Here is a 72,089-nt window from a genome sequence, read left to right as displayed (position 1 = left end):
AACATGCCGGACTATGATTTCGCGACGGTGCAAGTGCCGTTGGTCGGTGCATCAATGGCCTTACACAATTTCATTCGTAGACACGAGATAGCTGCCTTGGGCAACGACATACATTATTTTGTTTCATCAGCGCCCGATGACATGCCCGACGTTCACGCCGGCAGACAAAATGTCGATGATGGCCTCATGGTTGGGGATACAGATGTGGATATGGCAAGAGTTCGTGTTCGCATACGCGACCATTTGTTTTACATACGGAGTTTGGGACTAATGTGAATATGCTTTTTTCGATATTTTCTTTATGTTATGGAATGTGACCCACGTAGCAAGCCATTGGACTTATGTTCCTATTTGTAATGCATACTATTCAAACTGCAATATCTTCAATGTTTGTAATGTACTTATAAATTTTAATTAATTAGATCGTCCTTTACTTTCATTCAATTTTGCACCTATTGGATGCCTTTGACATTTGACTCCCAATCAAATTTCATGACAAAGAATTGCTGTCTTTTTTTGAAATGTAGTTCATAATTTTTATTGGTAATTTATTCAATTTCTGACAAATTCAATAATTTTTTAAGCTGATTTTTTTTTTATTTTGTAGAAAATCATAGAAATTTATATTTAATTTTTAACAGATTTTGACAAAATGTTTTCCATTTTTTGTAAACATGAACTAAAGAAAAGAGTTTGTGGTCAAGCCAAAAATATATTTCAATTTAATATTTATTATTTATGATAATGAGGGCATACACATTATAGTTCGAACAAAATTACTTGAAAAAAAAAATGAAAACAAACTAGTTACAGAAAAAAATATTTTATTTGGGGAAAAAAATTTACTCCCAAAAAAAAATATATTGAAAACAAATTATTGCAAAAAAAATATCAAATCATAAATTGCAAACAAATTATTGCAAAAAAAAAATTCAAACAAATGTAATGGACAAAAAATTTATTTGGAAAAAAAGTAAATTCTGAATTTTTATTTGAAAAAGAAAATTAATTGACAACTAAATAATTGGAGAAAAATATGTATTTTTCACACTATAAATATCAAAAGAAGGCCTACATTGATGATTATAAATAAATTATAAATATGTATAAACTGATGATTATTAATAAATTATGAATTTCAAAAGAATTATAAATTATATTAAATTTCAAAAGAATTATAAATTATTTTAATAAATTAATGAGTTAGGTTTAATAAATGACTGAAGGTGTGTTCATATATGTAATTAATTGTGTATAAATTTTACATATATTTTTTTTGTTATCTGTACATGTTAAAAATTACAATTCAATTAAAATAAATAATAATCTTTTTTATTTTTTGTCACCCATGTCTGTTTATTTTTTTTTTTCAATTAAAAGTAACAATCTTTTTTTTTTCCAATTAAATAACAATGGGTAGAATTATTGTTTTTTTTTTTTTCAATTACAGTTAGCATTTCAATTACACAATTCAACTTGGACAAAAGTGCAGTCCGTACGTCCACATGAAGCCTTCTGCCGAGCTGAGATCAACGGCTGCTGCATTGGTGATCTGGGGGCAGTTTGGTAATTTCATAACAAAACATTATATCAAACACTCTCTCCGATACAATCATTTCAAAATATTTTCATCCATCTTCCCAAACACACAAACTAAAATAGCCTATTAAAATAGCCAAATAGCCAAAAAGCCTAAAAAATAGCCACTTCCCAAACGAGGCCATTATCAGCCAAAAATGTTTGCAGCCAAGTAGGTCCTTTGTTAGCATCAAAGGGGCAGAAGAATGTGGTAGACGGAGAAATAAGAAGTTGGTGAAAAAAGGTGAGGTAATAGGCAAAGGAAGCAGGATAAAGAGCAATTCTAGCATATTTCTCCCCATAAGTGCTAGGGTCCTAAACAAGGAATTTTAAGCATTTGGGATGCAAATCAGTGAAGTAAGCGAAGAGCCAAAGCTGGAGCACCCAAAGGGGGCCTCCTTGGTTGATGTCAAGAGGTTTCTCACAAAACTAGGAGCAAGCCCTATAAACATGGCCTAAGAGATATGGGGCCAAGGCTATGTGTTTCTTCAAAACAAGGGCCTTCGCAAGTTGGGCGAATTCAAGCATAATCCATTGAGATGATGTATAAAAGAGAAATTTACACAACCAATATAAAATAATAGAAAAAAGTTCTCTATCTCTCATGGGGCCTACCCTTTTGTTTTCAGCCTTTACAAAGTCACTATAGGAGGAATTTAAGGGTGGAAAAGGAAACTTAACAGAGAGGTCTAGGTAGCTAGGAGTAAAAGGAGTGCCAAGGGGTGAGAGCACTAAGAGATGGCAAATATCAAGAACGATGGGAGCCATCATGCCACATCAAAATTGGAAAAAATTAAAAGCCATGTTCCAAAGGCAAAGAGCAGCAGGAATCAAGAAAGGGTCTTCAGGAATGATAAACCTGGAAAGACGGAGGGCATTGAGAATACAGAGTTCTTGCATATCATCTTCTCTCGCAGGCACAACTCTGTCATACCATTCCTCCCATTCAGCTCTCAATGTCGGCCAGCAACGGTGAGGTCGGGTCATTCTCCAATTTCCCCAGTCGAGCCCCCCTTCGTAGAGAAGAAAGTGGTCTTCCAAGCGAGGGTATAAAGCTGGAAGTTGAGTAGGAGCTTCTCGAAAGATGGGACCTAAGACATATTCTTATTTGTTGCTATGGTGAGGAACAAAAAGGCGTCCATCTATGGCACTTGACCCATTAGCTGTTAACTTAGCGATCTCTTCATCAATACACCTTTTCAAAGCCATGGTTGGGCTTATACGATCGCCAACGAGCACTTTCAGAGAGGAAGAATCCATTGGTAGCAAGCAACAAAGAAGAAAGGGTTAATAGAAGGGAAGGGTTTGTGTGTTAAGCGAGCGAGTGATTTCAGAACACGAAATAAAAGGGTTTTAAAAAACCTTTGTGTCTAGAAAATATATCGCGTAATTCATTAAGTACTAAAAGTACAGATACAAAGAGTTTCCTTCAATATTGATGTTTTTGGAGAGAAAAACACATTCCAGATGTTGATGCCAGCTTCGAAGTAAAATATTTGGCTTCGAAACCAGATTTTGGCGCCAAAAGTCAAATAACAACGGCTTCGAAACTGAGAAGCCGGCTTCGAAGCAGATTCCATACCTAAAGATGTAAGAATGCTCAAGTATTTGTTTACTTCAAAGGGATTAAAGACCTGTTTTAGGCTTCTTAATGAAAGTAATGTCCTTCGAAGCAAAACTTGAGACCCCTTAAGGATGGGAATTGGTGTTCGAAACATCAAAACCAATAGTTGGTTTATATATACAGAAAGAGATTGTCTTTTCGGACTAAAACAGTGTAGCCCTCAAAAGGAGCTTCCATATTTTTGAAAGTATAGACTGTTGTTCGAAGCAAAAATGGTCAATTTAAAATTGATCAATCATACTAACCATGACCATATTTTGGTTATGATTAAAACAAGCTTTAAAGGGCAAGATTGTTAAATTCGAAGCACTGATTCTAAATGAAAATCAGCAAAGACTGTCAACTGTAATCCATAAATTGGAAAAGTTCATGTTGGTTTCTAGTGTTTCATTTAAAATGATTGAATCCAGATTCGAAGGATAAGATTGTTCAGTTCGAAGCCCTAAATTTGCTTTTAAAGACAAATGGAGACAAAATCAAACAATGCCAAACAAAGAGAAAAGTCTTATTAAAGCAAAAGCAATTACATCGAATGGCCCTCTTTGGGTACAAATTCGAGCTCATAAAAGTAAGGATTAGAATAAATAACAAGATCATAGAATTTGGTCCAGCTATGGTCAATGAATTTCTGTTCTTTCTTTTTTCTATCCTCTATTTTTTCCAGGATTGGTTGCTGAAGTTGATGTGCTCTCATTTGATAAAAGAGCTCTTCTGCTTTTATTTCGAACGTTGTTTCTTTTAATCCTTGTTCCAGTTCGTCCATATCCAAGTCATCCCAATACGCAGAGTCTTTATTCTTGAAGTCATCGAATTCTTCGATGAGGTTCTCTGCTTTGTACTAGGCATGAATTCGAAGGGATGAGAGTTGGTCCAAAGATTGGGTAGTGGCTATAGAAGTCTGATGCCAGTGAAGAAGTGATAGAAGTTGGTCCAAAAACATGTGAAGCTCTGCTTGGGCGAGGGGGTTGAGGACATGACCCCGAGTCAGAATATCACAAGCCCATCGAAGGTTCTTGAGAGGAACATCGTCCTCAAGAACATTAAAAGGCAAGTGAGAAAAGGCCGCAAGCAGAAGTTGGGCTTCCTTCCGCTCAGCTGGAGTAGGGGAATGTGGAGGCTTGTAAGGAGGAAAGACATTATCCGCGGAGAGGGCAAGCCTCAGTTTCTCTGTCCAGCAAGGATTTGGAGGAGGAGAACGTATGGAAGCTTCCATTTCGGGAGAAGGAACAAGGGCATTAATATAATCGAGCCAGTCAAAAGAGCAAAGCTTCGCCTTCTGAGCTAAGAACGATAGGTTGTACCCTTGTGCCTCTTCTGGGCGTCGGGTAACGTGCACTATCTTTGTAGGCATGGAGGATGTGTACCACACTATAAGCAAATTGTCCTCTAAACTGCATTGGCGGTCGATGGGCACGTAAGGATAAACCACCGAGCTTCGCGCATAGGAAGGAAACTCTAAAGGGTCAGTGAACTCGACAAAGTGATGGTTAATTTGCTCCCTTAAATCACAGGCCTCAGGTTCCGACCAGCTTGCCCAGTTAGAAGCCCCAGAGGAAGAAGAAGCCACAGCCTCATCCCATGCAGAGGGCTGTGAAGAAGAACTTCCCATGTCCATATTTGCAACTTTCTGAATCAAATGATTGAGGGCAGTTTGTTCGTAGTCCAACGGTGAATCAGAAGAAGAACTTCCCATGTCTTTATTTGTAACTTTCTGAATCAAAGGATTAAGGGCAATGTGTTCGTAGTCCAAGGGTTGATAATTTGCAAAGGCTTCCATGACTTGAATATAGGAAGGTGGGTAAAGGTGGCTAATTAATGCATGGAGGTTCTTTCGAGGAGGAACAGCATCATCAGATGACTCTTCGTGTGCTCGATCAATAGATGAGAAAATTGATTTGGCCATAAAATGTATCAGTCTGTTCGAATCCTAAGGTGGTGGGGGTGTTCAAAAGATTGAAAGAAAGTTTAATGCAAATGATGAATGACGGTTGCATTTTTGGAAGAATGCAAAGCCCATGTACGTTCTAAGACGTGGATAAAAGACCTTGATCCACTAATATCACCAAGTATTGGGTATATTAGTAAGGGGGGTAATGTTGGCTACATATTTTGTATAAGCCAATTGCAATTCGACGTGTGGCAGAATAAGGGTAATACAGGAAGACTATTCAAGTCTTCGATCATGATCGTACACGTGGCAGATAGTGTTGGTTATTACGAGATCTGAGTAGCATTGGATCAGCAAAGAGATGCAAAGTGATGTGGCTTCAACGGTTACTCACATTCAAATTCAAAATTAGGAGGGAAGCCTAACCGCAAGTGATGGCATAGTGGAGCTAATTACAAGGCAACATGATTAGCGATCATGGAGGAGCAGTTTGACGGTTGGAAATGCAGTTCGATGGTCATCTTTAAGAAGTATAAATAGCAGAGAAGGCCCCAAAAAAAAGGCCCAGACTCAGATCCAAAAAACCAGTCTTATTCTACTTTATTTCCTTTCCAGTTTTACATTTCTAGTTTTTACATTTCCTGTTCTTTACGTTTCTGCACTGCATTTCGTTCATAGGAGTAGATTTCAAGTAGATTGTTGTTGTAAACCTCTACGAGGCTGATTCAGATCTTTGTAAGTCTTTCATTTTGCTTAATGAAATACTTCAACTGTTCTTTATTTACCCATTGTTTGTTTAATTCTCCTAACAAGGCCACCAGTAAAAGTCCTCTTCATTGAGGTTGAAAGAACTAAAACGCAATCGTCTGATAATTGGTTGGCAATTGAATTTCTGTAAGGACTGATTGATCCTTGATGGCATTCTCATAATTACAATAATAACCTTCGAAAGCCAAAAAGCCAACAATTACAATCATTAACATTTTTATTTTATTTTTTGTGAAAATACACACATGAATGACATATGCCATGTTTTTATAAGTAAAATTATAAACTTGATCAACTCAGTAATTATTTTAACAATTATTAATTGAACTAAAATCAACACAAAATATAAAATGAAATATCAAAATTCAGCCAATTATTACTATAAGAATTAAAATGACACAAAATATAATATATAAGGATTAGCAGTGTAATTTACCTTATACTACTAATTTTATTGGAGTTGTTACTTGCAGCTTTACCATATCCAGACAACATATCAGTGGCTATCCTACACAACATATTCATCAAAGGAGATCAGTTGAGCTTTGAGCTAACGGAGGAAGACTTGGAGGCCTCCAAGCTCTATCCAGACTACAAATATATTTCTGTGGATGATCTTCTTGACATTTGTTTGGCTAACCCTCCCAAACCCAAACTTGCAGCTTTCCTGATCAACACTGCACTACAGATATACATTCAATAAGAAGTTCGATGACAAACATAATATCATATAAAAATATCATAAGTGTAGCATTGTTGCTACTATTTTCCCCATAAATGTTGTATATTAGTCACTTTCATTAATTATCCATATGTATGGAATAAGGTTTCATTATTATAATGATGAGCACTCTTTGTAGGCAGTATATGAAGGGTAGAATTTTTTTCTTCTTCTTTTGCTGAACTTTGATTATTCTCAAATGTGCTGATTTATTGTTAGTTATCTTTAGTGATTTTTCTTTTTTAAATTATAATATTTTAATTTTTTACGTCCCTACAACAAATTAAGGTTTAAGGGGAAAAAAAAAATTACAGATAAAAACACTTTTTAGAGACAAAATATTTTCATCGTAAAAAAACTGTCATTATTATATTTTTGGTGACAAAATTGGACATTTAATGATAAATTATTATCTTTTGGGACTAAATTTTTTTTGTTCAGCCTTTTTTAGCAACATTTTAAAAATTAATCGCTGAAAGTCCCTTTTTTAAAACTTTTTAGGATGATCTTTTACCAATTATCATTGCGACAAGAAATTGGTCTCTGAATATTTTTTAAAACAAAATTTTCACTTTTGAGGACAAAAATTTAGTCTTTAAAACCTTTATATGTTGTAGTTGGTTCATTTAAATTATGTACAACTAAAATGTAAAAGTAAAATAAAATAATTTATTAAAATATTTTAAAAAATCACTAGAGATAAAAAAAAATTAAAAAAGTGGCATTTATTCATAAATCATTCTTCACCTACTTATATTTATATTGGCATTTTGGCTTTCGAAAGTTATTTTTGTAATTATGAGCGTGCCAGCAAGGGTCAATCAGTCCTTACAGAATTTTAATTGCCAACCAATTATTCAAACGATTGTGTTATAGTTCTTTCAGCCTCAATGAAGAGGACTTTTACTGGTGGCTTGATTTAGGAGAATTTAAGCATAAGAACAGTTAAATAAAGAACATTGAAGCATTTCATTAGTATGAAAAACTTACAATGATCCAAACTCAGCCTTGTAGAGATTTACAGGACAATATACTTGAAACTACTCCTATGAATGAAATGTAGTGCAGGAATTTAAAGTACAGAAATGTAAATAACAGGAAATATAAAAAACTAGAATGAAATATGTAAAGTAAGACTGGTTTTTTTAGATCTAAGCCCCCTCTTTCCTGGGGTCTTCCCTGCTATTTATACTCCCCAAAGATAACAATCGAACTGCACTTCAAACCGTCGAACTGCTCCTCTGTGATCGCTGATCATGCTGCCTTATGAATAGTTCCACTACGCTTTCACTTGCAGTTAGGCTTCCCTCCTATATTTGAATTTGAATGTGAGTAACCGTTGAAACCACGTCACTTTGCATCTCTTTGTTGATCCACTGCTACTTAGATCTTATAACAACCAATATTAACTACCACGTGTATGATCAGGATCGGAGACTTGACTGGTTTCCCCATATTACCCTTACTTTGCCACGCCTTGAATTGTCACTGGCTTGCACAAAATATGTAGCCAACATTACCCCCCGCACTAATATACCCAAGACTTGGTGATATTAGTGGATCAGGGTCTTTTCCCCACGTCTTAGAATGTGCATGGGTTTTGCATCTTCCCAGAAATGCAACTGTCACTCACCATCTGTATTAAACTCTCGTTTAATCCTTTAAGCACTTCCACTGTCTTAGCATTCGAACAGACTGATACATTTCATGGCCGAATTAATTTTTTCCTCCAGTGATCGAGCACACGAAGAGTCATATGTCGATGTTGTTCCTCCTCGAAAGAACGTCTATGCATTTATCAGCCACCTTTACCCACCTTTCTATATTCAAGTCATGGATGCCTTTGCAAATTACCAACCTTTGGATTACGAACACATTGCTCTTAATCCTTCGATTCAGAAAGTTGCAGGTATAGACATAAGCAGTTCTTCCTCTAACTCACCCTTACAGTTCGAACAAACTGCTCTCAAACCTTTGATTCGGAAAGTTGCAAATATGGACTTGAGAAACTCTTCTTCACAAGTCTCTGTATGGGATAAAGCTGCAACTTCTTCCTCTTCTGAGGGTTCTGACTGGACAAGCTGGTTAACACCTGAGACCTGTGATTTGAAGGAGCGAATCAACCATCATTTTGTTGAGTTCACTGACCCTTTAGAGTTTCCTTCCTATGCTCGAAGTTCAATGGTCTATCCCTACGTGCCCATTGACCATCGACGTAGTCTGGAGGAGAATCTGCTTGTAGCATGGTATACATACTCCATGCCTACAAAGATAGTGCACGCTGCCCGACGCCTAGAAGAAGCACAAGGGTGCAGCCCATCATTCTTAGCCCAGAAGGCAAAGATTTGTTCTTCTGATTGGCTTGATTATATTAATGCCTTTGTTCCTTCTGCTCCCGTGTCATCTCAAAAAATAGAAGCGTCCACACCTTCTTCTTCGTCTCCTTCTCCTCTACCAACTCTTTGCTGGATAGAGAGACTGAAGCTTGCCCTATCCATGAATAACGTCTTTCCACCTTTTAAACCTCTACCTTCTCCTACTCCAACTGAGCGGAAACAAGCTCAACTTCTGCTTGCAGCTTTCTCTCACTTGCCTTTCAATGTTCTTGAGGACGAAGTCCCTCTCAAGAACCTTCGATGGGCTTGTGATATTCTGACAAGGGGCCATGTCCTTAATCCTCTTGCCCAGGTGTAGACGGGCCCGCATGGGGCCCCACTACAGTTCGGACTTGATTTTGGGTCACGATTCTTAATCTTGAACCAAAGAGTCCAGATCTGGCAAATCGTTTTGAGAAACAAATTTTTTGAAAAGAGAAGTGCCAAACATGGACTGCTTTGCCAGATACAGAGTCGCCACCTAAATATTTTTTAATGGGGAAATTTAGGAAACCCTGACTCGGTGCCGAAGGCCACATGTCCGTCATCACCGGAGTTGTCTCGGCTCGGGACCTAGGGTACGATCGGGTTAGGTCAGCTATGACCACCCCCTCTCGCCCGATCCGAAGATCGGCCTCTACTAACCGTGATATCCGTTTTTGAAAACGTTATGTGTTCTTATTCCAATTATTTAGTCTAGCGTTACTATGTTATGCGCACAGCAAACAAGTATAGACTAGATTGTCTAATTTGGAAATAAGCATTGCATATCCGTTTTGAAAAGCGCTTTGGAATTTGCTACTCGCAAGTAGGCTAAAATATGGATTTCAACGAGTTTTTCCAACTCAAACAATCCAACCTTCACCCACAGGCATTCAAACAGTTTATCACATAAGCATCCAGCCACATGGTAAGCATACTGTCATGATAGCATTCACACGCATGCGGTATGCTAAAGCATAAATACTTACATCGTACTCCATGCCAAAACAACAAACTAGTTAGCAAACATGCGTGTCCTAGTCCATGTCAAGTTGACTAATGCAACACATGCAAGATGCAATTAGAGTAGGCTCGGCTAACCTAAATATGGCATGTGAAATGCAACCAATTGATTCACGTATTCAATTTGGAATTTGAAATACAAATGCAGTTAGCATGATGTACCGAGCCCGGTGCATGCAGGAAAAATGTATGAATGCACGCATGCATTGCATAAGGTATGCTAACTTTAAAATATGCCCTAGTCTACCATCATAAGCAGGTAAATAAAAGGGAAGAAAGAAGTGGGGATTGGAAGACATACACACACTCACCCACACTTATTACAGATTTGCCCTCGCTCGGAGGATACAAATAAATATTACAGTCCAAATAATAAGCAAATAAAATTATTACAGGATTTCTAATTTGCTTAATAGGAAGAATGCAAAAAGAAAGGAAAGGGATGGCCGCAGCCTCTGCCTCGGCATGCGCGAATGATGCATGCTCGAAACCCGGCTCACCTGGAAAACCCGTACCACATCACTGCCACCTCTGTTTATACTGCCCTGCTTCTCTGAAAATTTCCAAAGCCCTAGGACAGGTTCCTTGCATGTTGCAGAGTACCACCGCCTAGGGGAAATTCCCACCGGCAGTGCACAATTTCCACCGGCCGTTTTTGGATCTATCGGCTATAAACAGATTGCCGGCCGGCGCAGAATTATGCCGGTCGGCAAAAACCTCCTGCAGAAGACAGTTTTGACAACAAACAGAGGACAGACAGTATGGCATGGGATTTCAGGCACATGTAAGCATGGTCATGCTTCCTATCATGCTTTGAATTCAGGGAAGCATGGCCCTCGATCCTCGAGCCATCAATGGTGCATGATAGCCCAATGGATCAAGTTTGCCACTTGATGTAAAGATACATGCAACATACAAATGAGGACCAAGGCCTTATCATGTCGAAGTCAAAGGCCCCGGCGACCGAAAGTTAAGGCACGTTACATCACTTATGGTATGAACGCCCCTTAACCTTCAACACTTGGTTTGACACCCCAAACCAAGTAGTGCAATGCATGTTATGCAAACATGGCTCAAAATGCAACAATGAGATGGAAATGCAAGGCATGCCAAATGTTATGTAACTAGTATGGCAAGTATGCAATGCTAGACATGCGAAATGCAATGCGAATACGAACAATTTAAGCAATGGGACCAAAATATTACAACACTTAATGAAGCAATCATGCAATGGTCATAAGACAAGCATGCAAGGGGGCCTCAAACCATGAAGGGGCAGACCTTAATCCACCCCAAAACAGCGGCCAAAAGTGCCTAAAAGAGTGGACAAAAACCTATGCCAACAAGCAATCCAATGGTCCCAAGGCTAAGGCACAAAAAGGGCCACTTCACTTCCAACAACAAGACCAATCATGGCATGATTTAGATAAGTAAAAACAGAATTTTTACAGGAAAAATAGGACTCCAAACCCTCCTAATATGGCAGCTTAAATGGCTCCAAATGGATGCAAACACCAAAGTTCATATCTAGGCCTAAAAGGCCCAACTCTCAAGGCATAAAAAGAGGTCACACATGCACACATGTAAACATGATTTAGGGACTGAAGTGTGGTCCTAAATGATGCCAAAATCATGAAGATGGTTCAAGCTACACATGTTAGAGATCAAAATGCTCAAAGCTTACAAACTAAAACACAAAGAGATGACATCAAACAAGGCAAGCATGACTGAAATGGATGACCAACAGGCCTTAAACATGGCAAGACAATGCCAAAACCTTCATGAAACTAAGCCTACACATGCAAGAATCATGGCCTAAACACAAGATGCAACTCTAGGCCAAAAGGAGCAATGCAAAACAAGTACTTTAAGCATGCAAAGAGATATAAATCCGACCAAAAACAGAGATTACATATGACCTAAAAACACCTAAAAAGTTCTGAAATAAGGCAAAAATCAAGCAAGCATGCATGTTACCCTTTAAGCCAAAATGCAAGGAAATAAGACAATGAAGGGAGAGGGGTGTCCCTCCCCTATGCAAGACTTCAAACCACCTTCCTTATCACTGAAAATCAACTGATTTTTAGTGGTGAAAAGACCAACACACTCAAGCGAACAAGGCCTCACAAGGGAAGCACAAAAGGGTCCAAATAAAGCCTAATAAGGTGAGTTTGAACTCAAATCACAAAACAACCTTAATGAAAGTTCTAAAGCATGAAAATGTAAGCTTTTTTTATGTTATGCACAAAGGCTAAATCAGCAAGCAAGATAGGTAAAAAACTATTGCAAGTTTGGGGAAACTAAAGTGAAGTGCTCACCCTTGAAGATCCTTTGAAGAACAAATGGTCCAGCCCTCTTCTTTTGATCAAAATCAGTCCAAAAACTCAAGAATCAACCTCCCAAGTCCCTCAATCTCGGAGCTAGGTGTAATAGTGTGTGTATTAGTGCAAAAGTAAGGTAAAAGCACACTTTTAGGCCAAAAAACACACACAAAGGAGGAGAGAGAGGGAGATATAGAGATAGGGTGTATCTATCTATGGAAGCTCTGGTTTTTGCCTTCAAAGTTTCTAACCTAGAGCCAAGAGGAGGCTTGTCCTCTTATAGAACTCCCTCTTGCAAAGCTTATACAACAAGCTTGCTTAGAGGGAGATCCCTCCATACACGTGTATGGAGGGAGGCAGAGTTGGTGCCAGCTATCACAGCTGGCACAAAATATCTACATAAAGTAGATGAACAGTGGTCGGCTGCCCAAAAATGTCATCTTGACAAAAAAGAGTGCCGACCGGCAACAAAATGTGCCGACCGGCAGAAAAGATTGTCGATGGAAGCAAAAACCAGCCGGTGGCCTCTAGCCACTGCCGGTGGTGTATAGGGATGTCTCACAAGGCATTCCCTCCCCTTCCAAGGCAAAACACAAGTGTTTGGTGTGAAACCAGACACTAAACAGTCAAGTTCGGAGATCCTGAGGCAAGGCGCGTAACCGAGACCTCCGGGAACTCCAAACGAACACAAACATGGATAATCACCGAGTGTTCAAACGGTGACGTCCAAGTCTTGAGGACGGTCAAAAATGGGGTGTCTACAGTTGCCCCTCTTTGACAGAACTCGAAAGTCATAATAATGACGGGAGTGAATGTCAAAGCCCAGAGACGACCCATTTTTGACAAGGCCGAAGACTCAGACAAACATGCAAGACAAACAAGATACGCGCCCGAAGGCAGGGGCAAAATGCAAGACAATGCACGAAGCCGAGCATAACTTATGATCATGCAAAGAAAGCTGTAACGAAGCACACATGCGAAAATTTTAAGCTAGCATACACCGAACTACACTACAATGCAAAAGGGATGCAAGAGAATTATGTAATTCTCAATACGTCTCACTCGGAGGATACAATACCTGTGCGGCTCGTCTGGTTGCACCAGCCTCAGATGAACCATACATACAATATCGTGCCTGCAAAGAAAACAAACTTAACAGGTACAATATCGTTAACAACATGCATAATAGTGTACTCGAAATGTGCGACAACGCAAAGCAAGTGGGGAGCATAACAATGCTGTGAAGGTATAGATGTGTAAGTGGAACACGCGGTCTACGCAGGCAACGAATTTGATCGTAAGCATGCGGTCTACGCAGGCAATGAATTGATTAATTATGCGATCTACGCAAGCAAAACATGCGGTCTACGCAAGTAATGAAATTAACATGCGGTCTACGCAAGCAAAACATGCGGTCTACGCAAGTAATGAAATTGATTAATTATGCGGTCTACGCAAGCAAAACATGCGGTCTACGCAGGTAATGAATTTAACATGCGGTCTATGCAAGCAAAACATGCGGTCTACGCAAGTAATGAAATGATTATGAGCATGCGGTCTACGCAGGCAAAACATGCGGTCTACGCAAGTAATGAAATTGAACAAACATGCGTCTACGCAAGTAAAGAAAGTGGTTACAAACATACGGTCTACACAGGTAATGTAATTATCATGCGGTCTACACAAGTAAAGAAAGTGATTACAAACATGCGGTCTACGCAGGTAATGTAATTAACATGCGGTCTAGCAAGCAAAACATGCGGTCTACACAGGTAATGAATTTAACATGCGGTCTACGCAAGCAAAACATGCGGTCTACGCAGGTAATGAATTTGAACAAACATGCGGTCTACACAAGCAAAACATGCGGTCTACGCAGGTAATGAATTTAACATGCGGTCTACGCAAGCAAAACATGCGGTCTACGCAAGTAATGAATTTGAACAAACATGCGGTCTACGCAAGTAATGAATTTGAACAAACATGCGGTCTACGCAAGCAAAACATGCGGTCTATGCAAGTAATGAAATTGAACAAACATGCGGTCTACGCAAGCAAAACATACGGTCTACGCAAGTAATGAAATGTTTATGAGCATGCGGTCTACGCAAGCAAAACATGCGGTCTACGTAGGTAATGAATTTAACATGCGGTCTATGCAAGTAATGAAATGATTATGAGCATGCGGTCTACGCAGGCAAAACATGCGGTCTACGCAAGTAATGTAATTAACATGCGGTCTACGCAAGTAATAAAATTGATTACAAACATGCGGTCTACGCAGGTAATGTAATTAACATGCGGTCTACGCAAGTAATAAAATTGATTACAAACATGCGGTCTACGCAGGTAATGTAATTAACATGCAGTCTACGCAAGTAATAAAATTGATTACAAACATGCGGTCTACGCAGGTAATGTAATTAACATGCGGTCTACGCAAGTAATAAAATTGATTACAAACATGCGGTCTACGCAGGTAATGTAATTAACATGCGGTCTACGCAAGTAATAAAATTGATTACAAACATGCGGTCTACGCAGGTAATGTAATTAATATGCGGTCTACGCAAGTAATAAAATTGATTACAAACATGCGGTCTACGCAGGTAATGTAATTAACATGCTTGAACATATGTGAGTGAGGACATATCATTCATAATGCAGGGATGTAAAACACTGTAACTCAGCGCAATCGAAGCGATTTGTGGGAATCCTCAAGACATGAAAAGGATACGGGAAGGAACATTCTTCGTACGGATCGAGCATCATTGGCAGAGGTCGTGGCCTGAGGTCAACTCGAAGGTCCATGTTTCAAAAGCGTACTCCCCCGTGGGGTCTCAAGTAGCGAAGGTGCGAAACCATGTCGTTGACCCGAATCAAAGGCATGGAGGGCGCATTGTCCGCAAAGGGAGTTTTGCTGGTATCCATTCCGACACTCGGCTACCCTGTCATTCTATGTTTTACTTTCCTTTTTACTAGTAGTTTAAACACATTGCACTGCCTCGGGCAGGTTTTATTCTTTCTCAAAATTTACACATTTTTGCAAATCGCGTGACGGGAATGAAACAACCATTTTATTCAAAAGATGTTGTATTTGTAAACTTCCTATGCATCGCGTCGCAAGGTATCACACCACAATGTGAACGAAATTGAACTCATTTTGAACACCGAGTATTCGCATCGTAATAATCAGGCAGTGAACCGACTTACAACTCGATAAGCAAATATACAAAGGCATGATAGGACCAAACAAGCGTGAGTACAACTCGATAGATAAATCAAAAACTCAAAAAGAGTGAAATACAACTCGATAAGCAAATGTTCAAAAACTCGACAAGCAGACAGGCGTGACTCCGCAAGAACCGACCACCGGGAGAGGGATCGGAGGTGGTGGAGTTCCCCAATCCCTAGCATAAACAGCTCAGGGAACCAGGAGGAAGCCCATCGGCCAGGGTCAGAGGCCACCGGCCGCAAGGAATGGCCATCGGCCAAAAATTTGTTCGGTCGGAAAAATGTGATGGCCGGTCGGCAGAGTTTTTGGCCGGCCGGCTATGAATGAGGGAATCACCAGAATGTTGACACCTGTCCTCCACCCAACCTTATCTCCTCCAAAAGACCCCAACTTCGTAGTTTTTCTCAATTCCACACTGATTTGCTCTGATGGAAGAGTTTCTTGCTCAAAATCTCACAGCTTGGATTGCTAGCTTGGATGGCTCGGAAAAGTTGAATTTCCGGGGTTTCGGCATAAATGCACTATTCACTTTAGGTCGTACCCCGTTGCACCTCCCGTTTCTTCAAGCTGCGGCAAGGTTTTGGAATCCGGTGACACATGTCTTTAGCTTCGCCGGGCAAGAGATATGTCCTACCTTTGAAGATTTCCGAGCCTTAATGGAGTCCGAGCGCGACGAGGAGCTCCTGCCCCAACTTAATTTTGGTCATGCCCAATCCTTAGGGCGAATGTGTGGACTCAGCATGCGTGACGCTCGGTCCCTGATTTGTGACGGGATGCTGGACATTCCGAGTTTGACCAATCGGTTTTCTGATGCTGGTGATCGCAACAACCATCACTGGCAAGGCTTCCGGCGACACGCCCTCTGTTTGTGCATGCTATCCCATTTTTTATTTGTCTCAGGCTCTGGAGGGTCTAGTGTCCGGCTGATTGAGGTTGCCCAAGGCTTGAAGGAGGGCAAGAGCTGCATTGCCATGACTCTGGCTGAGACGTTAATGGGCTTAGACGCCTTTTATCGTCATGAGACGACTAGATTAGCAGGGAGTCCACTACTACTACAGGTAATGTTTCCCACCCAATCTCGCATATGTATTGCTCACATCACTCGGCTCTCAAGCTCGGTCTTTTCTCAAAAAACCCTATTCTCGCTTTTCTCTCCTCGTACATCTCTCTATTATTTACTCTCTCATTTTTCATCCCTCCCCAGGTATGGTTGATGGACAAACTGCAGGTTGTGGACTCTTGCCCGGCATATTCAGCTCGCGGCTACTTCTTCCGACACCGTCTAGTCAATGCCTTGGATGAGGGATGGTGGTTCGCTTGGATGTGCCACTTGTCCGCAGACTGTATTGCTTGGCGGTGCCCTTGGCTGAGCCTTCCGGCAATGAGTTACAATATGCCTCGGCAGACTGGGATTCAATTGGTTGGCCTTACTCACTGTGTATTCTACTTCCCATTTCGGATTCGACGCCAATTTGGCCATGACCAGACCTGCCCGCCAGAGGGGATAGAGTATCCTGCTGCATTCCCAGCCTGAGGCGCACAGCTTGCTTGGCAGGCCACCGCATGGAGGATGAGAGAACTCCTGGCTCCCACTCCTACTTTCAGTTGCACTTTGTCTGACGAGTGCGTGGATTGGCTCAACGAAGAAGCACAGATTGGGCCCAGCTTGGCATCAGAGGCTTCGACCAGCTCTAGGAGGGGGCGCAGGAGCACCTGACTTGACTATGCCCCAGATTTATTGCTTTATTAGTACTTTCAAGTTTTCTTTATGAATGTAATAAAAGCAACTTCAATTGTATGCAAGAGCAGGAGAACTCTGTTTTGAAATCAATAAAATTGAAAGTTGTGGTACTGAAAATTTTCCGCTTTGGTCCAAAAAAAAATGGTCAAAGCTGTAAAAGGATTATTTGAACAAAGTCGGCTTTTATTAAAACTTCTCAAAAATCATTTTTGATGTGGATCAGAACTGGACACGCCAAAGATCTGTCACTGAGATGCACAACCCCAGATTTCTGCAACTGGAAAGTTGCCCCTAGTTTGAAGAGCACCGCAGTGCACAGCAACGGAAAGTTGCCCCTAGTCTGAAAAGCACTGCGTTGGAGATTCCAATGGATGCTGATAGACAAAGATGACTGAGAGGATCAAATGGACGAAGCTGATCGGGGAAGTGTTATGGCTGAACTTCAGGATGAAGCTGCCTACGTATCCCAAAGATGGGAATCAAGCCTTACGTAGTTCAGGCTTAGGTTCACTCGGGTATTTTCACTCTCCTTTTGCGCTCTAACTTTTGCCAAAGCCGCCCTTTGTGGGTTTTCAGCTTTGCGAGCTCATTTTTTATATTTTCTAATTTTTTGTACTCTAACTTTTGCCTAGGTCGCCTTTCGAGTTTTCGGCCTAGCGAGCCTCTCAAGGGTAATATTTCTTCAACTTGTCCGTGTTGATCGGCTGGGAGAACTCCAGGCCATCTAAGTCCATTAGAACCACTGCTCCACCTGACCAGATAGCTTTGATGATGTAGGGACCGGTCCAATTGGGTCTGAACTTGTCCCTTGGGTCGTGGATGGGAGCTCGGTTGTCCTTGAGCACCAAATCCCCTTCTTTTAGATTTCTGGACTTAACCTTCTTGTTGAAAGCCCGGGCAATTCTCCGTTGATAACTTTGGACGTGGTACAATGCTTTCAGCCTTCTCTCGTCAAAGAGCATGAGTTCCTCAAACCTGCTCTGCTGCCAATCTGCCTCAGCGATCTGACACTCAGCCAATACCCGTAAGGACGGAACTTCAATTTCGATAGGTAGAACGGCCTCCATTCCATAAACCAATGAATACGGAGTTGCTCCGGTAGAAGTTCTAATTGAGGTCCTGTAGCCCCACAGAGCAAATGGCAACTTATCTGGCCAATCCCGGTAGGTTTCCACCATCTTCCGCAGTATATGCTTGATGTTCTTGTTGGCGGCTTCAACTGCTCCGTTGGTTTGCGGCTGGTATGTGGACGACTTATGAAAAGCCACGTTATATTTCTCCAACAAGTCAATCACTTCTTTCTTAAAGTGGGATCCATTATCCGAAATAATCTCGTTTGGCACCCCGTAGCGACAGATGATGTTGTTTCTGATAAACTTTGCGACGTGCGATGCCTTCAACACCGTATATGATTGGGCCTCGACCCACTTTGTGAAATAATCTATCGCTACCAGGATATACTCATGCCCATTCGATCCCTTCGGGGCAACAGCTCCGATCACATCAATTCCCCAAACGGAAAATGGCCATGGGGACGTCATGTTGTACAGCTTGGACGGTGGGATGTTCATACGGTTTGCATGGATCTGGCATTTGTGGCATCGCTGAACAAAACCGATACAATCCTCTTCCATGGTTGACCAGTAGTAGCCCTGTCTGAGGATCTTTCTGGCCAGCATTACTCCATTCATGTGCGCACCGCACTCCCCTCCATGGATGGCCTCCATCAGGCGCTTCGACTCTTCGGCTTCTACACAGAGCTTATGTATCCCCAGATGACCTCTCTTGTACAGCTTACCCCCGCAGATGATGAACTGAACAGCCATTCTTCTGATTGCCCTTTTATCCTTGGCATTTGCCCCTAGTGGATACGCCTCCTTTTCCAAGAAGTTCCAAATGTCGTAATACCAGGGGTTGTCATCTTGAGCCTCATCTATGGCGGAAATTGACTCGTATGCTGGCGCAAACTTCTGATCAATAATGACTGGACGCATCCGGACTCCGGACGGGATGTCTATCATGGAAGATAGAGTTGCTAGTGAATCTGCGAACCTGTTGTTTTCTCTTACTAGGTGGGTGAAATTTAGCTTCTCAAACCGAGGAATTAACAAATCCAAGGTTTGGTGGTAAATTATCATCCTTTCCTCTTTAACTTTCCAGTCTCCTTTTGCTTGGGATACAACAGGGTTCGAGTCCCCAATGACGTCCAACCGTCTTGCCCCTAATTCTAGGGCTGCTTCTAGGCCAGCAATACATGCCTCATACTCTGCTTCATTGTTCGAGACTTTGAACCGGAGCTTGAATGCTAAAGGGATACGGGAATCGTCAGGCGCTATCAGCAACACCCCTATCCCATACCCATACTGGTTTGACGCTCCATCAAAGTACATCGTCCAAGTTTCATCTTCGATGTGCAGAATGGCTTCATCTGGGAATAGGTACTCAACCGCTTCATCCCCCTCAACCGGGTGGTCGGCAAGGAACTCCGCTACCGCTCTTCCTTTTACTGACTTGCGTTTTACATACTTCAAATCAAATTCAGAGAGCAACAGCAGCCAACGAGCTAGCCTACTCGTAAGTGCCGATTTCTCGAAAAGATATTTGATGGGATCCAAGCGTGAAACCAACATTACAGAATGAGCTAACAAGTAATGCCGCAGCTTCCTGGTAGCCCATACCAAGGCCAAACAAGCCTTCTCCAGTGGGGTGTAGCGGGTCTCGTAATCCAGCATCTTCTTGCTCAGATAGTAGATGGCCCTTTCCACTTTGTCTTCTGACTCTTGTGCGAGCATGCAGCCCATGGTAGTCTCAGTTACTGAAAGATACAATATCAACGGTCTCCCCGGCTCTGGTGGTGACAACACGGGCGGGTTCTGTAGATACTCTTTGATCTGTTCAAAAGCTGCTTGACATCGGCCGTCCCATTGGAACTTCTTTCCTTTCTTCAGGAGACCAAAAAGTGGTTCACAAGTCAAGGTTAATTTAGAGATAAACCGTCTTATGAATTGCACCTTACCCAGAAAGCGTCGCACCTCCTTTTCAGTCATTGGTGGTGGCATTTCCAAGATGGCCTTGATTTTGAAAGGGTCGACCTCGATGCCCCTTTGTGTAATCAGAAACCCTAGCATTTTTCCGGCTGTAACACCGAATGTACATTTCTGGGGATTCAACCGCAGCCGAAACTCTCTGATCCTTTGAAAGAACTTTTGTAATGCGGTGTAGTGGCCCCCTCTTTCTTTGGACTTGACAATCATGTCGTCCACGTACACCTCGACCTCTTTATGGATCATGTCATGCAAGATCGTGGTTGCTGCCCGTTGATAAGTAGCTCCAGCGTTCTTCAACCCAAATGGCATCACTCTATAACAATATGTACCCCACGGGGTAGTGAATGCAGTCTTCTCCCGGTCTTCAGGTGCCATTACTATTTGATTATAGCCTGAGAAGCCATCCATAAACGAAAGCAAGGCGTGTCCTGCCGTGAAATCTACCAATTCATCAATGTGCGACAAGGGAAAGTCGTCCTTCGGACTGGCCCTGTTCAAATCTCTGAAGTCTACACAGACCCGAATTCTGCCATCCTTCTTCGGCACCGGAGCAATGTTGGCCAACCAAGTCGGGTATTCGGATACCAGCAGGAAGCCTGCATCGATTTGCTTGGTGACCTCTTCCTTGATCTTAATGGCCCAATCAGGGCGGATCCTTCTGAGCTTCTGCTTGACAGGTCAGGCCTCGGGATCAAGAGGGATCCGGTGCTGTACAATCTCAGGATCGATTCCAGGCATGTCTTCGTAGGACCACGCGAAAACATCTTTGAAATCTTTTAATAAAGCGACTAAGCGCTCGCGTTCCTCTGAAGACAACGTGGACCCGATCTGGACCAGCCGCGGGTCCTTCTCAGTACCAACATTCACGGTAGTGATTTCATCCATTAAGGGTTTAACAAATCTTTCCTACTCTTGATCAATTAACCGTTGCAAAATCGGAGGAATTTCTTCCTCGTCGTTTTCATCAAAATTTTGAAAATCCTGATTTAAGCAATAAATCAAAGGCACAGAAAAATACTCAGAAACCACATCCACATCGTTCTCATTAAACACTTCCAAGCCATCTGATTCTTCTGTTACAACAGACTCAAAAGAGAAAGAAAATGACGACCTAGACAGGACTGTGGCATCTGGGTTATCACCCCCAGGAATACCGGACTCAGACTCAGTCGAGCTGGAACCTGATTCCGACTCACAGGACTCGGTGGAATCAGATTCCGACTCACTACCTGACCCGGTGCTGCTGGACAAAAATCCTTCTTCGTACTGCCAAACGAGAGAGGGTGCGATGAATGCATCCAAAATAGTTGTTGGTAGGCTCGCAGCCGTTTCGTTCCCGATCACACATACCGAGGAGCTATCCCCCAAGCACTTCTGTTCGATCGGAGGATCTGAAAGCAGACATGCCAGCGCTGCCCCCATTTCATTTTCAGCGTCCTCAGACTGCACTTCCTTACTTTGTTCAGCTTCAACCAATAGGTTTGCCTCCCCTTCGACGTTGTCATTCTCAGGTAGCTGCAGGTCAAAGAAGATCTCGAAACCTGGCACGCGTTTCTTCTCCGCGTTCAGCCATGGCTCTGGGAAGCCACAAAACGGAAAGTCCTCCCCCTCCCGGACGAAGCGTCCGTTTAGGGTACCCCGAATGGGCCTATGCATCAACTCGAAAGGCTTCCCAGCCTTTTTTGCTCTGGCTCTTCCGGCCATTTCCTTTCCTTTCCTTATCCAGTCCTCTTTGGTGGGTAGATAACCCAATCCAAAGGTATGAGGGTTGTGCGGCACTTCGGCCAATGCTGCGACGCCTTTCCGGCCGCTCTTTCCCAATTCCATCCCGGGATATGTTGGAGCTTGTTCATGAGATAGACTGCCTGAGCACTGACATATACCCCTTCACTAGCAGCCATAATGTCCTGTACAACCCGAGCCTCGGCCAAGGTAAAACCCGATATGAACACATCTTCCATACCGTGTTCAATTTCTAGAACAGGCGTGGATACTTCTGGCGGCGGATGAATCGATGAATTTCCGAAGACAATGGCTACTCCCTTCCCATAGGGGTATTTCACCACTTGATGTAGGGTGGAGGAGATTGCCTTTGCCTGATGCAGCCACGGCCGCCCTAGAAGCAGGTTGAAAGTTGTAGGAACCTCCAAGACATGGAAATCTATCCCATGCTGTCCCGGCCCAACCTTTGTTTGAATCTTAACCGTTCCCATTACTTCCCGGCTTGTGTTGTCATACGCCCGAATCACCTGGGCCGTTGGCACAAAATCCGCGACTTTCAAACCGATCGCATAGGCTGTCCTTGCCGGGCAGACGTTGACGGCGGACCCCGTGTCAACAAGCACCACGGGTATCCATTTATCTCTGCACTCCACAGAGATGTAGAGTGGCTTGTTATGGTTCGCACCCTCAGGTGGCAGTTCTTTGTCAGAAAAGCTCAATGCCGGGGAACTTCCTCCCGAAAAGACTAGGCCCACCAGCTGTTCGGGCGTGGTATCTATAGAAAGCTTGGCTTTGTCCATGGCTGAAAGGACAGCCTGTCTATGTACTCGAGAAGCCATAAGTAGCCCCCAGATAGAGATGTCTGCTTGTATCTTTTTCAATTGTCTCAATACGGCCTCATCCTTGAGTTGCTTTTCCTTTTGCTTCTCTGCCTCCTTATCTTTTCCAGACGCCTCTGGTTGATCTAGGTGTGGAGGCTTGAAATACTGTCCACTCCTAGTCATGTGATCGACTTCGCCGATATACCAGGTATCATCTTGTTGGTTACCCTCCCAATCCTCGTCCGTGTGGGCAAGACATAGATCATCGTCTTCCCACCACATGCCATCTGCAGCTGACAGGCACCTGTCCGGTTCTGGCATAACTGTCCCGATACTTGCAGTACCTTTTATTCCTATGCTCGCAGCATTCTCCATTTCCGTACTTGTGGCAGTCTCAACCCCCACGTGGGCTTTTGCCTTTCTGATCCTCTCAGAATCTTCGAATCTTTCCTGTTCTGACCGTGTCAATGCAGTAGACTGTTCAATGATCCCTGTACTCAAAATGCTCCACTCCCGAGCGAAACTCTCGACACCGGCGCTCTCCGGCGATGTATTCTGTTCTTCGACCCTCCCGGCCGTCATTGACATTCCTGCCCCTGCCGGGCCTTGTTCTGACTGAAACTCTCCTACCACATCTGGCTTATCGTCCAACCATCCCATGGCCTCTGTCGATTCTTCATAATCGAACCAGTTGACGGCTGAGTCTTCTGGATCTTGGTTATCGTAAAACTGGAACTTGGCAAGATCCTCTTCCACAGCTGTCAAATCATCCGTTCCCTGTCATGGACTGTCCCCTTGGATTGCACACAGCTCTCCCCCGGCTGGAAATTCGACATCTGGTCTATTCTGGCCCACTAGTGAAATGTAGTCACTCGGACTGTAAGCGTTCCCAACATCACTCCCAGATTCCGCAGACTCTGGCTTGACAACCCCCTTTTCCTTCGGAGTCTTCTCCCTCCTGCTCTCGATGGTCACCACCACTGGCTTGGGTTGGGTTATGGAGACGTCCATCATGCACAAATTGGTGCAATCAGGAAGGGAAACCTCCGGCTTAGGCAGGTAGGAGGGTGTGATATGGATACTAGGATCGTAGGATGCGACCCCAGTGTGGATGAAATTGATTCTTTTGGGTGGTGGAGCTTGGTTATGTGTGGGGAGAGGATTTGTAGTAACATTGGGTTTCTCAGGAGGTAAAATCACCCCATTATCAATGAGATCTTGGATCTCATGACGCAATCGAAAACACAGGTCGGTATCGTGACCGTGCTGCTGATGGAACGCACAATACTTGGCTGGATTGTGGGCAGCGGGGAGTCTTTCCGGTAGGGGCCGCGGCTCTAGGGGCTTCAGATGCCCTTTTCTGATCAAAACCCCCAAAGCTTTGGACAGGGGCATATAAAGCGGAGCGAAGGTTCTGGTATTTTTGGGAGGGTATTTGGCTGTTTGTGGGTTGCTTCTGGACGCACCGGAGAATGGTGTGGCTGCCATAGTTCTCGGGGAAGGATTGGTGGTGACCATACTCACTTCGGAAGTCCTGGTAGTCGTAGTGCCACTCGGGCCTGCATTAGTATTATGATTGAAAGTTCTGCGGGGTTGCTCCCGGTCGTTATCAATCAGGCCTTGTTTTAAGGCATCCTCGATCTGCACCCCCATTTCATGCAGATCAGCAAAGGTAGGGAAGGGGATTACAATCATCTTTTGCATTAGCTTCGGCTGAAGATTGCGCACAATCATCCGAATCTGGTCTTTGTCCGTGGGTCTTAAGGCCATCATCGAAGCCTTAGCCCGCCATCTGGTTACGAATTCTGAGAAGCTCTCCTTGGTTTCTTGCCTCGTTGTCTCGACATCCCGGGTCGTGATCTCAATTTGTGTGTTATATGAGTACTGCAGGATGAAGGCCTCAACCATCTCGTCCCAACTTCTTTTGACGTCATCCTCTAATTTGGCGTACCATGCGGCCGCTACACCCGACAGGGTCCGGCCAAATAAAGACAGCTTCTGCAATCTAGTGAGGCCCATTGGCCTTAGGACGTCTGAAAATAGCCGCAGGTGTACCATGGGATCCTCAGATCCGTCAAAACGATCAATTTGCGGCATCTTAAACCGATCTGGCAGCGTCACGGCTGCGTCAGTGTATCTGTCTCCAATGTCCGAAATGGACTTCACACCTTGAGATTTCTTGAACAGCTTTTCAAGCTTGTGCATTTTCAATGCCACGGGGTCTACCTCGGACTCGAAGGGAGAATCCGATTGATTGATAGGAGTGGGTGCCTTGGATTGTTGAGGCAGAATCGGGGGTGGAGCCGGCCCCGTTGGGATGTCTGTATCTTTTTGGACATTCCGGGCGTTTGGCGTCTCTTCGGGTATCAGAACCCTTAGTGCGGGGAGGGACTTGCTGTGAAACTGACGCCCCAGTTTGCTGCTGCAATCTCACAATTAACTTCGCTTGCTCACTCATAATTGTGGCTTGTTGTTTGGCGAATTCTGCCTGTCGGATAGCATCCTGCTGCATTACTTTCATGCTTTCTTGGAGTTGGCGCACCATCTCTTCTAGACTAGCCATGCTGCTCTGTTCTGACTGAATTGTCGGTATATGTTCCCTTTCTGCGGGTAAAACAGGATCCTGATCCCTACTGTACACAGGTGGGGTAGATAAAGCCCTCTGTACTGACTGTTGAACCGATGCCCTCTGCCTAGTTGCCTTCCGTTTAGTAACCGGGGGTAGAGAGTGGTACACCGGTTGTCCTGCTATCAGATCCTCAGATCGATGGAGCCGACGACCTCTGATCCAGAGTACTTGGGGAATATCTACCGGGTTGGAAGCAATGATGCTAAACTACCTAGCAAAAAGATAAATAAAGCAGTAAATAAACTAACAACCGGACAGCATAACGGCACACAATACACACATACAATACACAGTTGGGTATCCATAATACATAGTCGGTAAACTGGACACACTGTTCCTTGATACTGATCACTGTTCCCAAAAATCTCTGTTCCCAAAACTGAACCTGATACCCGCGGATAACTGATTCTTATAAACTGATGCTGATACCCTCAGGCCTAATACTCAATCTTGCAAACTGATATGCACGTTCCTGTAAAGCAACACTCTAAAAGCACATAGCAAGTAAAGAGAGCCAAAACACCCCTATGTTGGGGTAGGGTTCACTATGCACGCAGCGGTTCTCAAACAACCTAACATCAGGTAAACAGCCTGTCCTAACTTGGAATGGTCACTATGGATCCGAATATGCACTAGGTCGAATGGTCGAAAAGGGTGCCCCGGTAAACCGAGGTTTGTGTTCCCATGCTGTCAGAGCCCATAACCGGTCAGCCTTATGGTCATGCCTTGACAAGACAAGCCTCTGGCAAACCGTTCAGGAATGGCAGATGGCAAACACTGTGTTCCTAGGCGCACCAATGCAAATGCAATGCAAAGAGACACATAGATGAAGTCAAAATGGGATATCACGAGTTCGAGTCAAGCTCTCTAATTTCCCCAGCAGAGTCGCCAGAAACTGCAGACGCGCCCGCGTGGGGCCCCACTACAGTTCGGACTTGATTTTGGGTCACGATTCTTAATCTTGAACCAAAGAGTCCAGATCTGGCAAATCATTTTGAGAAACAGATTTTTTGAAAAGGGAAGTGCCAAACATGGACTGCTTTGCCAGATACAGAGTTGCCACCTAAATATTTTTTAATGGGGAAATTTAGGAAACCCTGACACGGTGCCGAAGGCCACATGTCCGTCATCACCGGAGTTGTCTCGGCTCGGGAGCTAGGGTACGATCGGGTTAGGTCAGCTATGAGCACCCCCTCTCGCCCGATCCGAAGATCGGCCTCTACTAACCGTGATATCTGTTTTTGAAAACGTTATGTGTTCTTATTCCAATTATTTAGCCTAGCGTTACTATGTTATGCGCACAGCAAACAAGTATAGACTAGATTGTCTAATTTGGAAATAAGCATTGCATATCCGTTTTGAAAAGCGCTTTGGAATTTGCTACTCGCAAGTAGGCTAAAATACGGATTTCAACGAGTTTTTCCAACTCAAACAATCCAACCTTCACCCACAGGCATTCAAACAGTTTATCACATAAACATCCAGCCACATGGTAAGCATACTGTCATGATAGCATTCACACGCATGCGGTATGCTAAAGCATAAATACTTACATCGTACTCCATGCCAAAACAACAAACTAGTTAGCAAACATGCGTGTCCTAGTCCATGTCAAGTTGACTAATGCAACACATGCAAGATGCAATTAGAGTAGGCTCGGCTAACCTAAATATGGCATGTGAAATGCAACCAATTGATTCACGTATTCAATTTGGAATTGGAAATACAAATGCAGTTAGCATGATGTACCGAGCCCGATGCATGCAGGACAAATGTATGAATGCACGCATGCATTGCATAAGGTATGCTAACTTTAAAATATGCCCTAGTCTACCATCATAAGCAGGTAAATAAAAGGGAAGAAAGAAGTGGGGATTGGAAGACAGACACACACTCACCCACACTTATTACAGATTTGCCCTCGCTCGGAGGATACAAATAAATATTACAGTCCAAATAATAAGCAAATAAAATTATTACAGGATTTCTAATTTGCTTAATAGGAAGAATGCAAAAAGAAAGGAAAGGGATGGCCGCAGCCTCTGCCTCGGCATGCGCGAATGATGCATGCTCGAAACCCGGCTCACCTGGAAAACCCGTACCACATCACTGCCACCTCTGTTTATACTGCCCTGCTTCTCTGAAAATTTCCAAAGCCCTAGGACAGGTTCCTTGCATGCTGCAGAGTACCACCGCCTAGGGGAAATTCCCACCGGCAGTGCACAATTTCCACCGGCCGTTTTTGGATCTATCGGCTATAAACAGATTGCCGGCCGGCGCAGAATTATGCCGGTCGGCAAAAACCTCCTGCAGAAGACAGTTTTGACAACAAACAGAGGACAGACAGTATGGCATGGGATTTCAGGCACATGTAAGCATGGTCATGCTTCCTATCATGCTTTGAATTCAGGGAAGCATGGCCCTCGATCCTCGAGCCATCAATGGTGCATGATAGCCCAATGGATCAAGTTTGCCACTTGATGTAAAGATACATGCAACATACAAATGAGGACCAAGGCCTTATCATGTCGAAGTCAAAGGCCCCGGCGACCGAAAGTTAAGGCACGTTACATCACTTATGGTATGAACGCCCCTTAACCTTCAACACTTGGTTTGACACCCCAAACCAAGTAGTGCAATGCATGTTATGCAAACATGGCTCAAAATGCAACAATGAGATGGAAATGCAAGGCATGCCAAATGTTATGTAACTAGTATGGCAAGTATGCAATGCTAGACATGCGAAATGCAATGCGAATACGAACAATTTAAGCAATGGGACCAAAATATTACAACACTTAATGAAGCAATCATGCAATGGTCATAAGACAAGCATGCAAGGGGGCCTCAAACCATGAAGGGGCAGACCTTAATCCACCCCAAAACAGCGGCCAAAAGTGCCTAAAAGAGTGGACAAAAACCTATGCCAACAAGCAATCCAATGGTCCCAAGGCTAAGGCACAAAAAGGGCCACTTCACTTCCAACAACAAGACCAATCATGGCATGATTTAGATAAGTAAAAACAGAATTTTTACAGGAAAAATAGGACTCCAAACCCTCCTAATATGGCAGCTTAAATGGCTCCAAATGGATGCAAACACCAAAGTTCATATCTAGGCCTAAAAGGCCCAACTCTCAAGGCATAAAAAGAGGTCACACATGCACACATGTAAACATGATTTAGGGACTGAAGTGTGGTCCTAAATGATGCCAAAATCATGAAGATGGTTCAAGCTACACATGTTAGAGATCAAAATGCTCAAAGCTTACAAACTAAAACACAAAGAGATGACATCAAACAAGGCAAGCATGACTGAAATGGATGACTAACAGGCCTTAAACATGGCAAGACAATGCCAAAACCTTCATGAAACTAAGCCTACACATGCAAGAATCATGGCCTAAACACAAGATGCAACTCTAGGCCAAAAGGAGCAATGCAAAGCAAGTACTTTAAGCATGCAAAGAGATATAAATCCGACCAAAAACAGAGATTACATATGACCTAAAAACACCTAAAAAGTTCTGAAATAAGGAAAAAATCAAGCAAGCATGCATGTTACCCTTTAAGCCAAAATGCAAGGAAATAAGACAATGAAGGGAGAGGGGTGTCCCTCCCCTATGCAAGACTTCAAACCACCTTCCTTATCACTGAAAATCAACTAATTTTTAGTGGTGAAAAGACCAACACACGCAAGCGAACAAGGCCTCACAAGGGAAGCACAAAATGGGCCAAATAAAGCCTAATAAGGTGAGTTTGCACTCAAATCACAAAATAACCTTAATGAAAGTTCTAAAGCATGAAAATGTAAGCTTTTTTTATGTTATGCACAAAGGATAAATCAGCAAGCAAGATAGGTAAAAAACTATTGCAAGTTTGGGAAAACTAAAGTGAAGTGCTCACCCTTGAAGATCCTTTGAAGAACAAATGGTCCAGCCCTCTTCTTTTGATCAAAATCAGTCCAAAAACTCAAGAATCAACCTCCCAAGTCCCTCAATCTCTGAGCTAGGTGTAATAGTGTGTGTATTAGTGCAAAAGTAAGGTAAAAGCACACTTTTAGGCTAAAAAACACACACAAAGGAGGAGAGAGAGGGAGATATAGAGATAGGGTGTATCTATCTATGGAAGCTCTGGTTTTTGCCTTCAAAGTTTCTAACCTAGAGCCAAGAGGAGGCTTGTCCTCTTATAGAACTCCCTCTTGCAAAGCTTATACAACAAGCTTGCTTAGAGGGAGATCCCTCCATACACGTGTATGGAGGGAGGCAGAGTTGGTGCCAGCTATCACAGCTGGCACAAAATATCTACATAAAGTAGATGAACAGTGGTCGGCTGCCCAAAAATGTCATCTTGACAAAAAAGAGTGCCGACCGGCAACAAAATGTGCCGACCGGCAGAAAAGGTTGCCGATGGAAGCAAAAACCAGCCGGTGGCCTCTAGCCACTGCCGGTGGTGTGTGGGGATGTCTCACAAGGCATTCCCTCCCCTTCCAAGGCAAAACACAAGTGTTTGGTGTGAAACCAGGCACTAAACAGTCAAGTTCGGAGATCCTGAGGCAAGGCGCGTAGCCGAGACCTCCGGGAACTCCAAACGAACACAAACATGGATAATCACCGAGTGTTCAAACGGTGACATCCAAGTCTTGAGGATGGTCAAAAATGGGGTGTCTACACCAGGCAGAACTTCATATGTTTCTGGACCAACTTCCATTGCTTCTCTACTGGCATCGAAATTCTATGGCCACTACACAATCTTTAGACCAACTTTTGTCTCTTCGAATTCATGCTCAGTACGAAGCAGAGAACTTCATTGAAGAATTTGGTGATTTCAAGAATAAAGATTCTGCGTATTGGGATGACTTAGACATTGACGAATTGGAACAAGGATTGAGAGAGGTGGCTTTCAAAATAAAGGCTGAAGAGCTCTACTACGAAGTGAGAGCACATCAACTTATACAGCCAATGCTAGAAGACATAGAAGATAGAATAAGGAAAGAATAAAAATTTATTGACCATTGTTGGACTAAATTTCATGATCTTGTTATTTATTCCATTCCTTATTTTTATGAGCTTGAGTTTATACCGAGATAGGGTCATCCGATGTAATCGCTTTGGCTTTAATATAAACAAAATTCTTCTTCATTTGGCATTGTTTGACCCTGCTTCCATTTGTCTTTTAAAGGCCAATTCAGAGCTTCGAACTGAACAATCTCATCCTTCGAATCTGGACTTAATTATTTTAAATGAAACACTAAAAGAGCCAATTATGAACTTTTCCAATTTGTGGAATAAAGTTGATAGTTTTGGCTGATTTTCAATTAGAAACAGTGCTTCGGATCTAGCAATCTTATACTTAAAGTTTGTTTCAACCATAATCAACATCTAATCATTGTCATTATGATCGATTAGTTTGAAATTGACCATTTTTTGCTTCGAACAACAGTTCATGCTATTTTAGTTCAACAGACAACCCCCCCCTTTTTTCTTTTATATAAACCAACCATTGGTTTTGATGTTTCGAACACCAAATCCCATCCTTAAAGAATCTCAAGTTTTGCCTTGAAGGACATTACCTTTGTAAAAAACCTAAAAACAGGTCTTTAAATCCTTTGAAGTAAAACAAACACTCGAGTATTCTTATATTTTTGGGTATGGAAACGTGCTTCGAAGCCGGCTTCTCTGTTTCGAAGCCGTTGTTTTTTGGCTTTTGGCGCTAAAACTTGGCTTCGAAGCCAAATATCTTATTTCGAAGCCAGCCTCAACATCTGGGCTTTGTTTTTCCCTCCAAAAGTATCAATATTGAAGGAAGCTCTTTGTATTCGTACTTCTAGTACTTGACAACTTACGCAGTATATTTTTCAGACACAAAAGCTTTAAAAACCCTTTTGTTTCGTGCTCTGAAATCACTTGCTCTTTTAACGCACAAACCCCTCTTTCTACCGATCTTCGGCTTCTCTCTACTTCCTTTCTCGGCTTCACTTTCAAGAAAAGCATACTATCAATGGCTTCTTCTTCAGTACCGGTCGTAGAGCGTGTGAGCCCATCTGTGACCCTGAAGAGGATCATTGATGCAGAATGTGAAAAGTACAAAGCTGGGGAGAAAAGCGCTATTGATGGACGCATCTTCGTCCCTCATCTCCATGTGCAGCAAGACTACGTGCTTGGGCCCATATTCAAAGAGATCCTTACTGAGCTCCCAGCCTTATATCCTCGTCTGGAAAACCAATGTCTCCTTTACGAAGGTGGTCTTAACTGGAGGAACTAGAGGATAAATCGCCCCCACCGATGCTGGCCCACGGTGAGACCAGAGTGGCAAGAATGGTATGACCGGGTTGTTCCTGCTAGGACCCTGGATCTTCAAGAACTCTGCCTTCTCGATGGTAAAAAGCTCATGGTATAAGGCTGGCCAATGCTTCACTTCATCCCTCTACCTTTGCTTTTTACTTCTCTTTCTTCCACCAACCTTCAGCTTCCCTTCCTACTTACCGTTTCCGTCCCTTCGAACCCATCATTGGTCCATCTTGGTTGAGCAATTTCCTAAGTGACAAGTCCTGTACGTCATCTATTCACAAAGATATATGGGCCTCCATTTTGATTCCCAGAGAGTTATTTATCGGGACTTTGAACCCGAAAGCCTACAAATGCATTGTTGAACCTTACTGTCCTACTCAATTTGCTAGACAATTTGGCCTCACACAAGGGGTCCCAATACCTCTCTGCAGCAACACAAATCTCAGTCTTACCAAAAGGGATCTGAAAGTTCGGAAGTCCAGGCTAGCAGAGGCAACTTTTAAATTTATAAACGACTTGGTCAATTTCGAGTATACCCCTTTCATTCCTCAAGGTACCCTATTGAAGAGATACCAAAACTGGTGGGTGACCAACATGGAAATCTACTTGGCCATTTCACCTCAAAACCTACTAACGGTGTTAGATGTGACCAAGCCCAAAGGAGCTGGAATTGTCACGTCTTCCACTATTTCAGTTGCAGCATATGCTACAACCCAATCTGCTCCTGCTACTTCAATTCCTCCTAGAGTTACTCGGGCTGCCTCAAAGAAAGGTATATACCCTTGTCTCTTCTCCTTTTATCTTTTTATAATGCATTTAGTCTTATCTTTAGTTCTTCTTTTGTAGAGGTGGCCAACAACAAAAGAAAAGGAGGCTCCTTGAGCTTGAAAAGGAAACATCCGATATTCAAGGAGAAGAAAAAGAAGAAGCAAATCAAGAGGAAGAGTCACCCTTGAAAAGAAAGAAGAGAGTGATCATCTCTTCCTCTAACTTGGTTAGGGATGAGACAACTGTCAGAGAGATGGAAGATGAGCTCATTTCTTTGGAATCCAGATCTCAGATTGAAGAAGTTGAGAAGGAAATTGAGACGGAGCAGACCCTGCCAATACAGAGAAAAAGAAAAAGAAAGGTGACTGTCTCTCCTTCTGATATGGTCGAAGACTCTGATTCTGAGACAATTGCCAAAGCAATGGAAAAGAGAAAGAAAGTGATTGCTTCTGCTACTATCTTGGTTGAAGATACCATCCATGAAGTAGCCGTCAAAGCAGTAGAACAAGAACATTCTAAGGCCACGATTGTCTTCGAGAGAGCTGAGAAGAAACGGCAACAACAATTTCTGAGAGATGAAGCTGCTGCTGCTGATGCACTACAAAGGGAAACTGCAAGAAGGCAACAAACTGCCAGACATTACTCCCTTCGTAGTTCTCCCATCATCGCCGACACTTCTGGAGCAGGTAATTTCTTTCATACTCCTGCTGTTTTTTCTTTGTCAGTCTTTGGTATTGAAGTTTAACATTGCTTTACATTTCTTCCGCTTGCAGCAGCAACTTCTAAGTTCATCTTTCCAATGAGACCTCTCTCAGTTTAACTTGAAATTGATCAGATGTAGGATGTAAGGGCTATTCAAACCATACTTCCACTTCCAAGGTCTACACTTCCTGCACTTTTCCTGAGGCCAAGCATTCCTGCACTTCTTTCTCTTGGTTTGACTCCACGTCTTTCCCACTTGACCCTCGACTTTCCTCAATTTACTTCTCTATCGAGCCTTGCTCCTCTTCCTCCTTCCAAAGAAATTCCAACTACTACCTCATCTCTAATGGCAGTTGATTCCCATATTGAGGGTGCTGGCAGCTCTCCAACTCGTGATTTATCACCTTTACCTAGCTCTAGCCCTCCTTCACTTGATTCATTGGTGGCTAGGACCATGGAGACTGCTAAAGATGCTTCACCCATTTCTCCTATCCCTATGCAGTCTTCTGTGTCTTCCACAACAACTCTCTCTGCGCCCCTTATGTCTAATGATGAGGTTGATGTCTTCGAAGTAAGATTAGCTAGTCTCTTTGACATCCCCTCTACTTCTCCAACATTCGATGAGGAAGCTGAGCCATTAGTTTTGGCTGACTCTTTGCTAGAAATTTTTTAGAGCTTTTCTTCCTCCAACAGCAAGCCTTCTGTACCTTTGATAGACTTAGACACCTGCCTGGACCTGTTAATTTCCTTTTCGAGGATTCCCTTCGAGGCTCTACAAAGGCCTATAATTAAAAATGGGTTTCTTCAGTGCTACAAACTTGCTGAGCAGTCTGGTATGAATGTCTCAAGTCACCTATCCCAGGCAGCAGCTACTATCGACTTCTACATCAGCATCTGTCATGCTGCCAAGGTTGCGGATGAGAAATTGGTTAGAGACCAAAGTTTTGTTTCTCAAGTGCATACTGAAGTGTCGAAGCTTAAGGAACAACACTCCTCTGCCTCTCACTTTCGAACTCAACTACTGGAGAGGAAAGCTCAACTTGAAGAGGAGCTTTCTGCAGTGAATCAGGCCTTAGTCTGAACTGACATCAAACTGCAAATCACCAATCAAGGACTGGCCAATCAAAAGAGAGACATGGCTGTAGCTATTCAACTATTTTCATCATTTACCAATAGGAAATCTATTGTACAAAAACAATTAAAACATTGTAATGATTTTTGGGCCAATTTGTGGCACGATGTACTTGACTCTTTATGAAAAACAAGTTCTTGTTTATCATCTTATGTTCTTGTATTCAGTGTTTATTTTATTCCTTGTGTTTCCCAAATAGTTGGAAAATAAGGCTTCAAATATCTGCCATTAATCTTTTTGGGATGCACATAACCATTCAAATTTTTCAAATGGTATGCTCCAAAAGGCAAAACTCTATGAATTTGATATGGTCCTTCCTAGTTAGGTGACCATTTGCCAAACTTATGGCTTTTAATTCCTATTAGAAGTATTGTCTTCCACACCAAATCACCTTCATCAAAGCCAACGTGTTTGACTTTCTTATTATAATTTTTGGCTGCTTTCTTCTTCTGAAAGAGAATGCTATTTAATGCCAGAATTCTAGCTTCATCTATGTCTTCTAACTCCAAGCACATACTCTAATAGTACTGCTCAGGATCCAACTGGTCTTGGCATCTTACCCTCAAGGATTTAACATTAATCTCCACAGGTAATACTGCATCATGCCCATAAACTAAGGCATAAGGAGTGACTCCTGTGCTTGACCTTGGGGAAGTTCTGTAAGCCCACAATACATCCAACAATAAGTTATGCCAATCCCTAGGATTATCTTCCACAACCTTTTGTATTCCTTTCTTCAAGGACTTATTAGATGATTCAGCTTGACCATTGGCTTGTGCATAATATGGGGTGGAATTAACAAGGCTAATTCCAAACTCAGACACAAAAGACTTTACCATTTTCCCATCAAAAACAGTCCCATTATCAACTGTTATAGTTTGTGGGACACCAAATCTATGGATCAAATCTTTAATGAACCCAATAACCTCCGTCTGATCTACAGCTTTGTATGGCTTAGCTTCGACCCACTTGGTGAAATAATCAGTAGCTACCAAAATGAAACAATGATGCTTCGAAGAGGGTGGGTGTATTTTCCCCATCATATCCATGGCCCATCCTCTGAATGGCCAAGGCTTTACTACTGCATGCAGATCAGTTATGGGCACATGCCTTATTGTGCTATGCTTTTGACATGCCTGGCAACCCTTTGCATATTCTATGCAGTCTTTAAGGATAGTTGGCCAATAGTAGGAATGTCTTTGAAGCAGCCATCTCATTTTTACACCAGGCTTATGTGCACCACAGATGCCTTCATGAACCTCAGCCATAGCTGTTAATGCTTTTTTTGGTCCTAAACATTCCAACAATAGACCATCTCCCCCCCCCCTTTTGTAGAGATCATTGTTATATATGATGTATTGCATAGATTGTAATTTAACTCTTCTGCTGGCTTTTGAGGATGGGCCAGCCAAGTGCTGTATTATTGGATGTCTCCAATCTTGTTCCTGCAAATCATTATGATTGATTTCCAGGACCACATTCCTTTCATTTAAGGGTGGTATAGATTTTTGGTATGTTGTTTGGCTTATGTCCCGTTGGGTACCATCCTTCCTCTTGAAATTTGAGGCTTTCTGAGCCACATCATTAGCTCTACCATTCAAGAATCTTGGAACATGAGTTACATTTATTATTTGAAATTGAGAGAGCAAATGTAATGCGACAACATAATATGGCAGCATACTTATACTTTGACACTTGAAAATCCCTTTTACTTGGCTAACAACTAATCGGGAATCTCCAAATATGTCAACTGCATGTACTTGTAATCCAATAAGAATTTCCAATCCCACTATCAAAGCTTCATATTCAGCTTGATTATTAGAACAGGTAGTTTCATCCACTCTGAAACCATGTGTGGTTTCTATTCCTTGTGGTGACTTGATCACTATACCAATTCCAGTTAGGCCATTGGCTTTCGATCCATCGAACCACATTTGTCATGGCTCGACACTAGCCATACTAAGTTCCATTATCTCTTGACTCTCTGTTTGAGATGGATGGTCTGCCAAAAAATTGGCTAAAACTTGTCCTTTCACTGCCTTTTGGGGAACATATTCTAAGTGAAATTCTGACAAGGCTAATACCCATTTGCCAATTTTTCCCCTCAACATAGGTCTAGATAACATATATTTAACCAAATCTATGGTTGCAATTACCAAGATAGTTGTAGGCAAAAGGTAATATCTTAACTTCATTGCAGCAAAATACAGTGCAAGGCAAAGCTTTTCTACAGCTGAATATTTACATTCACAAGAATTTAAAAACCTACTAAGGTAATAAACAGCTTGCTCCTTGCCTTCTTCATTGTCTTGAGCTAAGAAAGTTCCCAATGAATCTTCTGCTGCAGCTATATACAACTTCAAAGGCTTAACGCCATTTGGTGGCATCAGTACTGGAGTGTTGGCCAAGTAGGCTTTGATTCCTTCGAAAGCACTTTGATGCTCCACTGTCCACACAAATTCCTCTTCATCTTTCAGCCTTAATAAGGAAGAAAAAACTTTAGTTTTCCCTGCAGTGTTAGAAATGAATCTTCGAAGAAAATTAACCTGTCCAAGGAACTTTTGTAATTCTTTCTTACTTGATGAAGGTCTGGCTTCAATGATGGCTTTGGCTTTATTCTGGTCGATCTGTACTCCTTTCTTGTGTACTACATAGCCCAAGAAGTTTCCAGATGATACGCCAAAAGCACACTTAAAAGGATTAAGCTTCAATTTGAACTTTCTCATTCTTTCAAAGGCTGCTTCTAGGTGAAACAGATGTTCCTCCATGGATTGAGATTTAACTACAATGTCATCAATATAACACTCTAAATACCCTCCAATAAGGTCATGAAAGATAGTGTTCATAGCCCTCTGATATGTGGCCCCAGCATTCTTTAGGCCAAATGGCATTTTAACCCATTCGAAGGTCCCAATATTCCCAGGACATCTAAATGCTATCTTGTGAACATTCTCCTCCGCAATGCAGATTTAGTTATAACCAGAGTGCCCATCCATCATTGATAAAATCTGATGCCCTGCTGAACTATCCACCAGCAAATCTACTATAGGCATAGGATATTCATCTTTCGGAGTTGCTAGATTTAGGTTTCTAAAATCGATGCATACCCTCATTTTGCCATTCTTCTTAACTACAGGCACAATATTAGATAGCCATTCAACATACCTGGCTGTCCTGATAAAGCCTGCCTTGAGTAGTCTAAGAATTTCTTCCTTAACTTTCTGGATCACGTCTGAACCCATTCTTCTTGGTTTTTGTTTGTATGGCTTGAAGTTAGGCTTCATAGGAAGCCTATGTTCCACTAATGACCTATCCAATCCCGGTAGTTCATTATAAGACCATGCAAAACAATCTTTATATCTCCTCAGAATAACCAACAGCTGGTTTCTATCAAGAGAATTCAACCAAGCACTTATATAAATGGGTTGTTGTACAGAATCTTCCCCTAAATTTATTTCTTCTAAGGGGTCTTGTATCTAAGTACTTACTGGAACTCCTTCTTTGATTCCTTCTGGCTTCGAAGCAGTCTCCTTGCTGCGTTCTGTTTCCAGGCTCTTTGATTCCACCTCTTTATCCTCCTCCTCATAGACAAAGTCTGTCCACAAGGTTTCTTTTTCCTGTATTTCTTGGACTTTTGTTTCTATGTCCAATGCACAGTATTTATCAAGGGTCAAAACTCTGGCTTGTTGCTGCACCTGCTTGTAGCCAATCGTCATGACTTCTTTCTCTTGCTCCCGCACTTTCTGGACTATTGACTTTACATCCAATATTGAAAACTTAATTAAAGCCAAAGACCTAGCTTCTGGTGCTTCATCTTACTGCCTATAACCAGGCATCATTGTCATCTTTAACGACTAGCTCTTCATCAGCACTCTCCTGGACTAAGTGCTTCAGGTGTGCTACTTCCTCATCAGCCGTTACTTCGGCTGAGCCATCGGATTTCATCAGTATACTGAGCGGTGCCACGCCCTCAATATACAACTTGGCTTCTGTGAAATCTGCACAGGCTATGAAAAGTTGAGGATCTGCATTAATTTCCTCCGTCTCCCCATTGCCTAGAGCCATTATCATTTTCTGATGCAAAGAGGAAGGCACACATTTGTTAGTGTGGATCCAATCTCTACCAAGTAAAGCATTGTACTTCGCATTGCTGTCGATGACGAAAAACGCCGTCATGCAGTCCCTGGTTCCCACACTCAGGTTGATGGGTAGAATTCTCTGGGCCATCTGTTTGTCTCCAGCAAAACCAGCAATGGTTGTACTGGTTGGGATCAACCTGGGGTTCTTTTTCCCTAATTTCTTCAAGGAGGATTTCGGTAGTAAGTTCACCGCTGCCCCATTATCCACTAAGACTCGGTTTAACTGTATCACATCGAAGAAGGCCTTAATGTACAAAGGCTTAACATGCTGCGTCATAAAATTCGAGGGATATTCAAAAGGATATGAGAAGTTAACACTTACCACTTCTTCACTCTCATACTCAGCTTCCATTGGGGTAACCATTCCAGAATTATCTTGTACCATACTTACTTGTGAGTCTTCACTAGAGATTGGAATTGGATCAATTTCTTGCCCCTCTTGATTCTCATCTCCAGCTTGGAATTCCTGCGGTAGTATGTGTACCATGTTTACTGATACTGGGGGAAACGAGCCAAACTGGATGGCTGGCTGTACCTATTTCCCCTCTTGGCTACCTTGGTCAATTACCTCAGAAGCATCCTGCATGCTGGATTCTGGTACTTCATTGCTAACAGGTTCCTTCGAATGGTTTTCCTCGACTGGTTTTTCAACCAAAAATGTTTGCTTGGCCATGAAAGTTTCGAACATTTCTGCTTCCACCATTTCTTTCTTTTGGCTCATGCCAATTTCTTTTTCTATCTCACTACCACTCTCCATCAGAGCTTTCTCCAATCCTACTAGGCTATCCTTCTCTCTGACTTTTAGTTCAAAATGAACCTTAGCCAACTGTTCTCTGCTGCAACCCACCTTGCTTTGTAGAACTGGCTTTGGAGTATGGTCTGACTTTCGATTCTTCTTTTCTTCAGTCTGGATCAATGAAGAACTCTCTCTACATTCTTTCAGGTCTTGCTGGTATTGAGTGTACCTATGCTGAATTTTCCTCCGTTGTGATCTGGAAATAACGGGGACCATATCTGGTTCCTTCGTTCTTGGGTGTTTCAGCAATACCCAGTTGTTGGGGGCCACCAAAGGAGGCTTAACCATCCTACCTTAATTTCCAATATTCCTTTGGGTAGGCACTTCCCTAGGTTTGTTCTGCATCACAAACCAATCTGGAACCCCAGGTACCCACGAACTTATTGACCCAGATGTTGAACTGCACTTTTCTTCCTTCGAGGTCACCTTCGAAGCAGGCTGTGAAGGCAATTGTTTGGCCCTGACCTCAAGCTTTGAGCCTGATTCAGGCCTTCGATGATGGTGATCATTTTCTATCCTCCGTAAAGCTAGTCCAGGGGGCCAATCTCTGGCTTTGATCCTAAAACCTGAACTCTTCTCTAATCCTCTTTCAGAATGACTACTCTCCATTCTATAATAGTTAGGTGACCTGGACTCATATAAGGGCCTCTTGCCTTTAGCATGCATTCTATCAACTGCAGGCTCAACCACTAATGGCTGCTGCCTAACATTAGCCGAATACGGCCTTTTATTATAAGCATTGGTTAGTTTGGGACGCCTCTGCACATCCCTGTAATATTGCTTCCTATCAACTGGAAGGCCTTTCAACCACTTATAACTCCGTCTGCACTTGGGACACATCCTCTGCATTGCGGCTGCCTCTAAGGAGTCAGCATCCAGTGCTTCTTCATTAGAGTCTTCCCTCTGATGTGAGAAATTTTGTCCAATAGCTGGTAGATTTCTAGTGTCTCTTTTGATTGCTGTCTGGTTGGCCACATGCATCTGTGCATTGACTTCTTCCAATTCTTTCAAAGGCAGGTTCTGAAAGTCTGACATAATGACATTGGCTGCCACCTCTCCAATTTCTGGAAATGGATTGCTATCGATCCCCATGGCCTTTTCAGCTTTGGCTGGGAATTTCAGACTCCCTTTCCAAATTTGTTCTTGGATCTTGTCTCGAAAAACAACACAGTTTTTAGTCGAGTGAGACCAAGAATTATGCCATTTACAATATACTTTTCCTTTAAGTTCATCAAGAGATGGAATTTTAACCCCTTTTGGTAACTTAAGGAAGTTGGCCGCAAGCAAATGATCAAAAATGTCATCTGCCTTAGTTAAATCGAAAGAATACTTCCTGTGGAGATCTTTCTTTTTAAACTGCTGGTCAATTATCATATCTTTATGAATTAATGCTTCACAGATCATAGGCTCTTTTCCCACAATCTCTGCTGCATCAATCTCATAATTAGGATCTTTGTAGTATGTCCTATATGATGCATTATTTCGATCTTGTTCCTCTTCTAGTAATGCTTCATATCTAGATACTTTGTAAGTCAGTTCCACTAAATCCCTGAACTCTGTTGAATCAAACTTCTTTCGAAGCCTGAACTCTAAGCCATTTTGGGCCAATCTTACGAATTCTGGTTCTGGCAAGATTACTCTACATTTATTTCGAGCCCTCTTAAATCTGGCAATAAACTGAGTAGCCGTCTCTTCAGGCCTTTGACTTAATCTTGCCAAGTCTACCATGGAAACTTCTGGCTCTGATTGGAAGAATTGGGCATGAAATGCCTCTTCCATTTGCTACCAAGTCTGGATGGAGCCAGGTGGAAGGTTAATGTACCATACAAATGCTCCCCCAATTAGAGAATTTGGGAATAGTCTCCACTTCATATAGTCATGATTGGTAAATTCACCACATTGAGCAACAAACCTAGCAATATGCTCTATTGTTGATTGGTTTCCGTTCCCATAAAAAGGACAAAATCTGGTATCCTGAAACCCCTTGGGTATTCATGTACCCTGTCGACCCATTCTGGGTATGATTTTCTGTACACAGGAGTTTGGACCCCCCGAGCCATTGGTCCACACAGCTCCCTAACTATATCAGCAATTTGGTCCCTAGAGACCATATTTGGTGCCTGCTGAACCACTACTAGGGGAACAAACACAGGATTTGGTGGACAAACTTGTGCTTGTGGTCCTCTTGGTCCATAGGGTGGTACATTTGGGACTAGTTGTCCCTGTGGTACAGGTTGCTGTTGGGGGTGTAGGTAACCTCTTTGAGCTTGTCCTTCGAAGGGACCTACGAAAGGTGCTAGAACAGGTATTATATCCCTTCCATTTGTGGGAAAACCTTCCAATCCCCCGTGTATAAATTCGAATAAGGGATTATTGTACCCCTTAGTTCCAGGTATGGCTTCGAATGTGGGATTTGGAACCATTCTTATGCCATTTTCTTGTACTGGGCCAAATCCACCAATTTGCATGGCTTCACTGTTGAACATTGAGGCATTTTGGCCTGCTACAGGCCTCGAAATGGGTTCGTACCAAGACTGAGGTGGTGGTCTTTCATGACTCTGATTACTAGTTTGATCATTAGAATGTCCATTAACTTGCATAGGCTGTTTATCTCTAGCCAATCTTTATTGAGGGACATTTACTTCCTCCATGTGTCTTACATTTGTTGGTTGGTGGTTATTCATTCGATCCAAAAAGGATGTTGCCCACTTTTCCATTGTGTTAATTAATTGCTGTCCCATGGCATCTACTAGGCCACCCCACGGATTTACTGGCTGAGTAGATGGAACATTGGATGGTCCAATTCCTTGGTCTCGTCCAATATTACGAACAAATGGTATTTGCTCTGAAGTATTGGTCTGTTCAACCATAGGTTCCGATAAAATAGGAGTCTCCACAGGATGTGTTATCACATTATCCTCTGGATTAGGTATCTCTACCTCTCCTTCCACGCCTTCTTTCAAGCGTTCATTTTCTCCTTGTCTCCTACGTCTAGCCATTTTAAATGCGTCCCACTGGGCGTGCCAAAAATATATATTGGCTTTTTGGCTTTTGAAAGTTATTTTTGTAATTATGAGCGTGCCAGCAAGGATCAATCAGTCCTTACAGAATTTTAATTGCCAACCAATTATTCAGACGATTGTGTTATAGTTCTTTCAGCCTCAATGAAGAGGACTTTTACTGGTGGCTTGATTTAGGAGAATTTAAGCATAAGAACAGTTAAATAAAGAACAATTGAAGCATTTCATTAGTATAAAAAACTTACAATGATCCAAACTCAGCCTTGTAGAGATTTACAGCGACAATATACTTGAAACTACTCCTATGAATGAAGTGTAGTGCAGGAATTTAAAGTACAGAAATGTAAAGAACAGGAAATATAAAAAAAATGGAATGAAATATGTAAAGTAAGACTGGTTTTTTTAGATCTGAGCCCCCTCTTTCCTGGGGTCTTCCCTGCTATTTATACTCCCCAAAGATAACCATCAAACTGCACTTCAAATCGTCGAACTGCTCCTCTGTGATCGCTGATCATGTTGCCTTATGAATAGTTCCACTATGCTTTCACTTGCAGTTAGGCTTCCCTCGTTGTAGACGCGCCCGCGGAGGAGGGGCCTCATGCTACTACAGTTCGGACTCGATTTGTGTCACGGTTCTAAATCTGAACCAAAGAGTCCAAATCTGGCAAATCGTTTTGAGAAACAGATTTTTGAAAAAGTAGTGCCAAACATGGACTGCTTTGCCAGATACAGAGTCGCCACCTAAATATTTTTTTATGGGAGAATTTAGGAAACCCTGACTCGGTGCCGAAGGCCACATGTCCGTCATCACCAGAGTTGTCTCGGCTCGGGAGCTTGGGTACGATCGGGGAAGGTCAGCTATGAGCACCCCCTTTCGCCCGGTCGGAAGACCGGCCTCTACTAACCGTGATATCCGTTTTTGAAAACTTTATGTGTTCTTAAACCAATTGTTAGCCTAGAATTACTATGTTATGCGCGCAGCAAACAAGTATAGACCAAATCGCCCAAATTGGAACAAAACATTTCATGTTTGTTTTGAAAATGGTTTGCTACTCGCAAGTAGGCTAAAATGCAGATTTTGCCACCCTCAAGTGGGCTTTTAGAAAAGATGATTTTGCCACTATCTAGTGGGCTTAACACTCACAGTTTTAATGCATTATTCCAATTTAGGTAATTCAACCTCCATCCACAGGCATTCAAGCAGTTATATCACATAAGCAGCTAGCCTCATGGTAATCATACTGTCATGGCAACACTCACACGCATGCGATATGCTAAAGCACAAAAGCTTACCTAGTCCTCCGAGCCAAAACAGAAACTAGTCAGTAATCATATGCATGATCCTAGTTCATGTTAAAAATGGCTAATGCAACACATGCAAAGATGCAATCTAAACAGGCTCGGCTAACCCTAAAATGGCATATGAAATGCTACAAGTAACATGTATTCAATTTGGAATTGAAAAGTACAATGTAGTTTGTATGATGTACCGAGCCCAGTGCATGTCAACAAATGCATGAATGCACGCATGCATAGCATAAGGTATGCTAATTTAAACGTGCCCTAATCTACCATCATAAGCAGGTAAATAAAAGGGAAGAAAGACGTGAGGTTGGAAGACATACACACACTCACGCACACTTATTACATCTTTACCCTCACTCGGAGGGATCGAATAAATATTACAGATTAATTAACTACGCAAGCTAATTAATAATTACAAATTAATTAATTTAATTAACAAATTAAATTAAGCTAAAGAAAAACAGTAAATCACCTCGGGAAACGCGCCGCCATGCATAGGCTGCCTCTGTTTTCCTTCCTTCACTCCTCTGGAGGCTGTCAAAACCTCAGGACTGCATCCCTGGACACTGGGGAGTACCACCGGCTGAGTGGAATTACCACCGGCAGCGGTATGTGGCCATCGGCACAAAATGAAGCTGTCGGCAGAGAAGTTGTTGCCGGCCGGCACCTTACACTGCCGGTCGGCAGAATGTTCCTGCAGAATCTGCAAATGACAGCAACAGAGGGCAAGGCCAAGCATGACAGCACAATTCAAGGCATATATGCACCAACCATGTCCCTTATCATTGTAATGACTCAAAGGGGCATGTGCCTCGATTCTCGGACCACCAATCACGCATTTCCATGCATGATGGCCCAAAGAATCAAGTATGCAACTTTGATTTCAAATGCATGCAAACCAAATCAAACCAAAGTCCTAATCCCTATCACCAAATCAAGGGGCAAGGAATGCATGCAAAATGCAATGCAACCTAAATATACAAGCTAAGGATGCAACATGGCATGGCAACTAACCTATGCAAGCGTACAAGCATACATATGGCAATGCAAATGGGTGCAAAGATGGACTTAAACATGAATTAGGCAACTCTAAATAGGCCTAAAACAGTAGCCAAAATGCTATAATGAAGGACCAAATATACATGCACACATGCACCTAATTGAAGGCCAACACTTAAGCACAAATTGAACAACCCTCAAACACATTTGAAAGGGAGAATCATGGGCTAATTAACATGCAACATAAGCATTGAAATCATGCTAAAATATGGTGCCAAACCAAGCAATATATCAAGCCAAATATGCAACAAATAGCCCAAGTGTTGAAAGCAAACCAATGGGGCATTGAACTACACTTAGTAAGACCAAACATGGCATGAGCTTATCAACCAAAAACAGAGTCTTGGGGCATCAATACAAGGCCTAAGGACCACTTAGATGGCATCTAAATGACCCAAAAACAAAGGCATGCATAAACACCAAAACATGGAGCATTGCTACACAAGCTTTCAAAGCATCAAAGAGCCATGCAAGGCGATCAAGCAAGCATGAAAATGGGACTGAAATAGCATGTAGGGTGGCCCCAAATCACCAAAACAATGCAAAGGTGCCATGCTATACATGCATATGCTCAAGGCCAACAAGCCCGAATACAAAGGAGCTATATGATGCATGCCAAAATCAACCCAAACACTTATGGACAGACCTAAAACATGGCAAAATATGCACATAATCTTCACAAGACTAAGCCTAAAACATGCTCCAACAAAGGCTAACAACCTAAGGCATATTAAGGCATAAACAAGGCATTACATGGCAACCATGCTAAGCATGCATGGAGTACCAAAACCAATTTAAAATCATGTTATATTATGGATATATAAGCATGAAAAACAACCTAAACATGCTCAACACACACTCAAGCATAATGCTCTCTCAAGAGGCCAAAACATGCCCTTTTCAAGGACAACAAGGAGAGGGGGTGGCCCTCTCCTTCTTGGGACTTCAAGGCATCATCTTCACCATTGAAATCCCTCAAGATTTCAGTGGTGAAGAGACCCCAACACCAAAATCCCGGAGCTAGCACAAAATGGCCCAAAATGAGGCCTTTCAAGGCCTAAGGGTGGTCAACTACCCTCAAACAACAAAACACTCTTAATAAACAATAAACAGGGCCTAAAAACAGAACTTTTTTATGTTATACAATAAGCACAAAAACAGCTCTAAGACAAGTAGAAAATCAATGCAAAAATGGGGAAAAATGAGACTAGGTTCTCACCCTTGTAGACCTCTTCACAAATGGTGCTCCAATGGCCTCCTTTAGCTTGGATCCAACACCAAAACTTCAAAACCAGTCCCTTAGAACCTCAAGAGCCAAAGGAAGGTGAAACACTAGGTGTTTGTGTGCAATAGTATGAACTAAACACTATTTTACACACACAAGAGGGAAAAAAGAGAGAGATAGGATGTGTATCTAATCCTAACCCTAAAACCAGAGCTTGGTCTGTGTTTTTCTTCCCCTCCAATGTCCAAAATCTCCAACCTTTTTGCCACAAGAGAGAGCCCTCCTCTATATGTCTTGTAAAGCTTACAAGACAAGCTTTTCAAGAGGGAGATCCCTCCATACACGTGTATGGAGGGATGCAAAAGCAAGACAGCTGTCTAAAAATATCTGCAAAAGCAGATGAACAGCAATCGGCCGGCCAAAAATGCCATCTTCGCCAAAAAGAGTGCTGACCGGCACTAAATAGTGCTGACCGGCAACAAATAGTGCCGGCCGGCAATAAACATTGCCGGTGGCAGCAAACACCAGCCGGTGGCCTCTAGCCACTGCCGGTGGTGGGTGGGGATGGTCTACAAGCCCTACCCTGCCTCTCAAGGGCAAGATGCAAGTGTTTGGTGCAAAACCATACACTAAACGGTCGAGTTCGGAGATCCTGAGGCAAGGCGCGCGAGCCGAGACCTCCGGGAACTCCAAACGAACACAAACATGGATAATCACCGAGTGTTCAATCGGTGACGTCCAAGTCTTGAGGACGGTCAAAAATGGGGTGTCTACACTCGTATATTTGAATTTGAATGTGAGTAATCGTTGAAGCCACGTCACTTTGCATCTCTTTGTTGATCCACTGCTACTCAGATCTTATAACAACCAATATTAACTGCCATGCGTATGATCAGGATCAGAGACTTGACTAGTTTTCCCATATTACCCTTACTTTGTCACGCGTCGAATTGTCGCTGGCTTGCACAAAATATGTAGTCAACAATTTCGCTTAGTCGAAATTATTTTTTTATATTCCAATAAGTTTTATAGGTGACATAGTTATCAAAATATCCCCAATAATAATATTCACATTAAGAGGGTGTTTCATAACCCAATTCAACTCTTAAAACTAAAAATATTAAGTGATTTCTTAATTAAGCTGGTTTGATTGTACGTATATGGTATTACTTAAAAAATTAAGTTTTACTTAAAAAAAGGCTAAAATTTTCAGTTCAAAAAAAAATTCTACTTTTCACTTATCACTTAACGTGCTAATAAAACAAACAAACAAATAAAAAAAAAAAAAAACAAAACGTCGCTAAGTGATATAGGTTTAGAAAAAGCTATTTTGCAAACCATTCTTCCTCAAGGTCACGGTTTTAGCTGCCTTGGATGCTCTCCCTTACGATTTTGGCTGCTCATCCAAGGAAAGGAATTCAATTTCATCTATTGAGGGAAGCATGTAAGTCTAAAAATTTACTTTTTTATTTAGATTTAACTTGCAGGTATATATTTGAATATATTATTTATGAGTTTTTTTTAAAAGAGATTAACCAATAAATCTTATATTTTGCACTTGTAATTCATACAGTCTCATTTTTTTTTTTTTTTTTGTGATACATTTAGTCTTTTTTTATGTGTAATGACTCATTTCCCACTAGATTGGAATGTCACATTTAAAAAAGTATATTAAGAAATTTTTTACTGTCACATCATACCCGCTCCGTTGAAGTGTCACATTTAGAAAAAGTACACTAAAGAGTTTTTAATTTTTTGAAGTGTCATATCATACCCGCTACATTAAAGTGTCACACGTCACGTTTGGAAAAAGTACACTAATGAATTTTTAGTTTTTTTTTTTTAGTATCACATCATACTTGTCAAGTTGTCATATTTAGAAAAAGTATACTAATGAGTTTTTAATTTTTTTGAATTGTCACATCATTCCCGTTACGTTGTCACATTTGGGTCATGTTGTCACATTTAGAAAAAGTACACTAATAAGTTTTTAATTTTTTCGGAGTGTCACATATTACCGGTCATGTTGTCACATTTAGAAAAAGTACACTAATAAATTTATAACTTTTTTTGGAGTGTCACATTTTACCGATTACGTTGTCACATTTGAAAAGAGTACACTAGTAAGAAGTTTTTAATTTTTTTTTAGTGTCATATTAAATTCGTTGTGTTGTCACATTTGAGAAAAATACACTAAGGAGTTTTAGTTTTTTTTTTTTTTTTTGAGTAAAAGATTTAGAATGTCACATCATATTCGTTACGTTAAAATGTCACATTAATACTTATCATATTAGAGTGTCATATCATACCTGTCACGTTAATAAAAAGGTATAGTCGTTCACCAAAATATTACCAAAATCGAAAGTATGACGACACGGAAAAAAAACTCTTCACTAACAGGACTTAACAAATCAATAAAAAAAAAATTATGACTAATTAGAGTACTTGTTTGTGAGATTGGACCCCCCCCCCATTTTTTTTAGTTTATATGTATTAACTTGTTTATGTTATAATTGTGATTACAATAATTTCTTTACCAAGTATATTAGTTCGATAAAAAAAAATTTAATTAAATATTTTAATGTAAAAAGTAAAAAGACAAAATTTTAATTTTAATTATTTTTCAAAATTCAACTACTTGTATAGATCAAACAGCTTAATTGAATCAATACTTAAATTTCACTACATACTAAACAACTTTTTAGATTAAAAAATTCAGCATTTAATTTTTCGTACTTAATTTTTAGTTTTCAGTTTTAAATTTTATCAAACAACACCTAACAGTGTGAATGTTCTGTAATATGAATATTTACACGGTTAAATATGAATATTCACAAAATTAAATTGCAAAGCATTCAAAAAATATTTGTAAGGATAAAATTGTTTATAAAATATTTTAAATATGAGAATTAGGATCTGGTGAATCAAATGTCCAAATAATAGGACTTATTGAAATGCAAGAATATATAATAGACTAATTGGGATACAAGTATTTGAAAAATGATTTCATAATAAATCTCTCTAAAAAAAGGGGGGACATTATTTATAAATCTCTCTTTACTTATTTATATTCTATTTATTCTAAATTATTTTCTTATATTCAAATAAATCTTATGAGTGACATAGTTACCAAAATACCCTTACTAATAAGATGAAGAATCATTAATGTTACATTAACAGTGTGAATTTATTTATTTATTTTTATTTTGTAAAATTACACATCCTAGTGAGACTTTATTTGAAAGATCTTGTTAACTATGTTTCAAATATATAAATTTCACCCAAAATATATATATATATATATATATATATATATATATGTGTGTGTGTGCGCGCGCGCGTGCGCGCGCGCAAAAGAACTATGAATTTATAAAGTTTAATAAATAAAAAGTACAAAATAGAGCACACCCAGTTGATAATAGTTCAAAAAATATTTATAAAGATAAAATCATCCATAAAATACCTTAAATATAATAAATAAAATTTAGTGGATCAAATGTCTAAATAATAAAATTTATTAAAATATAAAAATATATTATAGACTAATTAAGATATAAGTAGCTGAAAGAGAATTTTCAAATAAATTTTCTTAAAAAAATTGCTCTTTTTATTAGGGAATCACAATTCACGATGTAGGACCCAAAAAAATTTGTTAACAAAATATGGTAGGTGCAACTCATTTTGAGATGAGGTGCAACGCAAACAGGATGGGGATTGTGCCCATCTATGTTTTTGTGATTTTTTTAAATAAAATATACTCACTTCTTTTAAAATTTTGAGAAAATATAATTAATTTTATAATTTTAATATAATTGTATTGACCTTCACAGAAATTTTACTTCACATAATATAATTACATTGAAAATATTAGATTAACTCTATTTTTTTAATTTAAAAAAAGAAGAATATAATTTTTTTTTCTTACCCCACTGTTCAGTGATTTCCCATTTAATTAAACCATGGCATCTCATAAAAGTCACAAGTCTTGCAAAAAAATCCGGATTCTATCCAAAGATGAATTCTAAGCCACGTGACGTAATTCTTTTTTGTGCCAGGTGTGTGGACAAGCATATTGTAATGCTTGTCTGAGCTTCGCGTGGTGTGTTTTACATTTTCTTGAGCTCCATGGAAAATTAGTACTGGAGCATAATCAGGAGGTGTTTCACACGCGATTTGTGAGCCGTCCGAAGTATACCTGTAATTTAAGGTGGGTCAGGCTCGTTTAGCCCGTTCGATCCCGGGCCCTAACCCAGCCCGATACCTTGGGTCAAGGTCTGAGCTATTATTTTGAAACTCGGCCCACATGGCCCGGCCCGTGATTCGACTCATTGGCCCGCTCAAGGTCGGCCCTAGGCCAGCCCCGCTCGAGACCCAGTGTGTTTTTTAGTAAAAAATAATAAAATTTTAGTAGAAAAAATATATATAAAAAAAAAAACATTTATTTAGGCCCGCCCCAAGCCTAAACTTAGGCCCAGGGCCCACCGGCCCGCCCGCCCTCCCGCCCGCCCAAGGCCCGAATACCCTTGGACCTCGGCTTGGGCCTAGGCCTAATTTTCTGATCCGTGGGCCGAGCCGGCCCAAATTTTGGTGGGAACCCGCGAGGCCCAACATGGGTCAGGTCAGGCCAAATTTACACCGCTAGTGATGTTTCAAGAATGTTATGATTTGTAAAGTGAGTGAGATTTATAATTTTATATTGGCACATAAAAGAATAGTAAAACATAATATTTGGTGATTAATAAGTGGCATAATTACGTAGTATTCTAAGGATGGTGTCGTTTGGGAAGAGCTCATTTGGGCTCTTTTAGCTCTTTGAGCCACAAAAGACAGAATAGGCTATTTGAGCCACAACAGACAAAACATCACATTCAACCCATAATCATTACACTCTTTTCTCACAAAAAAAGTCAAAAAAACCAAAAAATCCTTCCCAAACCAACCTTTTGAGTCCAGGCTCAAATAGCCAAAAAAGTCAAAAAATCAACCCACTTCCCAAACGGAGGCCAAATAAGTTTTTTTTATTAGAGTGTATTTCATAACATGTTGTGTGTTTCAAATCAAATAATCTCCGCAATCAAAATCATATCTCATATAAGAGCAATGCTATATATAATTATATTTCTTTCTTTTTTTTTTCTGGAGTTTGGATTTGTTAAATTTAAAGATCTCAAATTTATGATGAAACTAATCCATTATTGAACTAAGTTGGTCTCTTTTTGGTGATATAAACTATTTATAATATAGAACTAATTAAGAAAATTATTCATATAAAAAGTTGATTTAACATCCATTGTTATATTATTAGACCATTTTTATCTATACGGCTTACGTATTTTTAAGAATAGACCGTCCATGTATTATAATAAATATGTGATTTGATCATGTGATTACTTATATATGATTAATCTAATTTTTTGCATACATGTTCTTTTAAACTTTGTCATATGAGATGAATGGTTTAGATTATTGATATAAGTACAAATATAGTCTCATAATGCATCAATTTCACTCATAAATTTGAGATACTAAACTTTAGCAAATCCAAACACCTTTTTCCCATGTATAATGATAGGGATCTCAAATAATGTACCAAATATTCTACCAAACCTCTCATATGGGTGTGGGACCCACACACACGTGAATTTGTATGAGTCTCACCTCTTGTGAGAGGTTTGGTAAAATATTTGGTACAATATTTGGGATACATAACATTTCTCTTTTTTCATTTCTAGACTAATTGGATCCACATTCATAAATGTAAGTGGACCCATTAAATTTTGTGTGAAAAAATGAGATAATAAATAAGATTATATGTAATATTTTTCATCAGGTAAACAAAGATTTCTTTCCCTTTTAAATTTGAGAAATAATTGAAAATTTTAAAATATCAATTCTAAATTTACTGTTGGCTCACTACAAGAAATTAAGATTTTAAAAATAAAAATTTAAGGACAAAATTATTTTTTAGGCACAAAATATTTTTATCGCCAAAAGTGTCATTATTTTATTTTTAGCGATAAAGTTAGACATGTAGTGATGAATTACTAACTTTTTAGGACCAAGTTATTTTATCTGTAAAAGTGTATCTAGTAGAGATATTTTCAAAATTTTGTCCCTAAACCTTTTTGAACTTTTTAGCACGATCTTTTAGTGACTATCTTCGAAACAACTAAAATTAATCCCTTAATATTTTGTAATAAAAAATTTATACTTTTAAAAATAAAAAGATTTAATCCCTAAAACTTTTATATATTATAATCACTATCTGACCACCTACTTTTACACTTGCGATTATGACCAAGGATCCTCTAGAGTGTTTTTTTCCTAAAGTTTTCTAAAGTGGTGTATTGTGTGGTTGAGATTTAATGCTGAAAAATTGATGTGACTTGTCATTAAATTTCAACCACACAATGCACCACTCTAGAAAATTTTAAGAAAAAAAAAACTCTAGAGGATCCTTGCTCTGCGATTATTACACCTGGGGGCTCTTCACCATTGACCACCACTTATGATAACTTATCAATTGGAGTATAATTATTGGGGCCATTGGGGGAAGGATTTGTTGTGGACCAATCATTACTCTTATAATTGTCAATTTTACTGGGTAGCCTGAAATGAGCTGGCTTGAATGGTTCGAAATTTTTATTTTAAATTTCGAAATAAATTGTATGATTGCTGAACAGTATATGAGTTTGAGAAGCAATTTCGTGCTGCTTACACTAATATAAAATTTAAAGAAGTTCAAGTAGAATTCAAGCGACTATTGTATTGTCATGCAACTCTTATGAAAGATGAGGGATCAATTTGTACTCATCACTAGTCTAGCAGCAACATCACAACATTGCTTTTCAAATTTAACCTGCTGCATTGTTTTTCTAACAGTGACAACATTGCTTGTTTTGTATAAATACATATTAGTCCAGCAACAACATCAAAACATTGAACTTTCATTCAAATGTATAGTCCTGCTGCATTCAATTTTAAAGTCCAACAACACCACCATTGTCCCAAATGCTATTATAGTATTGAAAGTGACAACATATACATGTGAGAATTGAAAGTAGGAATGGCAACGGGGCGGGGCGGGGCCGGGGATCACCCTCCCCGTCCCCGATCCCCGATGGTGGAAACTCCCCCCGTCCCCGGTCCCGACCCTGACGGGGGAGCTCATCACTGCCCCCGCCCCCGCCCCTTAACGGGGATCAGGTTTCCCCGACCCCGAAAAGTCCCCGACCAAAAGAAAAAAAAAATTATTTCCATGATTTCTTCAAACTACAACAACAACAATTAAACAGATTTGTCATCAACAACAACAACAATTATTAACAATGTTGTTCATCACCATTAACAATCTCATGAGCTCAAAAATTTAAGATGTAACAAATGTAAATAAAAAAAATTCAGATCTAACAGATCTGTTGTTCATCACCATTAACAATCTGATGAGCTCCAAAAAAAAAAATAGATCTAACATATATATATATTTTCAGATCAGATCAGACCATATATATACTGTTCATCACCAGATCAGATCACACACACATGCGCACACGCACACACACACAGATCTAACACACACACACAGATCTAACACTGATCACCGTGGTGGGAGGAGGGAGAAGACGTCGGAGATGGGAGGAGGAAGAAGGCGTCGGAGATAGGAGGAGGAAGAAGGCCTCGGAGATAGGAGGAGGAGATCGTCGTGATGGGAGGAGCCGCCGCCGCCACTGCCGACGCCATGACCGTGAGTGAGTAGCACCTGATGGGAGGAGTCGTGATGGGAGATGGGATGAGGAGATCGCCGTGATGGGAGGAGCCGCCGCCGCCACTGCCGACGCCATGACCGTGAGTAGCACCTGCAGAAAGAGAGAGAGGAGAGACAGTTTGTCTATGTGTGTGAGGAGGAGTGTGTTAGCCAAGCCCTAACACATACACATATATTATCTATATAAACGGGGGTAACTTAGTAATTTCCTATCGGGGGAACCGGGGCGGGGATCGGGGACGAGGATCGGGGTCTGGGTCGGGCCGGGTCCGGCACTGAAACATGCATCCCCGTCCCCGGCCCGAATGTCATCGGGGATTAAAATTTTAATACCATCCCCGGCCCGTCGGGGGTATTTTTCGGGGAATAACCATTCAATTCGGGGTCGGGGGATCAGGTCCCCGTTGAGCCGGGTTCCGATTGCCATCTCTAATTGAAAGTGACAACATAAATCCCCAATCCATAACAATACCACATTCAATTCATGATAACATTCAAGAACTAACATATACCCACCATTCATCATGTCCATTAAATCCATACTTACATTCATCAAATTTCCTAACAACTCACAATCTATAATTTACATTATAAAGTACAAAATGATACAAAATACAATCACATAAATCATCGCCTTGAAATTCTTTTCCATCCTTTGAAGCTTTCTACCATGGTCATGAATTTCATTTTCCATCTCTGAAAGTCTTGTCCTTACATCATTCAATTCTTCTATTTTTATAGCTTTACGATGTCTAGTATTGGAATGGATTGTAGAGGTAACGTCCTCATCTGTTGGAATTATGGTTTTTTTATAGGCTTATTTTGGGTCAACTTTGAGCCCAAATTTGAGTGGAGCCCACACGTATTTTAGGGTGGGTCCAAAAAGGTGACGTGTTTCTTGCCGCGTGACAAATCACACAGTGAAGACGGTTCATCAAAATCATTTATGAGTGAATGGAAACTTGACGTCGTTTTTAGGTTCGTGGAAAGAGAAATTATAGAGTCAAAATGTGGGTTATCTTAAAATAGTTGCCCCACATTGAAACTTAAAGAGAGCTTGTATGTATTAATAAGCTCTAAGTGGACAAACTTAGATTGGGCCCCATGGGGCACCCCAAGTTTGTAGAAAAGAGAAGTTATGGACAAAATGAGCTTTGGCTCAAACCACCACACGCGTGCCCGTCCGGTTGTGTCGAGCACGAGTGCGGGTCAGTCCTAATATTAATTTTTTGGACAAAATCTATTTGAGTATTTTCCAAAAATTCTTGCAAGAAAATTGGTTAGCGTTTGGTAAAATTTTCTAAATATAATTTGAGAATTGAGTTGTATTTTGAGCTTGTGAGTTTTAGAATTATGGTTTAAGTGTATAAAATTTGTTTGGTTATGAGTTTTGAATTGAGTTTTGAGTTGAGTATGGAATTGAGTTTTGAATGTTTGATGTGACCTGTGAAATAAAAAAATTTGTTTGGTTATGAGTTTTGGAAATAGTTTTCAAAACTTATTTCAAATTGTTATAACTCATAACCAAACACACTACTCAAAACTCTATTGAAATTTCTAATCAAAACTCATAAGCAAACTATTTTTAAAATTCAATTCAAAAAGTTAATTATAAAAGAAAAATAGCATTAATCATTTTTTTAATTGAAAATATTACAAAGGAAATAATTTTTCTTTTGGAATAAACATTCAATTACTGATTTAAAATAAATTTTGATTTGTGTATTTGGTTCGAATTATTGGTGTGAAAGAAAAGCCAAACAGAACTGTTTATAATTTACAAATCGGTAATGCTACGTAGCTCGAAAGAGCTTCCCCGAATTCCCCCCGAAACGAAAACGATGTTGTTTTCGGCGTTTTCATTTTTTTTTTTTTTTTTTTAGAAGAAGAAGAAGAAAATCAGAAGGAAGAAGAAGAAGAGAAGGAAGGAGGAGGAGGAAGAGGAGGAGGAGGAGGAGGGACTGGAGGGGGCCAACAAATTGGGCTGCAGGCGGAGGAGGGGCGGGGGCTGCGAGGTAGAGGCTGCGACGACGATCGGCGGAGGCGGGGCTGCGACGATGGGCAGAGGCGACGGCGGAGGGCTGCGACGGCGGGCGGAGGGTGCTGCGACGACGACCTGCCTCCTCTCTCTCTCTCTCTCTCTCTCTCTCTTTCTCTCTCTCCCTCTCCATCTCCCTCTCCCTCTCCTCTCCCTCTGTTTCAGACCTGCAAGACGAAGAAGAAGAAGAAAAAAAAAAAGAATGCCCAAAACGACGTCGTTTTGGGCATTCGGGGGATTAGGGGGCAGAAAATTCGAGCTACAAATCATTATTCTTTACAAATTTAGTAAGTTATAACAAAGCTTGCACATTTCGGTGTAAAAGAAGAAACCAAACAGTGCTATAGGAGATAACGGTCAGAGCCTAAGATCACAGTTCAGTTCGAAATTTACTCAGGTGCACATCACCGGTCAACCGCCAGCTCAACTGGGGGTTTTCCAGCTGGTCAACCTCAAATACCCACCATTTCTAAATTTTGGGAATCTTTTTTTGGGAGTTTTGGTCCATTTCTCCTTCTGGTTTTTGGTTGGTAGCTGAGAGGATAAAAATCTAAATTCTATTTAGGAACTGGGAATTCGAATCTAGTGGACCTTTGATTCTCTCTGGTGGGTGTGTTTGGGATTTTCTTATCTTTTTATTTTTCTGTGTTTTCTTGCATTTTAATTGTGAAGCTAAATTGGGTGGATAAGGAAGCATCTTCTCTCACCTCTTTTCAATTTACTGAATTTGGATTTGGAGTTGGAGTTGGAGCCAAGACCATTAATGGTGAAATCATGGAAACCAAGACTGGTTTCTTGGTGATGGTACGAAGATTTGGGTGAAATTTTGGGAGATGATTTCAAAATTCACTAGTAAGATCCACCATCGATACTACCAGTATATTAGGTCCAAGAGAGTGAGAAAATCATGCTGGAAGAACCTTTTGGTCACCACCGAAGAGAGAGAATACGTACGTTTGGAAGCTTTCAGAGTGGAGAAGATGAAACGAAAAAATCTCCCAAACGGGAAGTAGAGTTGCATTTTGAACTATGTGGTGGAATTATATTTTGAAACTTGTTTCCAAACGTGAAACGCAAATAGAAAGGTGGAAATACATTTGGAGAGCACAACCAAACACAACCTTATTTTTTCTAAACAAAATTAATTCAAATTTTGCGTCAAATTTGAATTCAAATTTTCTGTACAAAAAGTGTCTCCTCCAGTCCAATTTCCAATAGGTTCAAACAGTTTAAACAGTTTGCACCAAATAGGTTCCATTTTCCCGCAGATCTATTCAGTTTGAATACTGTATCTATCCAGGTTCAATTGTACCTGTTCAATTCAAAATCATACCTGTTCGAATCTGCCAAACAATCACCAACTTTCCTATAAATACAGGATCATTCCAGCAGATTTTCACATCGAGAAAATTAATTCTTTTCCCATTTTTGCTCTCTGTTTGCATTGTTCTTCATACTAGTTTTTTAGAGAAAAATTCTGAGAGTATAGAACACAAGCTCTAGTTCGTCGTATAGATTGTTTGGAATGCTACTACAATCTGTGTAGATCATTGTATCCTAGAAAATAGATGTCATTTATCCGTAAGAACCGAAGTGGGACGAATCTGTCTTAAGGACAGAGTGTCACACACTCGACTTGATCATTTTTTGTACTTATTCATTTCGGCAAATAAATTTTGTAAGTAATTTATTTTTATTTGTTTGATTCGGTTTCAAGTTATTTATTTTACACAGAAGATTGTTCCAACAATCTTAAGACAAATTCGAATTATTCTGTTTACATAGAATTTTTCATTTGTTTCCATTTCTTCTTTTCTACTTCTTACAAAAATTATTTTATGTGATTATACAAAATAATATTCTGGTTGGAAAATACAAATAGTAGTAATATATTATTTATTTTCTTTGACAACTAGTAGTAATATACTGATTATCATTAACAATTTTAGAATATTCATTTGCAAAGTTGGTCAGAAATTAATTTTAGTTTTCAAAAATAATTTCTAAGTTTCATTAATTAAAATTATGTTTTTAATATTTTAATTTTTGAAGTGTTACAGAAATATTTTTTTTGTGTGGAATTAATTTGTTTAAATAAAATTTTATTTTCAAATTAATTGAAAATAAAAGTTACAATTCTTATTTCTTTTATTTTTACAGAATTAAATTATGTGTTTATGGTTTAAATTTTCTGTATAGTATAAAATTCTAATTATAATTTTGTTTTATAATTTAGAATTCATACCTACTGAAATTGGTCAAACAAATGTTCAAACCAGTACTGGTATAGTGATTGCAATTGCTCCAAACCCTCTTCCTGTTGTGACTGTGCCAGTCAATTACGGTGAAAAGCCAGAGAAGTTCTTAGGAACTGATTTTAAAAGATGGCAACGGAAAATGTTGTTCTATCTTATTACTCTAAACCTGACATGTTTCCTCTGTGAGAATGCTCCTACTCTGAACGAGGATGAAACCGACCAACAAGTAGTTGCTGCAGTCGATGCCTAGAAACATACTGATTTCCTTTACTAGAACTATATCTTGAATGAACTTGATAACACATTGTACAAAGTCTATAATCCTATCAGGACGGCAAAGAAACTTTTGGAGTCTTTGGAGAAAAAATACAAAACAGAAGATGCTGGTTCGAAGAAATTCGTAGTAGGCAAATTTCTAGACTTTTTGATAGTTGTTTCTAAGACTGTGATCAGCCAAATTCAATATCTCCAACTCATTCTGTATGACATTCATGCAAAAGGCATGTCTCTCAATGAATCCTTCCAAGTTGCTGCCTTAATTAAAAAATTACCACAAGGCTGAAAGGAATTCAAGAACTAGCTCAAACACAAGCACAAAGAAATGACTTTAAAGGAATTAATTGTGCGTTTGAGGATTGAGGAGGACAACTGTAGTTCTAAGAAGCGGGCTAGTAAGCATCTAATGGAGTCTAAGGAAAATGTGGTAGAACATGCTCCAAAAGTAAAGAAACAGAAGTATTCGGAAGAAGGTTCCACACAAGACTCTAAAGGAGGGGAAACTAAGCAGTATAAGCTCAATGGCAAATGTTACATCTGTGACAAAGAGAGACATCAGGCGAAATATTGCCATAGCAAGCACAAAGGCAAAGGAAGATCAAGCAAGAAGCCTACTCAAGCCAATATGACCAAAAGTGGACAAAATTTCCAATGATGTAGATGACATAAATCTTTCTGCAGTTGTTTCCGAGGCAAACCTTGTGGAAAATCCTAAAGAATGGTGGGTGGACACTGGTGTTACTCGTCACACCTATGCCGACAAAAACATATTCACATCTTATTCTGTGGTGGACAACGGCAAACAACTTTTCATGCGCAACTCCTCGACTTCTAAAGTTAAAGGACAAGGAAATCTTATTCTGAAGATGGCATCTGAAAAGGAACTCTCTCTCAACAATGTGCTGCATGTACCAGACATTCGCAAGATTCTTATTTCTGAATATTTGTTGAGTAAAAATGGGTTTAGGCTAGTTTTTTAAAGTGAAAAGTTTGTACTTACCAAAAACGGAATATATGTAGGAAAATGTTACATGTCTGATGGCCTTTTCAAACTAAATGTAATGACTATTGTACCCTCTGTTATTAATAATAATACATGCTCTTCTTACTTGCTTGAGTCTTCAAATTTGTGACATGGTAGACTAGGACATGTTAATTATGGATCTTTACGTAGATTAATTAATATGGGATGTTTACCTAAATTTAACATTGATTTAAATCATAAATGTGAAATTTGTGTTTGAAGCAAAATTAACTAAAACTCATTTTCATTCAATTGAACAAAGTACGAAGTCACTTGAATTAATTTATAGTGACATTTGTGATTTTAAATAAATTCAAACTAGAAGTAGAAAAAAATATTTTATCACTTTCATAGATAGCTATACTAGATATAGTTATGTTTATTTAATTCGAATCAAGGATGAAGCTTTGGAAATTTTCATTCAATATACGAATGAAGTTGAAAATCAACTTGGTAAGAAGATTAAAAAACTAAGAAGTGATAGACATGGTGAATATGAATCACCTTTGGGTGAGTTTTGTAAAGAATATAAAATAATTCATCAATCCACAGCTCCTTACTCACCTCAGCAAAATGGAATTGCTGAAAGGAAAAATAGGACTTTAAAAGAAATGATGAATGCCATGTTAATAAATTTTGGATTACCTCAGAACTTGTCGGGAGAAGTAATACTTTCTGCTAATTATATTCTCCCTGAAAGAAAATGAATCAAACACCTTATGAAATGTGGCATAGGAGAGTACCATCCTATAAATACTTGAAACTGTAGGGGTGTTTGGCTAAAGTGGCTATTCCTAGTCCTAAAAAGACTAAGATAGGTCCTAAAACTATTGATTGTATATTCATTGGTTATGCCAAGAATAGTAGTGCATATCTGTTTTTGATTCATAAGTCAGAACATTCCAAAATGTATGTAAATACTATTATTGAATCTAGGAATGTGTCATTCTTTGAAAATATATTTTCAAATAAGACTAGACAAGAGAGTAATTCTAATAAAAGATCTTATGATGCTATAACTAGTCAAGATCAAGAACAAGAGCAAGAGCAAAAGTTAGATCAAAATGAGGAAGAGGAACCTAAGCGTAGTAAACGGGCTAGAACCTCAAAATCTTTTGGTCCAGATTTTCTAACTTTTTGTTAGAAAATGAGCCTTTAACTTTTAAAAAAGCTATGTCCAGTCCTGAGGCGCTTTTATGGAAAGAGGCTTTAAATAGTAAAGTTGAATCCATCTTGCAAAATCACAATTGGGAATTAGTGGATTTGCCACCTGGTTGTAAACCACTTGGGTAAAAGTGGATTTCAAAAGAAAAATGAAAACAGGTGGATCAATTGACAAATACAAGGCAAGACTTATGGTTAAAGGATATATATATAAAAAAAAAAAAAGGTCTAGATTACTTTGACACATACTCACCGGTTACTAGAATAGCATCCATTAGAATAATAATTGCCATTGCATCTTTGAACAGTCTAGAAATTCATCAAATGGATGTGAAAACAATTTTCTTGAATGGTGAGTTAAATGAAGAAATTTACATGGAACAACCAGAAGAATTTCCTGTTCCAGGAAAAGAAAAGAAAGTGCATAAATTGGTTAAATCATTACAATTATGATAGAGACCCCCACACATACATGACCCCCACAACCCCCACTCTCATCTCATCCACTCATAATGTGAGACCTATACATACATGAGTCGACCCCACACACACATTAAGAACCAAGATTAAATTGGGGTTCATGGAACCCCCAAAAAAGAGGGTCCCAAACATTTCTTAAATTGTTATATAGCTTAAAACAAGCGCCAAAGCAATGGCATGAAAAATTTGACAAGGCAATGATGTCAAGTGGATTTAAGATTAATCAATGTGACAAATGTGTTTATATTAAAAACACAAACAAAGGCTATGTTATAGTATGTCTTTATGTGGATGATGTGTTTATCATAGGTAGTAATAATGACATGATTAGAGCTACCAAGAAAATGTTGAATAAATATTTTGACATGAAGGACATGGGGATTGCTAATGTAATTCTTAGTATAAAAATTACCAAAATATCATAAGGATATGCTTTGTCACAATCACATTACATTAAGAAAATACTTGACAAATTCAGCAAAGATGATAGTCATCTTGCTAGAACACATGTAGATGTCAATTTATTCCTTTCTAAAAATGTACAGGAAAGTATTTCTCAATTAAAGTATGTCCAAATTATTGGAAGCTTAATGTACTCGATAAACTGCACTTGTACTCACACTCGCTCGAATATAGCTTATGCAGTAAGTAAATTAAGTAGATATACGAGTAATCTAGGAATAGAATACTGGAAAGCAATTATAAGGGTTCTAAAATATCTCTAATTTACTCGTAACATTGGGCTTAATCATACTAGATATCCAGCAGTACTTGAAGGATACTATGATGCAAATTGGATATCATATATGTAACAACCCTCATACTGCTTACCGATTAATGACTGATTGATTACCGATAGACACTGATTACCGTTAAACTGAATTGATTATGACTGATAATTGAGCTGATTAAAAGTACTGAACTGACTGACTGGAGTCTGGAATTAATTGACTGACTGTATCTGTTTAAATGCATAACCTATCTGTTTGATTGTTTGATTATCTGTTCATGTTTTATGTTTAAACTGCTAATTGAAGGCCTTATCGGCGGCCGAACCGGGAATCGATTAATGTTTTATAATCCTCATAATTAATGTGAGTTTTTGGTGTATTTACCTGAAAACTGATTAGGTATGACTAAATTAGATTAAAACAAGCTAATTAAAGAATTAGGCTTAATTACCAAATTGCCATTGTTAGTGGGCCTCTTATTATAACATATTAGAGCCTTGTGCGCACTTGAAACAAACATTTCCTCAGCCTTGTTTGATGCTCTAGCCGACCTTAGAGAGAGAGAGGAGCTAGAAGAGTTGAGTTCAACTTGTTTCATGGTGAATTGGCTAGAATTGCTTAAAGAATTGAAGGTTGATTACTAATTTGAGCTCCCTCACTTCTAATTCTACACCCAAGGTAGATCATTCATCATCTTGATGGTGTCTTTGAGTTGTTCTTGCATGATTCATGCTTCATTGTAGAACTAAGTCATGAATTGGTTCATTGTTGTTGAATTGAAGCTTAATGGTTGCATGCATGTACATATATTGAAGTTTTGAGGTTGTAGTTCATAATACCTCACATGCATGTCTATCTTTTGGTCATACTCCATGAGTTCATCTTGTTTTTGAAGGTTTGAGCTCTTTTGAAACAGCACTAAAGCTTTGAAGAGGATTTAAGATCATGCATGTCATGTTTGAGGATTGTTCTTGAAAATTGGTTTGAAATTGGGATTGAATGAAACACCCTTGGGCTTTGATTTCTCAAATTGAGTTTTGAATCATGTTTAACTATGAGTTTACAAATGTTTTCTGGAAATTTAGCCAAAGAGGTCGAGTTTTGATGCTTTTGAACTTGGTTTTGAGCTTGGAGGTGCAATCTGGGTTTTCCAGATTTCGCACTTCCGCTCGAGCGGGGGAAGTGCCGCTCGAGCGTGGAATTCGAGCTCCCAGCATCTTGCACTGTTTTACAGTCCGCTCGAGCGGAGTAATGTACGCTCGAGCGTAGACCTTTGTCAGCATGTCCGCTCGAGCGGGGAAATCCACGCTCGAGCGGGACCTCTGATTTTCTAAAAATGTTTTCTGAGTGCATCTTTGCATCCTCATCCCATTCTAGGCATTCCTAGGCCTAGTTTAAGACATCTTAATGAGGATATAGATGTAGAGCACACCAAGGCAAATTAGGGGTTAAGTTATTATCTTTCCCAACTGTGTAGCTTAGTGTGTGTTCGATCTGTGACTGTGTAGGGTTGACTTCCGAGGAGACGCTCTAGCTTACTATAGCCCAGAACTCTGTGAGTAACATTTGTGTAAAGATATGTTCAAAATGATTATCTTTTGAACAATTAAACTGAACTGTTTCTGAACTGTTATTGTTAACTGAATGAATGAATGTATGACCTATATTCTGAATTGTATTGTGGCATCCTTAGCAACTACTGCTTACTGTTACTGTTACAGAGATCTCTGTCGGTTCCCATGTTGGAACCACTACTGTTTACTGATATGATGGCCATCATTCACTGTTTGGTCTATTAAGACCTGGTCTGTTAAGACCTACTGTACTGTTTAGCTATTGGATGTACCACATATGACTGTTATAATCTATGAAACTTGGAGCAAAGTGTGCACGGAACTAAGTGCTACAGAGTGAGCCACCTCTAGAGTCTGTGCGAGACACCTCTTGAATCCATAAGAACTGTACTGTTTTCTGAAATGTTACTGTACTGTTACTGTTACTGTACTGCTACTGTACTGTTACTGTTACTGTACTGCTACTGTACTGTTACTGTTACTGTACTGCTACTGCACTGTTACTGTTACTGTACTGCTACTGTACTGTTACTGTACTGTTACTGTTACTGTACTGCTACTGTACTGTTACTGTTACTGTACTGCTACTGTACTGTTACTGTTACTATACTGCTACTGCACTGTTACTGTTACTGTACTGCTACTGTACTGTTACTGTTACTGTACTGCTACTGTACTGACACTGCTACTAGTACTGCTAACGGATGTGCCACGTACGATTACTATGATTTCTAAATGACTGTTACGGCATCAATATGAGCCACAAACTGACTAACCAATATACTGAATCAATGAACTGTTTAAATTTTGAAAAGACATTCATCCTAAACCTCTTTACGCATTATGTTATTCACTGGGCTTTAGCTCACTGCTCATATATATATGTAGGTGTTCAGGCACTGGACCGCTGCTAGGAGCGTCAGGCAAGCTTTTGTTTTGTCAGCCAACCACTGTGCCTCACTGTGAGGTTCTAAGCCGTTCAAGCTTCGGCTTTGGGGTGTTTTAATATTCCCCGTCTGTCCCTGTAACTGTTTTGTTTACTGTATAGACTGTATAGACTATTACTGTACCGTTTATTAGGGATTAGATCCCTGTTCTGAATGATTGTACTTGTATGTGTAGACTGTCACAGCTCATTGGACATTGTTTATTTACTGTATTGGCTTCCGCCAGGCCCTGTACTCTGTTTTACTGGATTACTATTAGGCAGGCCTTCGGTAATCTCGAATTACTGGCTGGTTACGGTGCTAAACCCATAGGGCCGGGTTTGGGTCGTGACAATATACTAGAGACTCAAAATCCACCAGTGAGTATATTTTTACTCTTGGTGGGGCAGATGTATCTTGGAAAGCTTCCAAACAAACTTGTATTGCTAGGTCTACTATAGAATCAGAATTTATAGCTTTAGATAAAGCTAGGGAAGAAGTAGAATGGCTTCGTCATTTCCTTGAAGATATTCCAATGTGGCCAAAACTGGTACCTGCTATATGCATACATTATGATAGTCAATCAGGAATAGATAGAGCACAGAGTCATCTGCATAACGATAAATCACGACACATTCATCGTCGACATAAGACCGTGAGACAAATACTCTCTAATGGAATTATTTCCATTGAATATGTGAAGTGTAAAGGCAACATAGCGGATTCACTCACCAAAGGGTTAGCAAGAGAGTTAGTTGAGAATTCATCGAGGGGAATGGAACTTAAGCCTATTAAATAAGAGTTACCACAACGGCAACCCAACCTAGTTGACTGGAGATCCCAAAATCTAGGTTCAAAGGAACAACCGAGTTGTGTATGACTCATAAGGATCACTGGGGAGTCTAACTACTACCCATTTTTATTATGAAATAGTGATGTCTGCAGCATTTTAGGTTAAGTAATACTTTAATGATTCTTATATCTAGGAATACCTAGTGAAGTATGGCATGATACTTTTCATAAGAATCACTTATATGAGTGTGAATTGGGCCGGTTCTATGAGATTTGTGAAGGGCTACAATTCTCTAGAGCACTCATAAAAGACCAAGTTGTTCAAGGCCAAAATGAATACAATAGTAAGAACTAAACTGTGTTTGGTCATACACTGTGTAAGTTATATTGTCTTAATTTACACAAATGGCTTAACAATTTAAAACATCATGTTCACTAGTTAGCTAGTAAATCCGATAGTGTCTCACAAAGGAAGGTTCAAAACCAAAAACTACCTATCATTTGTAGAACATTTCCAATTTATGTACTCTCCGTAATTAGATCATGTTGTTATATTTTCTCTCCGTCAACTTCCATTCATGTAGGGGATTGTTGGAATTCTGGTTTTTTATAGGCTTATTTTGAGCCAACTTTGAGCCCAAATTTGAGTGGGGCCCACACATCTTTTGGGGTGGGTCCAAAGAGGTTACATGTTTCTTGCTGCATAACAAGTCACACAGTGAAGATGGTTCGTCAAAACCATTTATGAGTGAATAGGAACATAACGTCTTTTCTGAGTTCGTGGAAAGGGAAACTAAAGAGTCAAAATGTGGGTTACCTTAAAATGGTTGTCCCACACTAAAATTTAAAAAGAGCTTGTATGTGTTTATAAGCTCTAGGGGGACAAACTTGGGTTGGGCCCTAAGGGGTACCCCAAGTTTGTAGATGGGAGAAGTTATAAACAAAATGAGTTTTGGCTCAAACCACTACACACCCACACGCCACCGCTGTCCGTCTGACCGGCCAGTTGAACCGTATCGGGCGCGAGTGTGGGTGTGGGTCGGGTCGGTCCTAATATTAATTTTTTAGACAAAATTTATTTGAATTTTTTTCATAAATTCTAGCGAGAAAATTATTTTTGATAAACAAAATTAATTCAAATTTTGTGCCGAATTTGAATTCAATTTTTTTTGTCTAAAAAGTGTCTCCTCCAGTCCAATTTCTAGCAGGTTCAAGCAGTTTAAACAGTTTGCACCGAATAGGCTCCATTTTCTAGTAGATCTTTGCAGTTTGAATACTGTAGCTGTCTAGGTTCAATTGCACCTGTTCAATTCAAAATCATACCTATTCAGATCTGCCAAATAGTCACCAACTTTCCTATAAATACAGGATCATTCTAGCAGATTTTCACATCGAGAAAATTAGTTCTCTTATTGTTTTTGCTCTTTGTTTGCATTGTTCTTCAAACTAGTTTTTTAGAAAAAAATTCTGAGAGTATAGAACATAGGTTAGAGTTCTTCAAAAATTTGTTCAAACCGGTAATCCGGACCGAACCAAATTGAACCATACGGTTTGGTTCGATTCTAGCAAGAGCCGGTTTGGTTTTGGTTCAAGAAATATTGAAAACCGTAAAAACGGATCGGTTAATGAATTTTATGAAAAAACCACAGTTCAAACCGAACCGAACCAAATTTTAAAAGATATATATAGATATATATATATATATAATATTTAATAAACAACAGCAGTGTCCTTGAACCATGCGTAAGTGTTATTTAATAAGATATATATATATATAATATTTACTATTATCATATCAAGTGTTATTTTTATTAATTGGTTTTTTGTAATTTTAATGATATTAGGATGATATAGATCTGTAATGTTGCGTAATGCCTTAATATTATTAGTTTTTATCATGAGTTAAATATAATCAGTTTGAGTAATTATTTTGCTAATATAAACAATTTATTCTTATAAATAGTTTTTAGAACCGTGAACCAAACCGCAACTGAACCGTTATTTCGTCTTGGTTCTGGTTCGATTTTACAAGTATAATGGTTTGGTATGGTTCTCAAAATTATAGAACCGTTAGGATTGGTTTGGTGTTTGGACTTTCTCAGAATATAACCAATCCAAACCGTGTACACCCCTAACACAGGTTCTAGTTCGCCGTACGGATTGTTTGAAGTGCTACTACAATTTGTGTAAATTATTATATCCTGAAAGATAGATGTCATTTATCCATAAGCACCGAAACGGGACGAATCTGTCTTAAGGACAGAGTGTCACACACTCGACTTGATCATTTTTTATACTTATTCATTTCGGTAAATAAATTCAGTAACCAATTTATTATTATTTGTTTGATTTGGTTTCAAGTTATTTATTTTACACAGAAGATTGTTCCAACATTATCATCGTCTGCGAACTTGAAGTAATTGTAGTGTTCCTTGTTACTCTACAATGCATGATAATCAGTTAGTCAAATTATGCAAATAATTTTCCAAATACTAAAAATTTAATTTCATAACCCATACTTACATATTTTAATGGATAAACAAAGAACAAACGTCCTAATTTCTATTCTCATTGGTTCGTACAATATACATTGCAGTTGTTCTCTCACAATCACATATTCTTGGTTTTAATCTAATGTTACTATTATTAGTAGAAGAAGAAGTTATTTTTAAGCTGCATAAACAATACCAAAACCATTTCAATTTCCTTTGAGTTTTCTTGATTTCAAATACAAAACAAAAAAAATGCAAGACCGTCTATAAATTTGAATCCACTTATGCTTTTGAAAAGAAAACAAAAATTTAGAAGTGTTACAATTTTCAATTTAAAAATAAAAATAAAATTCAATCCTTATCAATCTAACAACTACTATGAAATTAACAAGCAGCCTAGCTATGCCACCTTAAGGAATGTAATATGCAATTATAGACCATTAAGTTGACAATTTGGATGATGTGAAATTAACAAAAATAAGTTCATAACAGGTTACAGATAGACCAAATACAATCCTTATCAAGTTACAGAACATACTGATGAACTGAACTTGGTTTAGTTTGCATGGAATTCTCCTTGTAAACATAAAGGTTTAATGCGGTCTAGTAATTCACTTTTTGTTTTGTTTTTTTGTCACTTGAATGTGACTTCTTTAATCCAGTTACCGACATGTTGTATGAATCCTAATCCGTTCTTTAGATTCTTGGCAAGCTCACCTAAGTATTGTTAGCACCATAAATCTGTAATTTTTATTATTATTTATTATTTATATAATTGCAGGACGCGTGGCATCATCTTATTCATTTGGAAGTTAAAAGAAGTTATAGAGATGATGGAGAATATGAAGGACAAAGTGGATGAGTAGAAAGACAAAGTGGATGAGTGGAAGGACACATGGCAAGACAAGAATAAAAATGGAAGAAATTGGTAGTTACTATGTAGTTATTGCTGTATTTTTTTCTCTATAAATAGCCATTAATGGCTACATTGTAAAGGGATCCAGAATTCAAATCAAAGACAATTGATTTCAATATTTCTTGTCGTTTTCCTTATCTTAGGAGTAGTTTAACATAGATTTATATTTCGAAGCATTTATTTTCAGCATTTCTATTTCGAAGCATTTTATGCACTTTCTTTTCGAAGCATAGGAGTAGAGGTAAGTAATTATTACTTCGATTGTTCACTCAATCATCTTTCTCCGTCCTTTTTTCTTCTTTTACTTTTTCTTTTCTCTACACTTGGCAATTTTGAAGTCCTCTTCGTTGATGCAAAAGAACCGTCAACACAATCGCTTGATAATTGGCTTGAATTTAATCTGTAAGGATTTTTCAATCCTTACTGGCACGCTCGCATTTATAATATTTTTCTTCGTAGGAAAAAAAAAGCCAACATTTTTTGGCACGCCCAGTGGGACAGCCAAGTGTAAGAAATGACAAACAATTTGGATTTCGCCATTCGAACTTGTCAATATGAAATATATTGGCGTGAAAGAGAAATTTTGGATCTTCAAGAAGAGATCCATTTTCTTAATAAAATAAACTTTCATCCCTTACAATATTATTTGGTGGAAGAAAAAGACACCATTTAATTGGAGAAATTCATCAACTTGATATGGAAATTCGCCAATGGAATGATGAGTTATCAACTCTCACTACCAAGTCTTTAACTGAGGCTTTAATGGCCGGAATTGGTGAATTTTTTCATAATTTTTCCATGGTTAAAAATAGCAAAAGCAAAGAGTTGATTTCATCAATGGCTCGGGGGGTTCAAGAGTCCGTTTTAAAAGAGCCAAATTATGAAATTAACACAACAAAAGAGCATGTTCTTGAGCCAAATTTGGCTAAGAATGATGTTCCATGTATGACTCGGGGGGTCCAAAAACCAAATTTTAGAGAGTCAAGTCATGAAAATAATATATCTATGGGTGATTTTCATAAGCCATTAATGGCTAACATGGAAAAACAACCCACTTTGTCAAATAATTATGAAAATCTATTCGGCAAAAGTCATGTTTTTAAAACAAACATGGTCAAGAATAATGAATAAGCCACTATTCATGAATTCAAAATTTTTGACATTTTTCAAAATGTCAAAAAGTATGAATTTTCATGGTCACACTATACCATGACTTTTGGTGTTCAAAATCCTTTTTTGGATTTGTGGTTCACATCAAAATATAATTTTGATGATGTGGCTAATAAAATTAACAAATTGTTCTTATGAGTTCGAAACACTAAGAACAAGGAATGACTATTTAAAATGCATGAATTTGGCTAGAAAAAGCCTGTGCATTTAAATAAATGGTTGAGAATGGCTTATCTTTTCAAATTGATGGTCAGTTGTTTGTATGTACACAATCAAAGCATCGAAGATACATTCGAAGCATCAAGAGTTGTTTCGAAGGTTGATTACTTCACCTTCGAAGCTGTATAAAGCTTTGAAGATACATTCGAAACATCAAGAGTTGTTTCGAAGGTTGATTACTTCACCTTCGAAACTTTATAGAGCTTTGAAAACTTTCGAAATGTGTACATCTCTTCAAATATATGTAAAATGACAATTAATTAGTTGTCGAATAATGCCTGTTTTTCGCATGATAAGTTGGTTCGAAGAACAACAGTTTTGATGTCTTCGAAGAATTAATAACTGGTTCGAAGCACAAAATTAATATTTTCAGAACATACAAAATGTGAATAACTACAATGTTGGCCAAAAGCTGCTTCGAAGGCTCTTTTGCCATAATTTTGTGAGCTCCGAAGCACTCCATCTTGCATTAACAGCTTTGAAGAAACAATGATGGTGGTTGTGAACCTTCGAAACTTTGCCGAGTATTTCTAAGGATGTAATTTGTCCTTTGTCGACACTTTCAACCTTCGAAAGATGATTTTGGTCCTTTGTACCACCTTCGAAGCTTGTTACTAGTCCGTAATAGCTAACATTTAAGACATCTAGTCATAATTTCATACTCATTCGAAACACTTCATTGGTGCTTTTATATCATTCGAAGCACTTTGTTGATATTATTCGAAGTATTTTATTGCTTAGATTAGTCATGTGCTTGGTTCGGCCCTTCAAAAATTCAAATAAACATTATTTTTAAGGGTCGCAGGGGGTAATGTTAGCACCATAAATCTGTAATTTTTATTATTATTTATTATTTATTATTTATATAATTGCAAGATACGTGGCATCCTCTTATTCATTTGGAAGTTAAAAGAAGTTATAGAGATGATGGAGAATATGAAGGACAAAGTGGATGAGTAGAAAGACAAAGTGGATGAGTAGAAGGACACATGGCAAGACAAGAATAAAAATAGAAGAAATGGGTAGTTACTAAGTAGTTATTGCTGTATTTTTTTCTCTATAAATAGCCATTAATGGCTACATTGTAAAGGGATCCAGAATTCAAATCAAAGACAATTGATTTCAATATTTCTTGTCACTTTCCTTATCTTAGGAGTAGTTTAACATAGATTTATATTTCGAAGCATTTTTTTTCAGCATTTCCATTTCGAAGCATTTTATGCACTTTCTTTTTGAAGCATAGGAGTAGAGGTTAGTAATTATTACTTCGATTGTTCACTCAATCATCTTTCTCCGTCCCTTTTTCTTCTTTTACTTTTTCTTTTCTCTACACTTGACAATTTTGAAGTCCTCTTCGTTGAGGCAAAAGAACCGTCAACACAATTGCTTGATAATTGGCTTGAATTTAATCTGTAAGGATTTTTCAATCCTTACTGACACGCTGGCATTTAAAATATTTTCCTTCGTAGGAAAAAAAAAGCCAACAAGTATCTACAATGCCTTGAAAAGGAAAGTTTTTCCCCATATTAGGCTCGTCACAAGGTAATGGTTGGGACATATGTCAGACTAGGAAATATGAGGCATCTCTTGAGTTTTCTGTACGTGTGAAGTTGCTTTCCATGCATAGCTCAACTTCTTCTTTCTTTCTTTTTTTTTTTTTTTTTTTTTTTTTTTTTTTGAGCTTTTGCTTATAGAATTTGGTCTATTATTTGTTTAGGGGTAGTTGTTACTGTTAAGTTGCTCCTCAAGGGTTTTTCATACAATCAAAGGACTGTCCATAACTTGTGGCTGTAAATTTAGTGTAGCTAATAATTATACTACCAAAGCCAAAAAATAAAAATCAACAGCAAAACCACATTTAACAGCAAAAATTGTTGGGAAAAATTCAACAGCAAAACAAGATTTAGTAGCAAAAATTCTTAGGAAAAAATTCACCAGCAAACCAATATTTAGCAGCAAAAATTATTGGGGGGAAATTCAGTACCAAAAAAAAATTGGTGTGGTAATTAACAACAAAGACCGAAGAAAATTCAACAACAAAAAGATCTTTGCAAATTTTCACATGAACAAACTGTAAAACATCCATCATCACAATTACTTTGAACATCCCCACAAGAACAAATTGTAGAACCCACAAACCAAAATCAAGCCATATTGACTAAAATTACACCAAGTATAATAACATGAATTAAACTCCATGAAATTCTTGATTCAAACAGTTGAACATATATACACATAGAGTAGATCAGAGAGTCAGGCAAAAGGGAAAAACACGAAACCCTAAACTATTTTGATCTCGTTTAAACCATTCACTCAATCTTCAAACCCTAGTTTTGTGATGTCGGGTTTAGCTG

Source organism: Camellia sinensis, chromosome 1 (genome assembly GCF_055761805.1).
Source record: "Camellia sinensis isolate YWXY chromosome 1, ASM5576180v1, whole genome shotgun sequence".
Classification (NCBI taxonomy): domain Eukaryota; kingdom Viridiplantae; phylum Streptophyta; class Magnoliopsida; order Ericales; family Theaceae; genus Camellia; species Camellia sinensis.
Note: the sequence above shows the minus strand (reverse complement) of the source record.